The 71827-nt window shown below is 44.6% G+C and overlaps 2 protein-coding genes across 2 annotated transcripts; one reads left to right on the top strand and one right to left on the bottom strand.

Annotated features, from left to right (window-relative positions):
• The first annotated feature begins 16549 nt into the window (after positions 1 to 16549).
• Positions 16550 to 26276, top strand: MTIF3 (mitochondrial translational initiation factor 3). Its single transcript, XM_048846325.2, has 4 exons — positions 16550 to 16866; positions 22185 to 22669; positions 24240 to 24394; positions 25964 to 26276. The coding sequence occupies exons 2-4, from the start codon at positions 22186 to 22188 to the stop codon at positions 26174 to 26176; spliced, it is 852 nt and encodes a 283-aa protein (XP_048702282.1). The 5' UTR covers positions 16550 to 16866; position 22185; the 3' UTR covers positions 26177 to 26276.
• On the bottom strand, positions 22948 to 35771 carry GTF3A (general transcription factor IIIA). The gene is made up of 9 exons (XM_075127566.1): positions 35415 to 35771; positions 33254 to 33354; positions 31266 to 31362; positions 30976 to 31064; positions 29812 to 29885; positions 27310 to 27393; positions 26869 to 27098; positions 26731 to 26790; positions 22948 to 26460 (listed from the first exon to the last, which is right to left on the bottom strand). The coding sequence occupies exons 1-9, from the start codon at positions 35616 to 35618 to the stop codon at positions 26299 to 26301; spliced, it is 1101 nt and encodes a 366-aa protein (XP_074983667.1). The 5' UTR covers positions 35619 to 35771; the 3' UTR covers positions 22948 to 26298.
• Positions 35772 to 71827: the final 36056 nt, after the last annotated feature.

Below are 71827 nucleotides of genomic sequence, written 5' to 3'. Positions count from 1 at the left end.
CCAGCAAAAGGAAACCAAAATGGTTCAGCTTTGACAAAACAGCACATTTTGCTGAAATTTCATTTTGGCAAAAATATTCCAACCAGCTCTATTAATGCTTTTAAAAAAGGTAGAATTTGGTGACAATCTACATGTATTTAGCAGATATTTATTACAAAGACGGTACATAACTATCTTTCCCTTGTTCAAGAACCTTTTCTGTCCTCATCAGACGCAAATCTATATAACCTTAAGAGTGGCAATTAATTATACCACAAGGTAATGGATACAAGATGTTGTGCATTAGCACAATATGCAAGTGTCTAAACAAAAGCAAATGTACAGTGATAACATGTCACTGACCCAGGGCCCTCAAATTCCACAGACGTAGTTGGGTTTAATAGTTAGAATGTGGTACTAGGAGTCAATTGTCCTGGTTTCTAGTCCTAGCTCTGCTTTTTCCTTGCTCAGTGGTTTTAGACAAGACATTGCACCTCTCCATGTCTCATTTTACACATCCATAAAATAGCTATAATGTATATCATCGTTTTCAGTGGCAGAGTGAGGCTAAACTGGGGTGCAGCTTGGTCTGGAGGAATGACTTATGGGTTTGAAAGTTAAAAAGTCCTGATTTCTAATCCCAGCTCTGGCGTTTTCTTCATGTATGGCCCTGGGCAAAGCACTTCACCTCAGTTTCCCCAAATGGAAAACAAGGATAATACTTATTTACCTTACAGAGGTTTGTTGAGGATTATTCAGATAAGTCTGTATGGTCCTTTGACTAGCTAAAAGTGCTATAATGAGTGCTAATTATATTAACGTTTGTAAAGTACTTTGAGCTACTCCTATGATCAGTATTACTGTATATAAGTACTAATAGTACTTAATGAGCACATTTTACAGAAAGGCTCCGTTCTCTTGTGATTCTTCAAACCTTAATAAAATTAATATAGTAATTTCTATGGTATGACTAGATCCTGCTAAATCTTATTTGCCCCATCTATAGTTGTGATGTATTGGATAAGTTGATGCCAGCTGAAAACGTGAGTTAATTTCTGAGTGCAATTCAAGGGGTTGGTGTTGATCTGGTTTCTGAATCCCTGGTAACTAAGAGGCTACTCCCCTCTATGCTTTACATCAAAACATGAGATCTAACACATTGCTTGTGGTTCCATTACCCAGGTTTACATGGAAGGGGGCTGGTGGCAGGGTATTGACGGTAAGAGATCCTCAACTCTGTCATTTTAATGTTATTGATAAATATGCCTAGATATTGTGCTATGGTTGGTGCTACATAAATCCAAGTAAATAAATAAGATAATACTTAGAATTTAAAGAGCGTTATATACTTTTAAAGGGCTTTACAATCATGAACTAATTAACCCTTGAACTTCCTGCTCAGACACAATGCAGAGGAACTGCCCCATTATAGTTCAGATTGGATGATCACAGTATGCCAACATTTTTATGGCTGATTTAGAACAACGCTTCCTCAGCTCTCGTCCCCTAAAGCCCCTACTCTACTTGCGCTATATTGATGACATCTTCATCATCTGGACCCATGGAAAAGAAGCCCTTGAGGAATTCCACCATGATTTCAACAATTTCCATCCCACCACCAACCTCAGCCTGGTCCAGTCCACACAAGAGATCCACTTCCTGGACACTACAGTGCTAATAAACAATGGTCACATAAACACCACCCTATACCGGAAACCTACTGACCGCTATTCCTACCTGCATGCCTCCAGCTTTCACCCTGACCACACCACACGATCCATCGTCTACAGCCAAGCTCTGCGATACAACCGCATTTGCTCCAACCCCTCAGACAGAGACAAACACCTACAAGATCTCTGTCAAGCTTTCTTACAACTACAATACCCACCTGCAGAAGTAAAGAAAAAGATTGATAGAGCCAGAAGAGTTCCCAGAAGTTACCTACTACAGGACAGGCCTAACAAAGAAAATAACAGAACGCCACTAGCGGTCACCTTCAGCCCCCAACTAAAACCCCTCCAACGCATTATTAAGGATCTACAACCTATCCTAAAGGATGACCCAACACTCTCACAAGTCTTGGGAGACAGGCCAGTCCTTGCCTACAGACAGCCCCACAACCTGAAGCAAATACTCACCAACAACCACATACCACACAACAGAACCACTAACCCAGGAACCTATCCTTGCAACAAAGCCCGTTGCCAATTGTGCCCACATATCTATTCAGGGGACACCATCACAGGGCCTAATAACATCAGCCACACTATCAGAGGCTCGTTCACCTGCACATCCACCAATGTGATATATGCCATCATGTGCCAGCAATGCCCCTCTGCCATGTACATTGGTCAAACTGGACAGTCTCTACGTAAAAGAATAAATGGACACAAATCAGATGTCAAGAATTATCACATTCATAAACCAGTCGGAGAACACTTCAATCTCTCTGGTCACGCAATCACAGACATGAAGGTCGCTATCTTAAAACAAAAAAACTTCAAATCCAGACTCCAGCGAGAAACTGCTGAATTGGAATTCATTTGCAAATTGGATACTATTAATTTAGGCTTAAATAGAGACTGGGAGTGGCTAAGTCATTATGCAAGGTAGCCTGTTTCCTCTTGTTTTTTCCTACCCCCCCCCCCAGATGTTCTGGTTTAACTTGGATTTAAACTTGGAGAGTGGTCAGTTTGGATGAGCTATTACCAGCAGGAGAGTGAGTTTGTGTGTGTATGGGGGTGGGGGGGATGTGAGAAAACCTGGATTTGTGCAGGAAATAGCCCGACTTGATTATGTAAAGAGTTGTCACTTTGGATGGGCTAGCACCAGCAGGAGAGTGAATTTGTGTGGGGGGGTGGAGGGTGAGAAAACCTGGATTTGTGCTGGAAATGGCCCACCTGATGATCACTTTATATAAGCTATTACCAGCAGGACAGTGGGGTGGGAGGAGGTATTGTTTCATATTCTCTGTGTATATATAAAGTCTGCTGTAGTTTCCACGGTATGCATCCGATGAAGTGAGCTGTAGCTCACGAAAGCTCATGCTCAAATAAATTGGTTAGTCTCTAAGGTGCCACAAGTACTCCTTTTCTTTTCATGTATGTACTAGCTTTTGAGATGCCTGACATAAGTAATAGTTAATAACAGCTGCAAGAAAAAAGCAATTTAGTAAGGGATAACCAACAGTGAATGCACTAGTGGAAGGCGCTCAGATACTAGGGTGATGAGCACAATACAGAAACCTGTAGAGTAGAACAGAATAATGTTACTTTTGGTTGTCCGTCTAACTCAGGGGTGGGCAAACCTTTTGGCCCAAGGGCCACTTCTGGGTATGGAAATTGTATGGCAGGCCATGAATGCTCATGAAATTGGGGTTGGGGTGTAGGAGGGGATGAGAGCTCTGCTGGGGGGTGTGGGCTCCAGGGTGGGGCCAGAAATGAGGAATTCAGGGTGTGGGAGGGGACTCTGGACTGGGGCTGGGGGCTGGGGTGCGGGGGGGGTGAGGGCTCCGACTGGTGGTGTAGGCTCTGGGGTGGGGCTGGGGATGAGGTATTTGGGGTGTAGGAGGGTGCTCCAGGCTGGGACCGAGGGGTTCGGAGGGCGGGATGGTGATCAGGACTGGGGGCTGGGGCACGGGGGGGGGCAGGGGTGAGGACTCCAGCTGGGAGTGCAGGCTCTGGGGTGGATCTGGGGATGAGGGTTTTGGGGTTCAGGAGAGTGTTCTGGGCTGGGATCGAGGGGTTTGGAGGGTGGAAGGGGAATCAGGGTTAGGGCTGTGGGTTGTGGCACAGGAGGGGCTCAGGAGTGCAGGCTCCAGGTAGCACTTACCTCAAGCAGTTCCTGGAAGCAGTGGCATGTCCAGTCCCTCCCCCCACCCCTTTCCCGGCTCCTACGCAGAAGCTCAGCGGAGCTGCAGTGTGCGTGGAGTGGCCCCCGATCCTGCTCCCCGGCTGGAGTGCAGGAGCAGAGCAAGCCCCAGACCACTCTCCCTAGTGGGAGCTCAAGGGCTGGAATCAGCTGGCAGGCCAGATGTGGCCCGCAGGCCATAGTTTGCCCACCCCTGGTCTAACCCATCTGAAAATGGAAGCAAGTTACACAGTGGGCTGGCTTTTGCCACTAGGCTCTTCTGAGGAGCTCTCCTTTTAAGACCCTCATCCTGCAACAAGATCTACAAGGACAGAACCTTAGGATCACGTGGAGTCCAGCTGATTTTGGTGGGAGCCCCTGGATGCATAAGGATCCTGTTACAGAGCTGAGACCATAGTCCCTAACTCTGGGCATGTTATAAGCCAATGGACTCTGGCAGTCTGTCCTTCCTTCAGGGGATGAAAAGTTTGTTAGGAGGGAAAAGTCAGGGTTATGGGATCTCCTGTGGAGCAGTGAAGATATGCCACCCAGTGACCCTGCAGCAGAGACAGTGGGTGGGGTGGGGATTTAATAGTGGAGCTAAGCAGGGCAAAGGTGGAAGCAAGCTGCTGCTGTGGGAAGCCATATATGAGCAAAATCTTGATGAGAGAGAACTTAAGTGGGGTTCTGGAAGTTGGCCCAGCTGCAGACAGGTTGCCTTCGGGGCTCTCTGAGAGCAAGCCTGGTGTAAAGAGAGAACTCTCTGGAAGCAAAGAGCTGTAGGAATTGACCATGACTGAGGTCTGAAATCTGAATGAAAGCAGACAAAATTCTCCATAGGTACAATTTTGACATACTGGAAGCACTCTGTTTTCATTGTGGATGGAAACACTGGAGCCACAAACAAGAGCAATCGATTGGCATGAACACTTTTGTTCTCAAAACAGATGGTGTTTGAGTGTATAATCATTAATTTTTATTAGTGTAAATATTAGATCTAGTGGAAAGAACATCCCCATAGAAGGGAGATCTTAGAGGAGAATCAAAGTGATAAAATTCTGCCAAGATCATAACTCTCTTGCATGTAATATTAACAGTGGGCCAAATCCTCAACTGGTAGAGGTCAGCATAGCTTTCCATGGAGGTATGGTGATTTACTGCAGCTCAGGATCTGACCAGTATCCCAGTGCACTTGAACTCCATCTGCCATCTGGAGACAGACAGAGGCAGACACACAAAACAATTTTAGGTTTATGACAAATGAAGTTCACAAAAAAATGTAAGCCAATAAAGTTCTGAAGATCCCTACTGAGATTTTGAATAAAACTCCATTAGCATTATTTGAAGTATTTACAGCATTATAAATTGTTTTCTAACTACACAGATATCCTAATTAACACTTACCTAACGCTGTTCCTATTCAAAGGGCTATACAAACATTAACTAATTAATCAGCAGCCAGGAATCCTCAGTCTTCTGAAGGACTTTTATTTTGTTAAGGCTGTCAGTGCAGCTCTCAGCTCAGTGGGGAATCCTGATTGGCTGTTCAGATTTCCTCATAGAGGAACATTCCATTATTATTTATTTAAATAATACTCATGCTAAAAGGCCCCAACTGAGATTCCACTGTGCTAGGCACTGTACAAACACATAGCCAGAGCCCTCAAAGAGCTTACAGTCGAAATAGACAAGACAGACAAAGGATGGGAGAGGAAACAGAAAGGTGAAGTGTCGAGGTCACACAGCAGGGCAGCAGCAGAGCTGGAAACAGAACCCAGTGTCCTGACCCCCAGCGCAAGGCCCAACCAACTAGAGCATTAGACTACTCTAAAATTAAAACCATAAACGAAACAGCACTAGTGCCACCATTAAAAATAGATCAATGATCTGGAATAAACAAACACCCTCAACACAGCGTGTTAACAGTAGTATTGCCGTTAGCTTTGCTTTGCAATTCTCCTACCCAAGCATCCACTTTGCGTGGGCTGGCTGATGCCTGCTGTCTGCGTGAAGCCTTTGAAATGAACGGACTAAGGCTGCTCAGAAGAAAAATGGGAGCATTAAATATTTTAAAAGACGTTTCTATTCCCCTCACAGCTCAGTTTTGACTAAACTTTGTGAACAGAATAATAAGGGGAGTTTTTTGTGGTTGTTTTTTAAATAGCGTTTTGTCTCTTATGTTCCTTGTTTGTCACAAGGAGATTAGATGTGGGGTGTGTCCACCTGCACAGTGCACTGGCTGCCCTGTCGATGTGCGGCCCACGGTGGGGAGATACAGTGTCCTGAGAACTTGGGCCAGCTTGTGCCCCTTTCCCTTAGGTCTATTCACAGAGAAGGCCCTACATGGTTACTACCACTACATCCTCCCATCGTCAGTCTCAGTGCTGCCTTCACATACACACATCCATCTGGTGGCACAATTCACCCAAACCGGAAATAAAAGAACTGCCTTAAGTGTCTCTCTGGCATTGATTCCTTGGAAACTCCCAGATGTCCCTTATGTGTGGGCAGAATTTGGCCTTGTAAAATCACAAAAAATAATGGGCATTACCCAACTTTAGGGCCAAATTCTGCTTTCAGTCATGCCAGTACAAATATAAGTAACTCCAGTGATTTTAAATGGAGTTATTCCAGATTTGAGCTAGTGTGACTAAGAGAAGAATTTGGCTCTTAGTGGCCAGAAAATATACACTAACCTATTTCACAGAGAAAAGCTTATCTCAGTGAACAGCACTGTCAAATTGTTATCATACACCACAAAAGCTATAATCTAGCTATATAGGGGCAAAAGTTCTCAATTTAAAGTTCACACCAATGAATTTAATGATGTTCACACCAATAAACAACACAAAGTTTGGGCCTATGTGTTTCTAATGCACAGATCACAGTGGCATGCATCATAATATCCAAATAAATCTTTTTTTTTTAAGATAAAGGCTAATAAAACATATATGTTTATACTAAAGATTAATTCTCAGCAGATTTAATTAAATAACATTTTAGGATTTCAAGTTCAGGGATTCAGAGCAACAATTAAGTGACTTATCCAGCACAATACAAACAGTTCTTATTTTGCACTAGAATATATAATATAAAGAAGAGATTGATTGGCACAAGCCTTATAATTCCAGTATGTACACAGTAATATAAAAGGTCCACCTGAATGTTTGTTATGCATTTTACTTGTATCCTCTGGAAAAAAGAGTTTAGAGAGCATTTTTAACCTTTGCATTTTAATAAGCTGAATGAGAACTAGTGACGTGAATATTCATGTAGACCATTCTGTAGTACATAGTCTGTCAGTCAAACACATTTCTTTCTTTACTGAAGGGGGGGGGCAGGGGGAAACAAGCTTCATACGTTATAAACCAGTAAATATTAAGGAAAGATGAATCAGGAATTTTGTGAAGAGGATTTCGCTCTGATCATGTTTAGTAGTAGATAGAAAAAACCCCACTAGATTATCTTGGAATAAAACACACACAAATGCTATTCAGTTATAATATTGCTGATAAAACACTCTGCCACTGGCAACTTGCGTGCAAAAAGCTCCTCCATTCCTAATGTGGTTGGTTTTTTTTCAACATCTACACATTATTTTTGACTTAGCCAAGCAGGGAGCCTACTTTCAACCCTCAATTGGAAAATCATGGAAGCTTTATCAAGTCTTCCACCTGCATCTCTTTTTAGCATCACAGTTCTTTATTCTCTAAAGGATGAAAAACCCTGGCATATAAAAACTTTGTTAAGCTGTCACTGTCAATAGAGTTAAAAAAAATAATGGTTGACAAAGAAGAAACAAATTGCATCTTCAAATAAGTTTCCTTCAAGCTATTGTTAAAAGCTATAACCTCTGATGTTAACTAAATTTAACCCATACTGACCCACATTATGGCCCTTAACCTCTTCTTTATTCTGCTTCCTGTGGCTGCTGAAGAAAACTGGCCCAGTCATTGGAAAAGAGTTCTCTGTTGCACACAAAGGCTCAGCCTAGTTGCTAGTCTGTCAGGAGGCACAGAATAGACTGAGAGGTCAGCACCTGTGCTGAGAAGCAGGTGACAGTGAACTGCCTGGATCATTCTAGGGCAAGTTGTAATAGTTTCTACCCTTCAAATATCACACTGTAGTTTAGGGTATTCAAGGCAGTGAAGTTCACGTTTTCTTTGTGAATGCAGACTTTAAACAAATTAATCCATTGCTGTTCAACTGACTGTAAAATTAGTAGATTTACTGTTGCAAAAAAAAAAAGAAAAAAAAAGAGCTTTCACTTCTCCTTTAATAAGGTCACGGATGTGTCCTAGGCTGCCAACAAAGCAGCTTTTAAAATCTTTGCAGCTGAATCCAGCAACTTGCAACCCAGCAACTTGCAGCTGCAGAACAATGTCTTAGATGTACAGTGGAAAGTCCTCTCCATACAGTCAAGATGTAAAACTAGACATTTTAAAAAACCTGCTACACTGGGAAGTTTTAACTTTAATTGTATTTCACCCTGGGGACTCACAGGCTTGTTTTATGGTTAACATTCTAATATATTCAGTCAGCTTTGCTTTTCACTGAGTATAAGCAGTCCTTTGCTGGGATTCAGTAAATCAGTAGAAGCGATGTAATAGCAAGGCATGCATCTTCAAAAGATTTTTTTTTTTCTTCATAGAAAAGACAGATTTTCCAAAACAAAACTTTAGCCTGCTTCAACTGGATTCTTGCATTATGTGCGAGGGCTCAGTTAGTAGTTATTGTTTATCACTTGCTAGTTTTTAAAAATGTAACTGCCTTTTCTTGTTAGAAAAAAGAAATGGAAATGTGTGTACGAAGTACCTTTCAAAGCCTAGGGATCGAAAGTTAATGAATTGTAGTCTCTAGGAATCAGTAAATGTATGCACTGAGAATTTTTGCATCATTTGGATGTCTGTGTGTACTAAAACTGTGTGTTCTAAAAGATATGTAAAGTTCTATTCTTTTCTATCCCTTTGGTGCAAGGGAGTTTTTCAAATGAGTTGTATGACAGAGCCATATACAAACACTGAGATGAATGTTGTAAGAGTACTTTATCATTTATTCATAGCTCTCAACAAAGAAGTATAGCATCTTTATCCCCATTCTGCAAATGGGAAGCCTGAGGCACAGAGAGCTATTGGGAACTGCAGGTGCTCAGCTCTTCTGAAAATGAGGACACCTCTATTTAGGTAACTAAATATGGATTTAGGAGCATAACGGTAGACACTCAGATGTGAAAATTTTGCCTTATCATTCTTAGAGAACATTGTTTGGAAAACAGAAAAAGTTGCATACACAGATATTTCCAGTACAGTATGGGTTTGAGTTCTACCTATCTCTTGTCCAATTCCAGGTTTAACGGTTGCTTGGAAAACTTCGGTTATTCCTTAACTAGGTGTTCAAGGTATTACTCCTAGGGGAATTCTGCACCACTGTGTTATGCAGAATTTTGCAGAAATTAATGTTGTGCGTGCAGAATTTCCCTTTTCCCCCCACAGAAATGGGCTGCAGAGATGATGGCCGCCACTAGAGGCTGCTGGACCTGGCAGAGCCCAGCTCGCAAATAGAAGACAAGGCCCCGAGGTGAGGGAGGGAACTGGAGGGTTCCCAGCAGCTGCAGTTCCCAGCATGCCCTGAAGAAAGGAGGCGGCAGCGCACAGGATACTCCATACAAGCCTGGGACTAAGCATCAGGCTGTTTCTCCCTCTGGATCCCTGGGCTCTGAGGGGTAGAGGGTGTGAATGTCTGAGCCAGGGTAGGTTCCGCAGCTGGCCTCTCGGGGGGCAGAGGATGTGAGCGTCTGGACTCGGGGGCCAGGGGGGTGGAGGTGGGGCTGCAGCTGGACTCTGTGGGGGAGGGGGTTTGAGTGTCTGGCCCCCGGCTGGGCTCTGGGAAGGAAGGGGCAGAGAAACAGGAACTGGGTTGTTGTAGGGGTTTCTTTAACTCTACTCCAGTGCATTTCCTATTGTGCTCAACCAGCTGTTTCCTCCCAGCTTTGTTTACTTTATTTGTAAATATACTTTCACTGTCTATGGCTTACAAAGCTTGACCCAGACAGGTAAATCCACATTCCTTTGTCTAAGGCAGGCTTGCCTCAAAAACATATTTTAAGATCATATTTCCTGCCCGCATACATAACTCTTTATACACAACCAGTACATATATCATGCAAAAATATTCATGACCAGCATGTCATCAGTTTTTATATGATACCTTACAATACACTGTTTGGCTAAATAGTCTGACAACAATGTGTTGAGTGTGCCCTTTGCTAGTTGACATAAAGGGGCTTAGGTTCACAAATACACTATCATCATGACTATTTCATCAAGTGCTAGCAGCATGCATGCTGCTTTGCAACCAAGGAGATGGACAAAATAGGAAAGACACATCTGACCTGAACTCTGACCTGGGGGAAAAGTCCTCCCATGCCTCACATATGGTAACCAGTTAGACCTTCAGCATGTGACCAAGAACCAGCCAGTCAAGCACCTTAGAGAGAGACTGTTCGCTGCCACAATAAAAACAAACAAACAGAATACAACTCTTCCTCATCCTGTAGGTGGTCGGCCGAAACCCTGAAGCATGAACGTTTAGGCATATAAGACGTAAACTGGAAGTGAGCCCCTGGGCTGCTGAGCCCTGCTCTCTGCCATCACAAGAAACCCTGTCATACAACTGCACTTATCAATTTGTCCAGCTTTCTTTTAAAACTCACTAAGTTGTTTGCCCCTACAACTCCTATTGGCAGGCTGTCCCAGACCCTCAGCCCTCTGAGGGTTAGAAACCTTCTTCTAATTTCCAGTCTGAATTTCTTCCTGGTTTACCTCCATTTGTTCCTGTGCCAGCATTGTGCTCTAGCTTCACTCTCCTTGCTATTTAACCCTTTCCCACCCCCTCCAGCCCCCCCCCCGTGACTTTATAGAGAACAATCTTATCACCTCTCAGCGTTCTTTTTGTTCGACTACACAAACCATGCTCTTCCAGCCCCCGCTCATAAGGCAGGCAGGGTCAGAGCTGTGCATAGTTTGAGATATGGAACAAATATGGCAGGTACTGTCCCAAGACCAATCTACAGCGCACAGAAGTTCAGGGAAAACCAGTTGCCTGCATTAAGTCACAAGTAGAACTAACCATGAAAAAGCTGCAGAGGCACAGTTTCTTCGGGGTCATCTATTGTCAAATGGACACGCTGGGCTTCTGTTGAGTAACGTGTAAGAATGATTATCACTTATTTTACTTATCAGTATTTAATAGTGAGCTAAGCAACTACTACTACAGATAAGAGCCACAGGTGCGCACCTTTCAAAGCACTTGGCTGCTTTGTACCACTTCAGCAGTGTAAAGTAGCCCTAAGGTCAGCAGGCCCAGCCACTTAAGGATCCCTTTAGTCTAGTGATTCTCAAACTTTTGTACTAGTGACCCCTTTCGCATAGCAAGCCTCAGAGTGCAACCCTCCCCCCTCCTTATAAATTAAAAACACTTTTTAATATATTTAACACCATTATAAATGCTGGAGGCACAGCGGGGCTTGGGGTGGAGGCTGACAGCTCACGACCCCCCCATGTAATAAACTCCCGACCCCCTGAGGGGTCCCGAACCCCAGTTTGAGAACGCCTGCTTCAGTCTAAGGACTCCTCAGGTGGCATACAGTCACCACCACAGCTCCTACCACACACTCCTCGCAGTCACGCAGGGGGCAGGGATGGGGCACCCCAGCATCAGAGTGAGCCTCAGCAGCCAGGGGGCTCCAACCTGCTCCAACTTTCACTGGGGTATGTGCTAGAACCAGAGGCCTCGAGATCGGGGGAAAATAAAGGTGGCTAAAAGGCACCTTTGTGTCTGCTCCTGGACCTGCCCCAAAAGCTCCTTACCAAGTCTGGCAAACCTGCCCCATGATTAAGGTTAAGATTTAGTCACGGGTATTTTTAGTAAAAGTCATGGACAGGTCACAGGCAGTGAACAAAAATTCACAACCACTGACCTATCCATGACTTCTACTATAAATACCCCTGACTTAATCTTAGGTGCTCTGGGGGGTTCTGGGGGTACCACTGCTGCTCTGGAGGGGGCGAGGCTCCAGGTCACTGCTGGTGCTTGGGGAGGAGGACGGACTGGGCACCTTTATTGTAGCCTGGGGGGGGGGGGGGGAGGCACCGCTACTGCAGCTTGCGGGAGAGAGGCAGCCTGGGACCACCACTACTGCAGCTGTGGGGGGGAGGAGCAGCACTGGGTGCCCCAGCAGCAGCAGCCAGTGCGTAGGGTTGCCAGGTGTCCGGTTTTTGACCAGAATGCTTGGTTGAAAAGGGACTCTGGCGGCTCCAGTCAGCACCTCTATCCGGGCCGTTAAAAGGGGCAATGGGGATAAGGCAGGCTAGTCCCTACCTGTCCTGGCACCGCGCTGTACCCCAGAAGCGTCCAGCAGGTCTGGCTCCTTGGTGGTGGGGGGGGGCACGGGGCTCTATACTCCCATTGGCTGGGAACCATGACAAATGGGAGCTAGGGGGTGGTGCCTATAGGCGAGAGCAACGTGTGGAGCTAGGAGCCCCCTAGGAGCCGGACCTGTGTGGAGCTAGGCCCCCGCCTAGGAGCCGGACCTGCTGCTGGCCACTTCCAGGGTGCAGTGCGGAGCCAGAACAGGCAGGGAACCTCCCTTAGCCCCGCTGCACCACTGACAGGGAGCCACCTGAGATAAGCCCGAGCCCCTGCCTCAGTCCTGAGCCCCCTCCTCCACCCCAAACCTCTCATCCCCAGCCCCACCCCAGAGCCTGCACCTCAGCTGGAGCCCTCCCCACTTCCCCTCGCCTCAACCTGCAGCCCTCTCCCACACTCCGAATCCATTGACCCCACCCCCATCCTGGAGCCCCCTCTTGCACCCCAAACTGTTCATCCCTGACTCCACCCCAGAGCTGGTACCTCCTCCTAAACCCCAACCCCGTCTCAACCTGCAGCCCCCTCCCGCGCTCTGAGTCCTTCGCTCCCAACCCCCAGCCTGGAGCCCCCGTCCTGCACTGCAACCCCCCTGCCCCAGCCCAGTGAAAGAAAGTGAGGGTGGGGGAATGTAGTGGGTGGGGGCAGGGCCACAGGGAAGGGGCGGGGCTAAGGTGTTTGGTTTTGTGCGATTAGCAAGTTGGCAACCCTACTGATGCGGCTGGCCCCAAGGCCACCCGACCTCCTTGGGCAGCTCTGGGGTCAGCCATACCCACTAGCTGCATAAGTCACAGAGGTCACAGAAAGTCACGGAATCCGAGACTTCCATGACAGACTCACAGCCTTACCCACAATCCCGGCCCCGAGGATAGAAACCTGTCTGAAATTAGACATGATGTGGGGAGTAACAAAACTATACAGAGGGAATGAGGCAGGAAAGCTGGGCCAATAACAATAAGGTAATGTGGTTACTCAGTAACATAATATTTTCAGTAAAATTAATAAAATAAATAAGTGATGAACTAGTCAACTTGTTTCTTGAAGGTGTAGCAGGAGTTTTAAAGCAGTATTAGAAGTTCCCATTTCTCCTTGTGGCTGGGGGAGAGGTGAGGCTGCATGAGCTGGGGAAGAAAGACCCTCCTGGGAGGAGCCAGCCAGAAATACAAGGTGGCAGGAGCAGACAAGCAGTTGTAGCAGGGACCTTCAAATACTGATTACATCATGGGAGCTTCACTGTCCTCCTGCCATCCCCCCCACCCCTTCCCATGTCCCCTCTCCCTTCTTTCAGGTCTCTTTTTAGTTCCCCCCAACAAAAGCCCACCCGTATTTTTTTCTGAAAAAAGAAACAATAAAATCACGGACCTAACATGACATTTGCAGACCATCATACTGTTAACGCTGCCTGTGGGCTACACCCCCAATCCTCGCCCTTTGTCCATCTTGTCTGCTTAGATTGTAAGCTCTTCCGGGCAGGGACTATCATTCTGTTTGTACAGTGCCTAGGACAATGGGGCCCTGACCTCTGCTGGGGCATCTAGGCACTACTGTGATACAGATACATTATAACCTTAGAATGAAGTGAGGATAGCGACCTTGTCTACCAGTTTCAGAAGGGAGATCCATGCTAGGGGGGCCACATGGAAAAACGTGGAGACCGTTGTTGGAAGAAGTGGACAAATAGGCTATTGAAGCTGATGTCATTGGTGGACTGGACAGAGAATGATGTGATAAAAGACTGGGAGGGTGGGGCAGTGTTATCATTAATCATGTTATTTACAGTAGTGCCTAGGGACCACCTAAAATCAGGGCCCCATTGTCTTAGGCTCTATACAAAACATAGACAATCCCTGCCCTGACAAGCTTACTATCTAAATAGATAACACAGACACTGTGGGGGAGGAATATAACACACAAGCAGAGAGATCAATGTGATGGCTGAAAATGTCATGTTAGTTTCATGATTTTGTTTATTTGGTGGAGGGACAGTTTAACTGGAAGTTGAAAAATGATGGAATATAACTTCTTGCACATTGAAATGTCTTGCTTTCAAGCATAAAGGTCTGGTCCCAGCTCAGTGAGCTGAGCATTAACTTTATCGCAGAGACAACCTGTAACTGTTGACAGTGTGAGGGGCATAATTTAAAGGTTCTGAAGGGGCATGTGACTGCTCCATGCCTCGCCTCTCCTACCAGCTGCAGTAGATGCCATGCACAGCAAGGTGATCATTAGGGAAATAATGAACAATGTATGTTTGACTCACAAAAAAGCAGCAATCTTCTTCTTGACTCCTATAGTTTCTAAGCAAAGAGGCACTGCCCAGGAGGAGCCAAGCCCTACATGTGCCAAGCCACCTGGAGCCTCATGCAGCACTGGCATGGGGAAGCCTCTCTGCCCCTCAGATAAGTGCTAAAGCGGGGGGAAGCAATTTCCAGCCTGTTCCTGCCCTGAACTCCCAGTCATTGCAGCAGCCCCCCGGACAGGGGCTTAGTGCCCTCTTAGCATGCCGCTGCCCCACTTGGCCCAGGCCCCAGGGAACACAGGGCTGCTCTGTCCCCTAGGCTTTGTGCCCAAAGCAGCAGCCACGTGCGGCACCATTCCTCCTGCAGAGGGTACCTTCCCCTGCTGAGCCACCTCTGGACGGGCTCCATGGCAGCTGAAGTTGCTGCGGAGCCCAGCACCCACGGCTGGTTCAGGGAAGGTGGGGATGGATATGCTGGTTCCCTCCCAGCCCAGCTCCCTGCTGCCAGGCACCAGCAACAGCCCTGCCCTGCCTGCTCCAACTGCCCTGCCTACCCCCAGTGTGCTGCCCAGCTCCATGGAGAGCCCCAACACTCAGCTGCTCATGCTGAGCCCCCTGGATTACAATGGCTCCACCCTGCAAGCCCCCCAGTGCTGGTAGATGCCTAGTTGGTTCCTCTTTGCTTTGCCCTCATCATACCGATGGGGCTAGTGCCAGATTAACAGAGGTTTTAATGCCAGAGGGGCATGCCTCACAGTTTGAAAATCTCTGATCTAGAAACTGTTGTAAATGCAAGTTAGAAATCTCTGGGGGCACATGACCCTGTATGTCCTCCCCCCTTGCGTTGCCTCTGCTTTATAGCTCATACTAACATTAAAATTGTACAGGTAGAAGAAGATTTTCAAAGGCACTGTCATTTGGGCCTTTGAAAATCTCCCCCTATTTAACATTGCATAGTCCAAGGTTCAAAAATAAAGTTGTACTTCAATCCTTTTTGCTTCAGCCAAAATTATCCTCCGTAGCTGCTGGCACTTTCGAATTCCACACCTCTGTAGGTTAATCTGAATTCCAAGGGGAAAATATTTTGTCTTCTGCAAATGAAAAAAACCAGTATCAATCACATTCTGTCACTCCTTTCCCTAGGGCAGAGTCTTTTCCTCTCTCAAGGATGCAATTGGGGTCTTGAAAAGGATTATTATTAATAATTTATATTGCAATAGCTTCATACTGAGGGCCCACTGGACTAAGCACTGTCCAAAGATATAGTAAATGAGAATTCCTTCCCTGAAGATCTTACAAGCTAAACGACAGGTAGATGAAACAGAAAAGCAGGCAGTGATGGAGACTGGGACGCAAGGTAACAAAAACAATAGGTTGTTTTATCATAGAATAGATGGATGTATGATTTTTAGCTGTAGCAGTTAACACAACTTGCCACCTACCTTGCCATTATCATGAGTGGCAGTTTTCTGTATTCATTACCATACAGATGAGTTTTAAAAAGGAATCTAAGGTAGTGGCTTTAGAGATGCTCATAGACACCCCAAACATTTGAACATGGGGTTCAGATTTGAAATTGATTTAGAAAAGATTTTTCCTCTTCTACAGAGCTGCACACACTGTATTTTCTCTGAAGAATCACAGACACACAAAAATTACACTGACAAATTTTGCAAAAGCTCCATAAAATGACTTCGAAATTTCCTCAACCCACTGCAAGAACTGAGGCAATGACTGCAAACTTTCCACTATAGATAGAAAAGGAAAACTGTCCCCCAGTCCCATTTCCTTTATCAGTTAAAATCAAAAGGTTGCAATTTTCTGTCAGGGAGGGGTGAAGGCCAGGATCCCCTTCTCTTCCTTTTTTATGTATTTATTTAGTAAAACAGTTGGTCATTTCTAAACACTAAGGCCTGATCTACAGGACCCAGCCAGGTTGCTGTCAGTCGCCTTGCAACAGCCTGCGTCGTGCGTGCGTCTGCCCCAACACGTGCATGCTTCCCGCCCAGTGCAGTCCCTCTCAGCGCCAGCAGGGGCGCACACACAGCGGCACAAAGCTACAGCGCAGCGGCGGCCGGAGAGAGGTTCCCAAGATGCATCACACGCGCGCGAACCCCGTAACCTCCGCGTCACACACGGGACCCCCAGACTAAGTAACACGCTGCAGCGCCCAGTGTCCCCGCAGCAAAGGCCGTTGCCCCCCCCGCCCCGCCCCGCCCCCGTTCTCAGCAGACACCCCGGCTCTTCGCACAACCCCGCCGCGCGCCCCCCGCGCGGGCACAGGCCGCCCTCGGCCTCCCGAGCTCGCTCAGCTCCGCCCCGCCTGGCGCCGCCCGCCCCGCGTCAGCCGCTGCCGGATCCCCCGGCCCCAGCAGGTAAGCGCCGCCGCAGCGCGCCTCTCGGCCCGGCCGCCTGCCCAGCCGCGGGGCCTCGGAGCCCGGCCGGGCGGGGGTGGCGGGGCCGCGGTGTGGGAGGGGCCGAAGGGAGGCGCTGAGGTGCTGGCACCGCGTCCCGGGCCTGCCCCCGCCGCCCTGCCAGGGGGAGAGGGAGCCCCGGAGAGCGACACTGCCCGCCACCCCGGGAGTGCCCCCCCCGGACACTCACCCGGTACCCCTCCCAGTATACGTACCCCCCTCCAGTACCCCCCAATGCCCCTCCCAGTACACCCACTCCTCCAGCCCCCCCCCCGGTACTCCCTCCCAGTACACTCACCCGGTTCCTTTCCCAGTACATGTACACCCCCAAATGCCCCTCCGAGTACACAGTCCTCCAGCACCCCTCAGGTACCCTCTCCCAGTACCCCCCAGACACTCCTCCAAGTACACACGCTTCTCCAGCACCTCCTGGTACCCCCTCCTGCACCCCCCAAATACTCCCTCTAGAAAACACACACTCCTCCAGCACCTCCAAATATATCCTCCCAGTATACATCCCCAGCACCTCCCGAAAATACCCGCTCCCAGCACACACACCCATCCCAACACCCCCAATACCTCTTCCCAGGACACACATCCCTCCCAGCACCCAAGATCCCTCCATGCCCTATACCCCCAAGATACTCCTTTAAAGTACACACACTCTTCACAGCACCCTTCCTAAATACCCCCTCCCAGCACATGCCCCCAAAATACCCTCTCTTGGGTAGATAAAAATGAATTAAAAACATCAGATTTTTTTATTTAAATTGGATTTATTTTGTTGTTTAAATTATAAGATTTTCTTTAAAAAATGAAACTTAAAAATATCTGAATTTAATACAAATTATGGTAAAGCCTAAACTTATTATAATCTCTTAAAACGTTTAAAGAAAAAATAAATATGCTGAACCTATGAGCGTCTATCAAAACTTGGAGTTAAAGTCTGCTTTTCTTGATAAAGAAAGAATTGGGGAAAACCTCTAACTTTTGAGATCAAGCTTTATAAATATGGCAAAATAGTTCAAGTACTATATTAACGGCTTGTTTTGTTTAATAAAAATACATTTTGTGTGCTATTTCCTCTGTTTAATTAAATTTGTTACCATCCTAATGCAGCTTGACAAGTCATGAGCAAAAAGTTAATTATCTAGTAAATAAGCAATATATTATTCACTATTCTCTAACATACTAAAACTGTACAATCAATAAGAATCTGAAAACATTAAATGAAATAATTGCTTAAGTACATGTATATATAGTGTACTCTACTAGATAACAAAAAAAGTACCAAATCTAATATAAAGGCTCTAATTAGTTGTAAATCAGTATATTTTTTATGATTATATCAACCAATGAGACTGTACTTTTCTTTAGAAAAGAACTGAAGTATAAATGGAAAAGTTGATTAAAATCAATAATTTAAATCAGTGCACCCTGACTCCCTCTCCCACCACCGGCCTGCAGGTACATCCCAGATACTCCCTCCCACACCATCTCTAAAATATTCCTTCCCAGCACACACACATGCACCCAAAATACCTCTTCCCAGTGCACTTGTGCACAGAAAAAAAAAATCTCCCTGCTCATGTGCATGCACACTCCCACACAGCAAAGTACCTCATCCCAGCACTCAGCATGTACTTGTATCCCATCAACATACACACACAGCAACATACCCTCCCCAGACACTGTAAAACTCATAATAAAATACCTTCTCCCTGCTGTGCATGGTCCTTCCCAGAGATTGTAACACACACACACAGCAAAATATGCAACCACACCAGAAACATAAGCAGCAAAATCCATTGATGTAAAAGATACTTTTCTCTCCCCCAGCAAATGGGGGCTGTGGGAGGGTTGGGGGCAGATATGGCATTTAAAAAGTTTGAAATGATATGTATGTTTGGGGTAGCAGGAGTTTCATTTTTCTGATCAGTAATTAACAGTGAAGTAATACAAGGTTCTTTGGGATGGAGGATACATTTTGGTTTTGAGCATGTGACATTCTTTATAATCAGGTACACTAGATGAAAGGCAATGTGGTGCAGTGGGTAGGGGATAGGACTGAGGACTCAGGTTCTAATCCTGGTTCTGCCACTGACTTGCTGTGTGACCTTGGGCAAGTCAGTGAATCTCTGTTTCCCGTTTGACCCTTCTCTGTTGTCTATTCAGAGTGAAAGCTCTTGAGCATAGGGACTGCCTCTTACTAAGTGCTTAATCAGCTAACACAATAGGCTCCCCATCATAGTAAGAGACACAGTCATCTCAAAACTTGTACCAACCATAGGCCCTGATTCGGCACACACCATTGGTATGTCTACACTGTAGTGTAAGCCCAGGGTTTAAACTCAGGCTCAAACCTAACCCCCTTCCATCTACACACTGTCACAGGGGCTGCCATCTCCGGCTGGCAGGGCTTGGGCTGTTGCATTGCTGTGTAGACTTATTTCTAGGCCCACCTTCCAGCCCAAACCTGGAAGTCTGTTCTGCAGTGAAACAGCCCTGCAGCCTGAGTCAGCTGGCATAAGCCAGCTGTAGGTTTTTCTTTACTGTATAGACCTACCCTGAGCCTGAGTCAAGCCAGGACCCAGGGTTCAACTCTATTGCTTTAGTGCAGTGGTTCCCAAACTTGTTCTGCCACTTGTGCAGGGAAAGCCCCTGGTGGGCTGGGCCGGTTTGTTTACCTGCCGCGACCACAGGTTCGGCCAATTGAGGCTCCCAGTAGCTGTGGTTCATTGCTCCAGGCCAATGGGAGCTGCTGGAAGCAGCGCGGGCCAAGGGACGTACTGGCCGCCGCTTTCAGCAGCTCGCATTGGCCTGGAGCAGTGAGCCGCGGCCACTGGGAGCCACGATCAGCTGAACCTATGGATGCGGCAGGTAAACACACCAGCCTGGCCCATCAGGGGTTTTCTCTGCACAAGTGGCGGAACTAGTTTGGGAACCACTGCTTTACTGTGTAGATGTAGCCCCACAGGACTCATGCTCTGCCAGTCCACCAAATGTATCCCATAAGCTGGTTTTTCTTGTTCTCTGTACAGTCAAGTTTTCCCTCACTGGGCTAGAGGGGCTACTTTTTGGGAGGGTGCTATAGGATATGGGTGGTTGCACTCAGGCCCACATGGTGCACTTTAGATGCTGGAGCCCAGATTTGGACCCAAGCTACAACGCCTAACCTGGGGCTACACATGCGTAGGCTCCCTATACAATACATGTGGAGAGAAAGGGACCTGAGAGTGGGATCCACAAAAGCCAGTATGCTAGGCAGGGAGCAGCCTAAACCAGGCAATAGGAGACATCAAGGACAAGAGTGTGTTGTAAGCCCTGCCCTCTTGCAGACTTAAGCACCTATCTCTGCTTGCTATCCACAGCCTGGAACCTCTGTCATGGAGTAATGTGGTTTAGGATATGTTTACACTACAATGTAAGTACAGGATTAGCAGACCTTGAGTTTGTTAACCTAGGGCTTGAGCCTCTACATTCATTTGTCACCTCAGGTTAGGAATTGTTGAACCTTAGGTTCCAACCTGGGGTTTCTGGCATCTACACTACATTATGTGGGCCTAACTCCAACCAACCATATCTCAGACTTCCTAGCGCCCTCCCAAAATGTGGCCGCTCTAGCCCTTTGTTCATGGTGCGGTGTGGGAAAACTTGACTGTCCACCAAACTTGACTGTTCAGAGGACAAAGAAAGTTGGCCCATAGGATACTTTTGGCAGACTTCCAGAGCATGCATCTACTAGGACTGTGTCTATACTGCAAAGCAAAAGGGTTTGAATCCAGAGTCCCAGCTTGACTCAGGCTCAGACCCTTCACCCTGGTGGGGTCCTGGGAGCCTGGGTCTGAGCCCTCTGTTAGTGCAATTTGTGTAGACAGAAGGGGGGTTAGGCTTGAGCCTGGGCTAACACTGCAGCGTAGACATACTCTATGAAATGCTGCTCCATTCCATATGTCTGTAGCAAACTCTTACCTTACCTTCCTCTCCCCAGTCTGCCTGCTTCACAAACATCACCTTGGACAGAAAAAAGCTTTTAACCAGCTATGGTTGGATAGCCATTGTAAAATGCACTCTCCCCACACCCCTTGGTTTCTTGGCTGAGTGCATTCTCTATGTAAGCTCTTTAAATGCCTTTGGAGGAGTAGGGAGAAACATCAAGATATTGTCCTAACTCACTACTCTGAAACCAGTAAAGACTGTGGACACTTTTAAACACTATCAATAGCAAATCTTTATTTTCAACTTCTGTCAAAATAATATAGCCTGACAAGTTAAACCACTAATATAGATGCAGCTGTGCTCTAATATTACTGCATATTTGTCTGAACTTAGATGATAGAGCTTTCTAGTTTAGTTACTGAAATGACAATAGGACTTAGCCCCTATCACAGCAAAACTGCCAAGTATTCTCCTTTGATTACTTATATGGGATTAAGTTGGGGTAGCTCATATTTTGAGGAAAATAAACTATTATTATTTTGAGTCAGTGATGTAAGAAATAGGTTGTATTTAGGACAGTTATATATAATATAACTATATTTTATAAAGGACAGTTTCAACCCTGGGATAAATGTGTGCTCCTCTCTATGGGCTGACTACAGGTATGGTAAAGGTCAGGTTTTAACTGCATCTTCAAAGATTCTGCATGGAAGTCTCATTCTTTTAAGTTCCAAGCCTCCTATAAGCCTCAGAGACATGAACTTCTAAGGACTTTGCAGAGATATGATGCATAAACCTCAGCTTCTCTTGGGTGTCTTGGTGGACCTGAGTCAGTGTAGTATAAGTGAAAGAAAATATTCTAATCAGGCAGGGTGCCAGCAGCACCAGGAGGGAGGTACTGTCTGATTTTCCATCCAACTTTCTTCATTTGTGCATGTAACTTCAAATGCTGAGACTTGTATTTAAAAAACAAACCTCTGGCCTATGGCAAACTATCTGGTCTTACAATGGTAAATCAGCTAGCTCACAGAACTCTTTGGGATTCTTTAAAGTAAGTTTAGACCCTACATTTTAAAATATTGGAAAAAACCTCCATTTAATATGACCCTTCAGAAGCTTGAAATGGTTTCCCTGCCAAACCTTCTCTCTCTATTGCATGAACACTTTTACTGTAGGGTCGCTGATGACTGTGCACCTTGCGTCTTACTAAATCAAAAAATACATGACTTTGCAAACAAATTAAAGGATAGTTTAAAGAATTAGGGCTGCCAACCTTGACTTAGGTCTTTCTAACTAATGACTAGAAGTTTGTTTTTTTTCTTTTTTCCCCACTTTCTCAGAATGGCTTCCCTTTGTCTAAGGAAATTAATACATCAAGCCACAAGGAATGAAACTATTTGCATAAATAAATACTTTGACATTCCTTTGATGCAAACTATGCAAAAGACGACATTCTCTCAAGCATTGATGGTGATGGCTGGTGCTAAAAGGAGACTTATGTTTGTACCTACAAAATCATTTTGTACAACTGGAGAAGCTGAAAAGAAATCAGAAGGAAAGAAAAAAAACCCAAATGCCCAAAAAACATTTGGAAGCATTGGGAGGAAAATTCCTCAGCGGATCCTTCATGTAATTAGCGAAAATGGGGACAGCTTAGGAAATATGCACAGAGGAGATGTGATTCGACTCATGAATGATCGTGATCTGAAGCTTGTTCCACTGCGTGAAAATGAAGAGCCTCCAGTGTACAGACTAATGACTGGGAAGCAGATTCATGAAGAGCAGCTCAAACGTAGAGAGAAGCAAAAAGCAAGTTCAAAAGCTGGTAGGTGTCTTGTTAATATTAAACACTTTGAAAACTGCTGTATCAGAAGGAGTGACAGTAGATCAAATCCTGTTTGTTACATCAATGTAAATCAAGAGTACTGTCATCATGGTCAGTGTTATTTTGGATTTGCATGCTGAAAAAGCAAAAATTGGTTTTGTCTTGTTAATGCAGAAAACCATTCTATTATGCTCTCATAATTTATATTTTGGCTTCTGGTATTAAGTACTTATATAAATGAATGACCTAGATTCTGGTACCATGGCATTCATAGTGAATTTTTGTTCTTAAATGATAATTTTTATTAATGCAAACTTCATAAATGACATACGGCTTTTGCAACTGAATATGCCATATCTATAAGAAGCATACTTTTGCCACTGACCGTCACAAAACATTGCTCAACATAAAGGAGAGAAAATCTGGAAGCCTTGGCAACAATGTATTTACAGTGTTCCAAATGGACCTTTCCACTTTTTTATATATAAAATAACCAAAATTATTCAATTTCTCCTCATAAATCATTCTGTACCTGTAATTTAAATTATTGGGTTAATAGCTTGGCAAGATGGAGCACTTAGAGCAGGTGTTTGTATATAGTGATGTCTGACTGTCTTACGTTATCCTCATGCAAACAAAGAAACTGTTCATACTTCTTGAAGTTTTCTGCTAGTTATTACTGATTTGAGGCAAGTGAGCTACAGCAGTAGCCCCACTGTAAGAGTTTTGGTTAGCTCTTGTTAAAACACCTACAAAAAAGAAGTTTGTAACAATGGATATTTAAGAGCATGCGCAGAGGGTGGGAGGAGAATGAGTTGTGTTTATGCTATTACAAGGACTTCTTATCTGTAACAGAATTCAAGGCTGTGTGATCTTTTGAAACAGAACCGGAGATGGAGTGGAGGGGGATGACTTAATTTTTAAAAGTTTTCCCGCTTAACTATACAATGGGAAAACACTTTGCTTTTTTAAATATAAAAAGGTTAATTAGGAATTCATACATTTCATGGCAGGTACATCTTGGAACAGCCTTATTTAAGTACTTGAGTTGTACTCAGCCTTATCTGAGACAGACCTTGACCAAACCTGGTTAGTCTGAAAAACAGGGACTAAGTGACTAGAAATGGTAACTTTAAGATTGTAATCCTTTCCCCCAAAACCCTCTAATTTAATATTGGTTAATGGTTATGAGCCTTATGGAAAAGAGCTCTTTAAGAGGGATGTTGAAGGACGAAAGACCTGCCATAATGGTAGAGGGAAGATGTTCCAAGCACAAGGAGCAGCATAGGAGGAGACAGCCTGGTAATGAGCAAGATAGGAGGACATAAGGTATTGTGGAGTGGTGCAAAAAGAATGATAAACTGGTAAGACAGGGAACCCTTAATGAAGTAGGCAAGATGGGTTCTTTAGAATGAAGACACTTGTCTGACATCTGATCTGTACTTTTCTCCCCTCTGCCCCTACCCCCACCTCCAAAAAACAAAACAATAAAACTCCCAGTAGCCTCAGTACATTAGAACACTACAAAAATTAATTTGAAGCCTATATATTATTGGTTATATTTTAACAGGGCCTGTTCAGCTGAAGGAGTTAACTTTTTCTGCAGCTATTGCAAAACATGACTTAGAGACCAAAATTAGACAGATTCAGCAGTGGATTGATAAGAAGCATCATGTCAGAATTTCTGTACAGCAACGAAATGTTGCAGATGGACCAGAAAAGATGGTAAGGTTTTTTTAAAATGTCTGATCAGCCAAGTGTATTAAATAAGGTGACCAGTGCTAAGTATTTCCAGGAATAATACTGCTTTCTTCCTTTGATAGTATACCTCTTATCAGTAAAAAAGTAATGGTTGTGACATTAGTACAGAGGGTAAAACCTGCTTCCTTTTAAGTGAAGCTATTTCCATTTATCAGACACCACTCTTCAAGACTAATGGTCTCTTCACAGAGATAGTTTGAACAATGCATTTACACAAGTAAATCTCACACTGTTGTCTAGAAATGTTAACGCTGCATTATTCTATTGCATAGTTGGTGTAGAGTAAGACAATCTGGAAGTTGAAGCTAAAGAAATTCAGAGTGTAAATTAAGTTTAGCTGTTTAAGAATGAGCGTAGTTAACTGTTGGAACAATTTAGCAAGGATTATGGTGGATTCTTCCTCACTGGCAATTTGTTAAAGGAAGAGTGGATTTTTTTAAAGAGATGGTATAGTTCAAAAGGAATTACTATGGGGAAGTTTTATGTCCTTTGTTCTACAGAAGGTTAGGCTAGATGATCAAAATAATCCCTTCTGGCCTTGGAATCTGACTCCCTTCCACAAATATGCATGAAAGCTAGCTTATTGTACTTGACCACCTTGCTGACAAATGCAAAGCATCCAGCTTCTGCCTCCTCACTCCTAGTGGAGTACCTTCTTTATCAATGCCGTTTACCGGAGAGTCAATGGGTGGCTTCTAGGGTATGCTTTTTTTTCAGTACACTTTATTTTGCAGTGACTTACCTCTGATCATAGTGGATCTATTTGCTAATTTAGGAGAACAGTCCTTAATGGTTCCCTGGGATGCAATTCTTGTGTGTAAATATTAATGATTTATTTTAAAAGGGGAACAAAATTTTATTGATACAGATTTAATAAAGGGCTTTTTGCATGTAAGAGTGAGAAGAATAGGGCTCCCCCTACTCATGCAGGTACAAAACAGTATCTTGCATGACAATTCAGTCATTACGAATTAGTTTAAGACTGACTTTCAGACTAAAGAAAATCACTGTCCCTACCCCTGACAGGTTCTCTACTACTGACATTTTATAACTTATTTTATAAATGTTTCCTTCACTCAGTCACTAGTTGAGTCTACGGCTGCAACTGTATGGCTAACCTTTTCTATTAAAGGAGTTCATGGTCACAGTATGCTTATAATTTCACTTAAGAATCAAGTGGAAAGATAATATGGCTATAAAGGAGAAGGTGCTTACTGGAACTTTACCACTGAAAACAGACAGCTTTCTAAAATGGAGAGATTGGGTAGTGGCTCCAGCACTTTAAAAGCCTCACGTTCTGTGGTAATGAGTAGAGTAAAAGAGAACTAGGACAAGACATAAGTGATTAGCTCTGCTTTGGACCATGAGTGCAGCACAGAGATAATGGGGTATCAGCTTAACTGTAAGAAACTGCCACAGAGGTAGAGCAGACTTAACATTTTAATCTCTTCACTTACTCTGAAGAATTACTAGGAGCTGCCTGCTTAAGTCCAATTGTTAATATAATCAAATTTTTATTTTCCTTGTTTTCAGCTGGCTCTCTTTGATCAGATTGTTGCGACTATGCCTGAGAAAGCTACTTACCTATCCCAGCCAAGAGTAGTTAAAGAAGGAAAGAGTACATGTGTCTTGAGACACATGTCAGACAAAGAAGCTAGTGAGTACAGGAAAATGGAAAAAGAAAAACAGACAGACATTCTGAAGGAGGAGCATGGAAATGAAACTGAGTCAAGTGAACTGCAGTGATTTTAACCACCTGGATTGACTACAAAACAAAATATTCAGTTTTCTACATAAGACATTATGAACTGACCCATGTGATAATAAAGCAAATTGTCAATTCTCACTGAAGTTGTCCCCAGAAGTCTCTAGTGCAGTGTCAGTGTTTCAACAGTTAGTAACTCATTTTCTGCAGGTTTATTCAGAGCCTTATTTTCTGTTGCCGCTTTAACCTTTCGTCGCTGTGCTTCAGGAGGAATATATCCACTCAAACGAGAGGCCAGACTTCGTTTAGGACGAGTTTGTTTTGCCTTATAAGAGATTCACAGTACAGAATTAGCAGCCTTCCTACTTTAGATTAAAAAATCCTGATAATTGGAACACTCAAAATTAATCTTTGCCCTCCTTTACAGTATTTAAATTCAGAAGTCTTCAGAGTGCCTACATAAAATATAGTAGCTAGACTAGATTCCAATTTTAAAGACATTTTACGTAATTGTATGTGTTTAAATTAATTTACATTTTGCTCCTTGAAGTGAAAGGAAATGGCTCAGAGGTGTTTCCAGAAGTACTTGACTTACTTTTAAGTTCAGCTTTCCCTTGTCAGGATCATGTACAACAACATGCCTTGCAAGACTTTGCTGCAATTGAGAAGAAAGTTATATTGACATGACCCAAGAGAGGATACTCTGGATTTTAAGGCAATCTACAATACCTACTTTCATTGCAAACACTTTTCCACAGCCAGCATAATCACAAAAAAATGGTTTTTTCTCCTCATGAAATGAAAGAATATGGCTCTGAAGATTAAACACAGTTGTGTAAGTTCTCCCACAACCTTCTCTTGGGCATAGACATACTTCTCTTTCTTCAGCATGTGTTTTCTGATGTTGTCTGAGGTAATCTTTGCGTTTGAATGTTTTAGAACATAAACCACAGATTACTGGCTCTAGGTGAAAAACAAGAACAGGGCAATTTACTCAAAAAAATCCAAATGAAGGTTCTGACTTAAATAACTCAAATCCGTCCTTAGAATGAGTCTGCAATTCATATTCACTAACGGAAGGATTAAGTTAGTATTTGGGTTTTTATGCAATACCCTAGAGCACTGAACTTAAGTCACTGTAAAGAACTGTAAAAGCAAGTTTTACTGAGCTTACCTGCATGACTGTCCTTCAGATGTTTTAGATGTTCTGTCCATGTTTTCCCAACAAATGAACAGTTGTCTTTTTTGCATGCATATCCTATTAAACACATGGCTTAGGTTTAGAAAATACACTAAAAAGTGTTAATTTGCTAGAGAACAGTCAACTAAATGTTAGATACACATATATACCTGCTCAATACAGGTCCAAGATAAGTGAAACAACGTCATTCTTAACTTCCAATGCTTGAACGGTTAAGGAAATGCGTCATCTGAGTGTGAGAGGTTTTTGAGCACTCCCCCCATCTTCTTCCAGACCTCCTCTTACATGTCTCTCCCACAAAAAGAAAAGTTTCCACTTAACTGACTTTTTCAAAAAGGAAGAATTTTGAACAATTGGATAGAGTGACACTTTTCAATCTTAAAACTTTAAGTGGATGAATGATTTTTAACTAAGGCTAATGAATCCCTTTCCCACTTGGACATCACTGTAGACTCACACAGCCTAACAGGCAAAGGCAGCTGCTGAGATAGTGTACCAGGAGATTAACATCTCCCCTCCCCCCCCCCCCCCCCCGTCAAAAAAAAAGCGCTTTCATCACTGTCAGAGCAGGAAGAGAGCTGGACACAATGCAAGTCTCATGATTTTGGAGATTTTCCCTAACTTACTAAAGTCTGCAACTTCTTTCATTTAGAAAAATGAAATTTGCTACCATGATACAGTTAACAGAAAGAGTCTGAAGTTGCCCCTCCTTTACTCAATTCAGTTTTCAAGGCAGGAAAATGGAATGCAACACAGGAGTTGTACACTTACCAGAAGATGTACAATTTAAGTTTCGATAACCATGCTAATGTAGCCACACTGTTTTCATGCTAAGTGCATAAGCTATATAGAGAGATCTGTTTTGTTAACGTATACCTAAAATCCACAGCATGTGCAACATGGCTCAGTGTGTAAGGCTGCTAGAGTATGTTCGTGTTAACCCTTGCAGCCCTCAAATTAAGAGAATTAGCTAGGATACACAGATACAGCATCAATTACCTATATAGCATACTTCCAAGTTCATAGCAGCCAAGAGCCACTGGCTATTTGTCCTATGTGAAATGAGTAGTTCAGTCCAATTCTGAATTAAGATACCTCATTATGAAGTGGTATTGCAATTAGCTCCTTTGTTGGCAGTCAGCAGAGAGTGCAAGACCCAGACTATCCTCAGTTCTTAGATGGCTTCTCACTAAGAACTGAGATGGGGCAGAACAGCACATTTAGGCACTCACACTGTAAATCTGACTGGAACCAAATATTGGGCCTACAATACTTAAGCTATTGGAATTGTACCTAGATTTTGGGATTGTCATCCTCTTTCATTCTAGCAGTGTCAGCCACATACCAACCTTTGATTTGCCAAGACACGAGTTTGCATTAGGCATGATTAAATGAGGTTTAAGTCATTTGACTGAGGAGTTAAAACTGAGCACAACTGTATCTTAAATTAGGTACTTATATGGCCCCCATCACTGTATTATCTGAGTGCCTCAGGAGCTAATATATTCATTCTCAGCCTCCCTGTGAGGTAGGCAGGTACTATTATCACGATTTTACAGATGAGGAATGGAGTCACAGGCTAGGGCCCAGATTTTAAAAGATATTTAGGCACTTCTCTACTCAGCATTGCAAGGCACAAATGCCAGCCAATTAAGTCTCATTTTCAAAAGAGACAAGGCATATCTGCACTGCCCTGCAATTTGGGCTAAGGTGGTGTGAATAGCTATGTGCACCAAAGCGCTGTAACTCCCCTGTATGGATGATGTGGGCATGAACTTAAAGTTCCTAAATTTGCATATGAGATTAAGTCTTGCTCTGAGTTCCATTAACTTTCAGCATGTACCTAAATCACTTTTGAAAATGAGGCAAACTGTTGTGTCATTTATACCTTGCAATGCTGAGCAGAGCAGAATCTTAGAGGTATGCAGGTGCCTAGTACAATTTTCAGAAGTTGTGAGTTAGGCACATGGGCACTTTTCAAAAATCCCACATCTGCATTTTTAGGCCCCTTAATAACTGTAAGAATTGAGTCCTATGTGACTTGCCCAGGGTTACACAGGAAGCATGTGGCAGAACAGAGAACAGTATCCAGGTCTCCCAAGTCCTAAAATAGTGCCTTAACCACCAGACCATCACATCAAAATAATCTCAGAGGGAAGGAAAGCGTGCTCTGGGAAGGACCCACCTGAGCAGTATGACTAAAAACACTTGGAGCTATTCTGCCAAGCCTGTGAATGTTCTCACTTACATTAAAGGTGAAGTTACACACAGAATCCTGCAACACCCTATAATTACACCTCAGCCAGCTATCCAATTAGTCTGTGCTGTTTTGTGTCAATTTAGGCTATTTGGTTCATGAAGTGAGGGCCATGTCTAGATCTGGTTGTAGATCTCCAAGGCCCCAGGCTACACTGAAAAACAAGCTATTTTTGTGGTACTTCAGTGTGACTGAAGCAAGAGGGAGAACTAGATTACCTTCATGTATCTTCTCATGCCGTTTTAGTCTACTTGGAGTAGGAAAATGTTTTCCACATCCTTCATGACTACATCTAGGTGTTAAACACATTAAAAACAATCAAACAAGGCAAAACAAAGACACTAATGAGCCAAAAGCAATTAGAAGGGTGCAATCAAATGTATTTTTTCAAAAAAAGATTCTCTATATTTTTATAATAAAATAGAACACTACACAGTGCAGCTCTGATAAGCCTGATCCACTCAACAGCTGCAGCTTTATGTCTTAATTATGAAATATTTTCTACGTATATACAAGTTTCATCCCAGACTTTAAAAGCTTAGTTAAACCTCATGTCATCCCTGTGAGGTAGTTTCTCCTTCTGTAAAATGGAGATAGGTTAAATGATACATCCAAGGCAATGCAACAAGTCAATACCAGAGCTGGGGGTAGAGTGGGGAAAAACCAACAGGAATCTGTCTCCTATTCTTATAATCTAGCCAGTGGACTATGCTGCCTCCTTCAGTTATGCTACATATAGTTAGAAGTAACAATGGAACTCATAAGGAAATTCCACCTATAAGAAATAGACCTAATTTTGCTTCCATCAATTAATACGGGTTTTGCTTTGCTAATGGAGACGTACAACTCCACAAAGGTAGTGCTTTTCAGTCGAACCAATTGTGTCCTTACACCTAACTCACTTTTGCTCACCACTCACCTGTGTTAATTAAGCAGCTACTCCCTGCTGGGGAAGCAGGCAGGGGAGCCAACGTGGTAAAGGAAAGTGCTATTCTACCTATGGATTACACTTTATATGTAAAATTTAAACTATACAATTGGATGATGCTGTAACAAATCCAAAGCATTAAATGTGCAAAATATTTCCAGTTACAGAGCACAGGACTGTTGCTCAGAATAGCCTGACAAAGTGAAGGGATAGTTCAACACATGCGTGTGTATGTATGTCTGTAGAGCAGAAAGAAGTAAGCTGTTAAACCTGAAGTTAACCTAACAGCATCCCTTAAAAATAAAAAGGAAAGCATGTTTACATATAAAAAGTCCATAATCAATGCAGATTATTTGTATCCTGTATCATCCACCTACATTGAAGATCTCTTATCTTATTTCATTTAAATATTGTACATGGGAATATCTACAGTTTATTAAAATTATTCACCTACTTGAAAAAAGGTTCACTGGAATGTTGACAATGATGAACTTTTAGCTGTTGATGTTTTCTAAAAGACTTGCTACAACCTTCAAAGTCACACTGTTTGGAAAATTAAGTTGGTTATGATTAGAGAGAGGTCAATATGATCCACAGGTTTTTGCCAATATTACAAATTCAGTACCAAATATGCAACTGTTTTATAACAACACTTGAACATGCACTCAGGATTGGAAATATTTGGTTAACTATGTTAAGTGGAGGCTGTTTAATGCTAAGCATATATTAGCAAGAGTTACTTACTACATACTGCTTTTGCTGATTTTCGTGCTTGCGTTCAACATGCTTCTTCAAGTTTGATTTTGTTGTAAATTTTTGATTACAACCATCAGCTGTGCACCTGCAAATAAATTATATTTTCTTAATACTGTATTCAGATAATCAGGAGAGTGAAGGGAAAGAACTAGAGCAACAAGTTTAATTCTTTATATACACGGAGTATTATCCTGCCATTTTATCTTTAAAATATAGATAAGTGACTCATTTAAGGCTACAGTGGAAATCCCAGTCAGAGCACAGAAATTAAAATTTAGCGGCTCCTGGCTCCCAGACCATCACATACCCACACCAATTCTTGGCAGTTTGTACTTAGCGCTAGAAAAGTTGGAGTGTTTAATAGTATTATGGTATTAAAAATTCCTGAAATCTTTTAATAAACGAACAGTCTTATCACTGTACAGTTTCTTTCATCCTGAAAGCTCCAAGAGAGTTCAAACCATATAGAAGTCACTTCACACACTGAAATGGAGCAACATGTGGTAGTTTAAACAGCCAACAGTAACACTACAAATTTACACAAGCAACAGTGTTCTCTGTTTTATGTCTCATTTGAAAGAGGGGCCTTTCAGCAGCAGTGCTCCCTAGCTATGTTGGGACATTGGCTCACTTCTTAATTGACAGACAAAATACTAGCGGCTGAATCACCAACATCCTACCGAACCTGTTTCTCTTCGTATTCCAAGTTCTGTCCATGCCCAGTCCTGTTTAGCACAAAAGACCTGGCTGACCAAGTTAATATGGTTTTGCATTTTCAATTTGGTTCATTTGCAAAAAAAGGTAAAAGAATTACTTGATAAGTTTATTTACACAGTTGCTTCAGTGACCTCATTAAGAGTAAGAAATACATAGCTACATCCCCCCGTTCGCATTAGTAATAGAACTAGTTGGGAATTTTTTGACAAAATGATTTTGTTCAGAAAACGTCATTTTCGCTAAATCAAAACTTCCATGGGAATTTACCCAATTTGATTAAAAACTTTCCTTGGGAAGTGGGAGACCAAGGGTCAAGTCCCTGCTCTGAATCAGACAACAGTGTCTCATTCTGTTTTTCTGTGGTGGGGGGAGGGAACCAACTTTAAAACGTCTTTGTTTCATCTGCTTATGGAACAGGAAAGTTTATGAAATCTCAAAAATTCTCCTGGGACAGGAAAACAATTTCCCACCCAACTCTAGTTAGTCAGGCACATAAAATTTTGTACATGGCAATATGCATTTTTAATATATTACAAAACTAAAGGAGTGATTTCTGAAGATTTTAGTAGTATAGGAAAGTTTAAATGACAGTGTCATTTAAACATTGTTTCAGTTCTGGTCACATCTCATGAAAAGACTTCCACTAGAAGAGTCTGAAAAGGTTAATGCTAGTTATCTGAGAAAGGAGGCCAAAAAAAAAAAAAAAAAAAAAAGACACCCATAAGACAGTGAATGGAACATCAAAGGTAGTAAATCAGGCAGTCCTATTTACTTTCTCTCAACCTAAAAGCAAGGGGGCATCCAATGAAACAAAGAAAAATTTAAAACTGATCAAAGCAAAGAGAGGCCAAGAGCTTAGTAGGATTCCAGTAAAGGATTTGGTATTTGTCCTGAGAACATGCAAAGCTACCTTAGATTAGATAAACTAGAACCCTCAGGCATCATTGCACAAGCCAATCACTAACAACTTGGTGCTAGAAGGAAAGGGTATTCCATAAACATCTACTATGGATTCCCCCCACCCCACCATCCTCTGAAGCATCTGGTATGGGCCATTGCCAGATACAGGATACTAGGCTACATGGCCCACTAGTCTGAAGCAGCATGCCAGCTTGTGTTGGTTTCCATGACACTGAAATCATATTAGTGTTATACTTTGTTTGGCTTTCCTGAATGTAAGTTTTCTATTTAAGTTTGTTTCTATAGGACAGTAGCTAATCATCTTTTCAGTGCCTGAAGGAAATGAGTACAATACTTACTCAAATGGTTTTTCTCCACTGTGCGTAAGAAAGTGGCGGGTAAGATGGAAGTCTCTGGTGAAACCTTTACCACAACCATTATAATTGCAAACAAATGGTCTCTGACAGAAAGAAAGAGAGAGAGACACACACTGCTTAAAAATCATAAAAGTAAGTTATTTTAGGAGACTGATTTTCAGGAAAAGCTGCCCTTATATTAATGAAACCAAGTGATTTTTTTTTTTTTAATATAAACATCACCGCATTTAAGAACCATGAGGGAAAAAAATCAAAGCATACAGGGCACAGGTAGTCAGTGTTAAATCATGAACAGTTACAGAAAATGTTTTAAAAAATTCATTAATGTGCATAAATTTTTTCTTTAGAAAATTAAAGCATTTTATATCCTCAGGTTGCACACACAAACTGTTATGAGAACCCATTTAAAATATTTTCCTAGATAAAAAGAAGAGTCTCAAACTTTAATCTGGATTTTTTTTTTAATTTAAGAAAATGCCAAAAATCTGTACCCACAAGCCTTTGAGTTTATTTCTAGAGTTCAGACAAGTTTCTTATAAGATAATTAATGTTTCAAAATTAGCACAGGGTGATCTTACAATAGTCTAACTGAAAGACGGAGAAAAATACTAATGCAGTTTTTGTTTACATTGTGTATTTGACAGCATTTTGAGTATAGTCACTTTTACTAAAGTTAGTTTTCCTCTTTGTGTGTTTTTTCCCCCACACAGCCACATGGGAAAGCGCACACACTTAAAAAATAAATAAAAACAGGGAAGTTTGATGGTTAAGCCACAAAATTTGGTAGGAGGACAGACACCTGAAGGACCTGGATCTACTTTTAACTCACTAGATTTCAAATAGATAGCGTCCTTTTAAATTATTGGAGGCTATTAACATGGTACAATGCTTGCTATTTCTATAGATTCTTTCACCCAAGGAACTTGAAGAATTATCAGAGGTTTGTAAAGCGCTGTGGAAATATGTTGCCAATCCTGCAATGGACTATGCAATCCCAGGGAGCCCCAAATGATTTCACTAGGGGAAAGGACAGGGGAGGGAGTCTGTTCAAAGTCAGTTGAAGGATCAGGATCCAAGTGAAGCATACCACCACCTCACAGATGAGAAGACTAAAGCACAGAGAAGTTAAAGTGCAATGTGAGTGGGGGCTTTTTTAAAATTACAATTTTTTTAAAATCGATTTTCTGAGAGAACATCCTTTGTTATACCTGGATTTTTTAAAAATCCTTTTAGTTTAAAAGGCAATTTAGTGTTTTGTGTGTTCTTCTGTTATGTTTAGAAAGGCATCACCAAACATGCTCAGTCACCCCCCCCCCCCAATAATTCACACTCGTCTGTGACTTGGTTACTTCCAGTTTAAGTTCTGCTGCTACTATGAATGATAAACATCCTCTTGCAGAGCCTAGGGAAGGGTGTGCACCCTCAATAAAAGTGAAACCACCTTTGAGGTGTTGCCAAACCTTCAAAATAAAATGATGAGAAAAAACAAGGAATTGTTTTTATTATCTCTTTCAGTCACAGTAATCACAGCAGTTGCTTGTGACAACAGCAGACACCAGATTTTTCACGTGAAAATTGTGATTTCCAAATTGATACTGCCCAACAAAGTTATAAATGGTACCCAGGAGTCCCAGTGCCCATTTACAGAGCTGTGCTCAGTAAGTGCTGCATGCCTTGTGTATCACTTTCTCTGAGCTGTTTCCTGCTGAAATAAGTCACCGCCTTGAAGAGATGGCTCTGCTCCTGGCCCTAAAGCTTCTTGATATCCCCCAACTCTTGCCTTATGCCATTGCAAAATGCCCAGTTAGACCCTGCTGCCCCTCCCCAGGGCTATGTTAGAGTGTGAGGCCTCAGGGGCATGGCCCCAGTGGGCAGCAAACCAGGGCTGCTGGTTCATCTGGCAGGTCAGCCTGGATCCTCACCCTGCCCTGGCAGCGCAGCGGCTCCCACAGCTCTGGGATCTTGGAGTGAGAGACACTGAGTAACACAACCCCCCCACCCCCACCCCCACCAGAGCAGGGCTCCAGAGGTGGCCAGCTCGCCCCAGCCCCGCCCCCTCCCGCGCCAGCCCTGGCTCCGCCCACTTCCCCACCCCACCCCAGACGTGCCCCCCCGCCTGCCGGCCCCGCCCTCGCGCTCTCACCTCCCCCGTGTGCCGGCAGAGGTGCGCGTTCAGCCTCCAGGCCTTGCTGAACGTGGCCTCGCAGTCGGGGAAGGAGCAGATGAAGCGCTTGGCACAGTCCGCGGGGGGTCTCGCCTCCCCCACAAGGCCCCGCACAGGCAACCGCCGGCTCTGTACGCACTCGGCAGCCGCTCCCGCCGCAGCCTCCGCCTCGTCCCCGGCCATGCTGACACCACGTGATGCGCTCTTTTTCTCGGCGCCGCCCGGCGTCGTCTTCGTGTCCCCTCTCGGCGCCTGTCTTCCGGCGGGCGCCCGCTTGACCTCTGTGCGCTGCCGTCGGATTGGCCCGTGCTACGCTGTGTGGGTGCGCGTGCGTACGAGGCGTGTCGGCCCGCGGGCGTCACGTGCTCCTGGGCGAGCGTCAGGACGCAGCCAGGAGGCGGTGATCCTTGGGACAAAAGAGTGTGCGCAGGCGCTGTAGCCTGTTGTGCGTCTCATCCTTGTGAGAGAGAGAGAGTGGTCGGGGCTAAAGGAAGGAGGCGGAGACTTGCTTTAGGGGAGCGGGCTGGGACCCTGGAGCTGTGGGTTCGAGTCCAGTGTCTACCCCTGAGCTGTTGTGTGCCCACCTGTCCATAGCCATTGGAGGAGGAAGGAAGTGGCCCTGGGCAGCCTGTGTAGAGGATCAACTGTGGCTCCTTCTGCGAACACACTCTGTGCACCTGATGTATAGCTCACGAAGAGGCTGGCCTGCGTGCCATCTAATCCTCGGGCAGTGGGCACCTCTCAAACTCCCTGCCTGGGATGCAAAATACATTACCTATGGGGGAGGTGTATGTATTTGTATCAACAGCCTCAAACACCAGTTACTGCCACAAGTTAGGATAGCTGTATTGAGTAAGCAATGCCATTGGACACAAAGGTCTTTCACATAAGAAGGTTTGATGTACCATAGCTGAATGTTTAAGGTTATTTTTACACACTTTAGTGTCTCCACTATTAGCATGTACCGGACTTTAGATGCTATAAAACAGAAACAAGTGTTGCAATTAAAATGTTTTATGTTCTGGGCTGTAGTTAGCAAAAGTCCACCAGCAAAAATTTCTTTCTTGGCTGGGTGTTTGTTACGCAGCCCTAGGAGAGCTCATGCTACATTGAATAACCCTGGTTGTCACCTTAGTTTCTTACTCATGCATATAAACAAATTCTGTTTGTCTTAGAATCATAGAAGATTAGGGTTGGAAGAGACTTCAGGAGGTCATCTAGACCAACCCCCTGCTCAAAGCAGGACCAACACCAACTAAATCATCCCAGCCAGGGCTTTGTCAAGCCAGGCCTTAAAAACCTCTAAGGATGGAGATTCTGCCACCTCCCTAGGTAACCCAGTGCTTCACCACCCTCGTAGTAAAATAGTGTTTCCTAATATCCAACCTAGACCTCCCCCACTGCAACTTGAGACGATTGCTACTTGTTCTGTCATATGCCAGCACTGAGAACAGCCGAGCTCCATCCTATTTGGAACCCCCCTTCAGGTAGTTGAAGACTGCTATCAAATCCTCCCTCACTCTTCTCTTCTGCAGCGTAAACAAGCCCAGTTCCCTCTGCCTCTCCTCGTAAGTCATGTGCCCCAGCCCCCTGATCATTTTCATTGCCCTCCGCTGGACTCACTCCAATTTATCCACATCCTTTCTGTAGTGGGGGGCCCAAAACTGGACGCAGTACTCCAGATGTCACCTCACCAGTGCCGAATAGAGGAGAATAATCATTTTCCTCGATCTGCTGCAAATGAGTCTACTAATGCAGCCCAATATGCCATTAGCCTTCTTGGCAACAAGGGCACACAGCTGACTCATATCCAGCCTCTCGTCCACTGTAATCCCCACCTTCTTTACTGCAGAACTGCTGTTTAGCCAGTCAGTCCCCAGTAGCGGTTCACGGGATTCTTCTTGTCCTAAGTGCAGGACTCTGCACTTATCCTTGTTGAACCTCATCAGATTTCTTTTGGCCCAATCTTCCAAATTATTTAGGTTACTCTGGACCCTATCCCTACCCTCCAGTTCATCTACCTCTCCCCCCAGCTTAGTGTCATCTGCAAACTTGCTGAGGGTGCAATCCATCCCATCATCCAGATCATTAATAAAAACGAACAATGGGCCCCAGGACCGACCGCTGGGGCACTCTGCTTGATACCGGCTGCCAACTAGACATTGAGTTGTTGATCAGTACCCGTTGATCCCGACAATCTAGACAGCTTTGTATCCACCTTATAGTCCATTCATCCAATCCATACTTTTTTAACTTGCTGGTAAGAATACGGTGGGAGACCGTATCAAGCTTTGCTAAAGTCAAGATATATCACATCCACTGCTTTCCCCATATCCACAGAGCCAGTTATCTCATCATAGAAGGCAATCAGGTTGGTCAGGCATGACTTGCCCTTGGTGAATCAATGTTGACTGTTCGTGATCGCCTTCCTCTCCTCCAAATGCTTCAAAATGGATTCCTTGAGGACCTACTCCATGATTTTTCCAGGGACTGCTGTGAGGCTGACCAGTCTGTAGTTCCCCAGGTTCTCCTTCTTCCCTTCCTACGCCTTGCTCAGTCTGTTACTTCATGTGTTATCCATCGTGGATTCTAATCTGATTTTGCAGTTAGCATTTTTTAATCTACTGACAAAGTCATTCAGTTCATTGTCAAACTTTTAATTTTAAGACCATACTACTCATATACAGAAATGAATGTCTCTACATAGGGACTTTTAAAATCAATTAGCCTTCCAGGAATACATCATTTTGTTGGTGAATAGATAGGTTGAGTGTATAACTCATCTTCAAAAGAGGACACAGATTCTGAGTGTTTAAACTCATCCCCTTCTAGTAGCTTGGGTTTGTTGGTAACTCAAAAATAATAGTACAGCATAAACCTCAGCCTAAACTTCCTCACAGAGCTTGGCTGTTTCTCCAATGGATTTTCTCCAATATTTGCACTGTCCTAGTTTCCAGAGAGCCCTTCTCACATCCCTTATATGCAGGCCAAGCTGCACCTACCACAGTATCTCAATAGCAATCAGTCAACATATCCATGCATGGTTCTAACTTCTGCTAACAAGGTAAGGCAAAAGAAATTCCTGTTAGAGGAGGGATGATGGGAAATCATTAGTATAAATGTTCCTTGTCCTATCCCAATAATGCTGACTAGTGCAATATTTGTAAAACTGGAGGCTCACAAAGCTTTGGGGAATTACTGAGCTGGTCTCTGAGAGGCTCTTTCTATTAGCCAGTGGTCCACAGAGGGAAAACATTGGAAAAATCTGTGGAGTAATAGGTTGTTCTGATCTGAAAAATGTATCCTAAATCGAAAGATTTCCAATAAATCTGCCCCTGCCCTGTAGGGGACTAGGGTTTGGTTTCTACGCAGTCCCTCTCTCGCTGGGGTTTTGAAGCACTTAGCCCCTAAGGGAAAGGCATTCCTCTTGTCATACCACAGTGATTGCTTTAGTTGATTAGGCATCACTGTTCAGAGACTCCAAAGTGCATCCCATTCTATTGTCTCTGGACTGAAGATTTGTGGCTGCCACCCAGGGCCTCAAAGAGTGAAGGAAATGACAAAACTCAGCATTTCCTCAGGTTGGGCTAAGGGTCTTGTGTTTGCTATTTGACTGGCAGACCTGAGCTCAGTTCCTAGCTCTGCCACTGATTTCCTGCATGACTTCAGGTGAGTCATTAACTTCTCTATGCCTCAGTTCAGGGATGATTAATAATACTTCCTCCTTTTTCTCACCCATCGTCTGCCTTGTCTGTTTAAATTATAAACTCTTTGGGGCATGATTTGTCTCCTGCGTGCGTGTACAGTGACTAGCACCACGTGGGGCCACGATCTTGGTTGGGACTTCAAGTCGTACAAATAATACATTTATATTATTATTTATTATTTATTTTATTTATTATAGTTTATTATAGAAGTTCCCAGAAGATGGCAAATAAACTTACTTTTTATTCTTACTTGCCAAGAATAGTATTTGTTTAATTAAAACCGTCTTTCTGTTCAGCGCACCACCACCTTCCAGTGTATTTGAAGCAACATCTCTGTCTCGTTAACAGGAGATTTAAAGAATACTGTAGGTACTGAAACAGTAGGGTGAATATAAAATGAGAGAGAGTAATAGAGGTGGGACAGAGCTGGAGAAGGTGAGATGAGACTAACTGTATCTCTATTTGCTTTCATGAGATTAGAATATATACTGGTATTGCCCTTGATTAAGGGACAAAAGGTTTTACATTAAAAGTTTCATGCTGCCAGGTGAGTACAAGCTCTGGAGGGACCTTCCTCTATGTGAAATATTAAAAGGGGAAAATATTTTTCCGGCAGGTGACAGCAGGAGAAATTGTCCCTCTCCCAATGCCTGAGGTAATTTCAGGTTTCAGAGGAACAGCCGTGTTAGTCTGTATCCACAAAAAGAAAAGGAGTACTTGTGGCACCTTAGAGACTAACCAATTTATTTGAGCATAAGCTTTCGTGAGCTATAGCTCACTTCATCAGATGCATACCGTGGAAACTGCAGCAGACTTTATATATACACAGAGAATATGAAACAATACCTCCTCCCACCCCACTGTCCTGCTGGTAATAGCTTATCTAAAGTGATCAACAGGTGGGCCATTTCCAGCACAAATCCAGGTTTTCTCACCCTCCACCCCCCCACACAAATTCACTCTCCTGCTGGTGCTAGCCCATCCAAAGTGACAACTCTTTACATAATCAAGTCGGGCTATTTCCTGCCTAAATCCAGGTTTTCTCACATCCCCCCCACCCCCATACACACACAAACTCACTCTCCTGCTGGTAATAGCTCATCTAAACTGACCACTCTCCAAGTTTAAATCCAAGTTAAACCAGAACATCTGGGGGGGGGGGGGTAGGAAAAAACAAGAGGAAACAGGCTACCTTGCATAATGACTTAGCCACTCCCAGTCTCTATTTAAGCCTAAATTAATAGTATCCAATTTGCAAATGAATTCCAATTCAGCAGTTTCTCGCTGGAGTCTGGATTTGAAGTTTTTTTGTTTTAAGATAGCGACCTTCATGTCTGTGATTGCGTGACCAGAGAGATTGAAGTGTTCTCCGACTGGTTGATCATTTAGATAAGCTATTACCAGCAGGACAGTGGGGTGGGAGGAGGTATTGTTTCATATTCTCTGTGTATATATAAAGTCTGCTGCAGTTTCCACGGTATGCATCTGATGAAGTGAGCTGTAGCTCACGAAAGCTCATGCTCAAATAAATTGGTTAGTCTCTAAGGTGCCACAAGTACTCCTTTAAATAAATTTGTTAGTCGCTAAGGTGCCACAAGTACTCCTTTTCTTTTGAAGGTAATTTCAGTGGCATTTCAATGACTTGATCCAGCACAACTCAGCATAGGACTTTTCACTTTCTGAATGTTAAACGGGAATTGTGTTTCCCTTCAGTCTGATAAAGAAAGCTTGACAAATATTTAGGGACTGATCCCCCAACCCTTACACTGACTAGCACTTGAGGGTGCCATTGAACTCAGTGGAACCATTTGTGTGTTTAAGTATTGTGACAGACTGACAATACCCTAAAGAAACCTTATGGAATTAACATAAACTTCATTGAATTAAGCTAAACCTTACTGAATTAGGGTTAATACCTTTGGGTACATTGTATTAGAAATGCAGCTGTGTATGTGGTGTTGCAGTGTATGTACCTTCCCTAGTTGGGAGGTGATGAACTTCCTTCCTTATCAGCCTTTGAAGCATCCCCTGGGGAGATATGCATATACTAGCTCAAACTGGATTCTCCAGAGACCAAAAAAGAAAAGATTTTTGGATAAAAAGACTGGGTTTAAGATGACTCAGGGCCTTTTTCCTGATCCAGCAAACAGATGGGACCCTGGTCCACAGAAGTCCAGGCCCTAATCCTTAGGAGAGGATTGGAAGGATTGGGCCTCCTGAGGCCTCATAGGGTTGTGTGTTTATTCTCAGCTGGAGCTGTGATGAACTTTTAACTGCAAAGAAACCGATTGGATGGGATGATAATTAGTAAGCTTATTAGCAGACATGTAGGTTTTTAATGTTTTCTCTGAAATGTTTTTTACCTTAAGAATAACGTAGGCTTGTTTAGAAAGATTTGTATTGTAACATATTTCAGTTATCAGTCTCTGCAGAGAAAGCAAGCAGGTGTCCTTGGGCAATCTGTCTGGGCTGGAAAATACACAGTGAAGGCAGGGAACTCTGCAGAGATGTGGGTCTCCACCCAAAAGTGATGACAGCTGGGGACCTGGAAGCCTGAGGTTGGGTGCCCTTGCTGACCCACAAAGGGGACATACAGGTGCAGTTGCCCTAACCTGTCCAGAACTACTAAGCATCAATAAGGATTTCAGAATTGGGCCTTCAATGAATTTCCAAACAAAAACCAAGATGAGGGTTAAAAGTATATGTCAGTAACTTGCAGAATACATTATAGGAATGTTTCCAAAGCCAAGTGTTAGAAACCCAGAACTTCAGAGTTAAAGTTAAATTGAAAATAAATCAAATCATTTTGAGGTGTGGAAATGCACCATTAGGACACCCAGATAACCTTAACTTTGCTCTTTAGTGACACCATGCAATAACCATCTATTTACGATTAAGATGTTTTAGGGTTTGTGGTTCCCGATTAGATTGAGCTGCTTTGTAAAGATGCATTCATCTTCCCCCACATTGTATCGCTGTATAGCTTCCTGCTGTTAATGTGCCTTCTCTGAAACTTGCCACCACCTCATTGTTTCCAACGAACATGAAATCAGTGGCCATTTTTAAGAGCAGCCTGTGACCTGAATCCCCTTGAGAACAATGGAAGATATACACCTCTCTGTGGGTAAATTGTGACCCCAATTCATTGAGAATGATGGGTAATACCAGCCATTTTGAAAGCCAGCAATTCTACATGGTATTCTCTGTTGTAGATATATTATTCATCAGATCCTGCTGAAGGAGAAACTTTTAGTTATGAAGAATAACAAGGAAAAATTATCAATAATCCTATTAGGAAAACACAAAGCTCCCCACTCTTCAATGTAGCCTATGCACAAGATTTCACTATAGGGGAAATCTGAAGCATCTGTGGTGTTCTATTACAAAGTTCATTCAGAATTCCAGACAAAGGAACAAATGGTTTGACGTTGGGTACTAAATTCCATAATGGGCCAATTTTAAAATTAATTTTAACTAATAAACTAATTAGCAGATTTACTTGTAAATTCTCAGAAAACTCATTTGGCTCAAAGATCAAATGTTATAATTTTAGGGATGATACTCTTTAGTTTTCATACATAATAAAGTGATCAAATCCCTGCTTTCAATGCAAAACTCAACTCACCCTTAGCTATGGAACCATGAGCTTGTCAATAAAAATAATAATTAATTTTAAAGTGTCGTGAAATGAGAGCCCAAAATTTGACCCATTACTTTTTTGTAAAGACCATATAATTCTTCACATACATTTTCACCTCAAATTCTTCACCATAATTTTTTATTTTTAAATGATCGATGGCATCAGCCTGGCACTGCAGTCCTGCTCCAACAAATCACTATATTATGTGTGTGCAGTAGAAATGCTGCATTGGTGGATATCAGTATGTTAACAAATATGGTGCCAGATTCTCAGCTGGTATAGATCAGTGTAGCTTCATTGCTTTCAATGAAGATACATCAGTTTACACCTGCAGAGACATAGACCCCTCATGTTCAAGTCTTGGGGGGTTATTATAAACGTAAGTGAGGAAAAGAACACTATCTGAAAAAGCTAAGAAAAAACCCAACAGCATCCTTTTAAGAAAATACATATGGAAGAAAGAAGAAGGGGGAAGAGATGTGATTATTATTTACATTGAGAAGGATCAACTTGGCCCTCATGTGAAATGCTTCCTATATTTATTATATTGCCTTAATCCACTGCACTGTTTTCTACAGCTTAGATCTGGCTGTGAGATTGGAGAGCTCCCCCACCGCCCCACCCTGTACAGTACTATCATTTTTATCATTCCCTTCGTCAGTGCATTAAGTCTCCCTCTCTTTCTAAATTAGAATGCAGATTGTTTGCCTCACAGGTAGGTGATGGCAGATGAAATATATTTGAATTGTGTAAACTAGATACTGCTGGTAACTAGTAAGTAGGGTAATATTTCCTGGATCTCTCTTTTTACAGAATTATGGCTGGCTGGTAATGATGTCAGTATCCTTAAAAGACCTTTATAGGGATTTCTGTAAACTACAAAAACACATTAGGAAGAGGACAGAGTTAATCAGTTGGGCTTTCCTGCTGCTCTATTCAGCCAAGCAAGCTGACTTGAACAGATGTTTCTGTTTTTAGGCCACCAGAAACTTTATAGACTGCCTTTCTCCTCTGTCTGAGAAGCACATAAATGGAGTGAATGTGTACTGAAGGCACATTTTCAAAACAACATTATTCTGGCAGATAAATTTTTCTTCTGGCTCTTGCCTAGTAGGTAGGTCTATTTTAAGTATTTCTAGATATACAGCTCCCACTTACATAGAAGAAATCAAGAGTCAGAAATCAAGATACTGTGTGTTCCTGAAGATACATATTTTTCTTACTATCTTGTCCCTTTTAAGCAGATTTTCTCCTAATTTCAACCTAGTCTGTGGGTCCATAATCTCCACTGCTGCTTGCAGGGCTGATGAGAAGGGGGATAAGGGGGGCAATTATATCAGGGTCCCAAGATTGGGGGGTGGGGGCAAAATGTCTGTAACATCTGTGTAAATAAAGTGAAATAGGAGGGAGTGGGACCCCGGCGAACATGATGTACTGCAGTCCCAAATTTCTCTCGACAGGCCTGGCTGCTTTGTCTTGGGGACAACTTCGTTTGAGGAGATGAAATTGATGCTGTCTCCACTGCCCTCTCTGCAAAATGTTTTCCCACTTATATGAGAACAAGTCATGTGAACAGTAGCTTCTAGCCACTATATTCTAAAACATATAATGTATCATGCGAAGTCTTAATAAAGTACTTTAGAGGGATGTAAAAGTACCAACAATGGGGAGAATTGGGTCTGCTTTTGAGTTTGAAATCAAAATTTGAATACCACTCACATGTCTGAGGTCAGAAATATTATTTATTGTCTATATTACAATAGCATTTATTGGCTCTAACAGCGATTAGGAAACCTTTGTGCTAAACACTGTACGACCACGTACTAAGAGACCGCTCCTGCCATAGGTGCTGGAACTAGGGTGTTGGGGGTGCTGCCTCACCCCCTGGCTTGAAGTGGTTTCCATTATATACAGGGTTTACAGTTTAGTTCAATGATTCTCAGCACCTCCACTGTACAAATTGTTCCAGCACCCCAGCTCCCACCCCAGAGAGCTTATAGTCTAGACAAAACAGAGGGAAGGGGAACTGGCACAAAGAGATGAAATGTCTTGCCCAGATTCACACAGCAGACAGTGGCTGAGCTCAGAATATAGTTCAGGTCTCCCAGTCCAATGCCCCATCGACTAGATCAGGCTGCCTCCTTTGTCTGGATGTTCGAGTCTCAATGCCTGAAACCAGAGACTTGTGTTGTATCTTGAATACAAATTAATCACACTGCCCAAATGATACTACAGCTCGTCTGAAAAGAATGTATCTAGTGCACCCAGTACAGGGGTGTTAGGAGAGTCTTGTGGCCTAGAATAATGGGTACCAGACTGGGAATCAGGAACTCCTACAATTTAACCTTGGATCCTCCGCTAACAACTTCTGCGGCTTTGGGCAAGTCACTTAATTTCACTGTAAGCTTCTTGAGCTACAACAGTTTTGGGTTTTGATGCTGTGTTCCTTGCACACACTGGGCTCCTGTAGAGTTTAGTAGGACTTTTAAATGCACTCTAAATGCAGGACTGAGAGCCTCTAGTTCCAAACATGACCAAAGGGCTAAATTGGCCATGTTTTGGAAGGGCACTAGTTCAGGAAGTCTGAGATATGGATGGTTGGACTCAGCCCGCATAATATAGTGTAGATGCTGGAGCCCTGGGTTCCATAGGGAGCAACGATTCCTAACTGGGGTTACAAATGAGAGTAGATGCTCAAGCCCTAGGTTAACCAACTGGGATCTGCTAACTCAAGTTCTACTAACTGGGCTTACATTGCACTGTAGACATACCCACAGATCCCCGCCCACACCCAGATTGCCCCACACAGAACCCTCTCACCCCACACCAGGATTCCCCCCCAGATTAAGCCTCTCCAAACTTGGATCCTGCTGGGCTGAGCCTGCCTGCCCCACACCTGGATCAGGGGCCAGGGCTGGGCATATGTGTGAGCCCCTGTCCCTCTCACTCTCTATCTTGGTACAACTGGCACAGAAAAGCAGCACCTCGAGGTGTTTCTGAGGCAGGCCCAGCCCTTGCGCTGTGTCAGGGTCAGGTGCAGCTTCACTATCGAGTCCAGGGGAGGATGGTGGGGCTGCAGTGGCCTGTGCTCCCCACTACCATGCTGGAGCCTCCACATTTATTTATTGACAAATAACATTTGCAGAATTTTAAAATGTTGTGCGCAGAAATTTTATTTTTTTGGTGCAGAATTCCCTTAGGAGTAACCCTGGTGTACAGTCTGTTTATTGGGAGAAAGGGGAAACATTACAATTTCACACATCCTTTCATGGCACTACTAGCTTCCCATAATGATTATTCTATTGGACCATAGCATTATTATTATAACTGCTCATTCATCAAATGGAATTATGTCTGTCAATAATATGTTGTAGATGCAGATATCAACACTTGACTCAGATGCTTGTTAATTATCTAAATAAGCAAAGTCGCTTCCCTTTCCACCACAATTAATAGACACTTGTGTAATTCATTTAATTGAGGATATGACCCTACAGATACCTACTCCTGTAAGTAGTTGTTGTTTATGTGAGTTGTCTCACTGTAGTTAATAAGGCCTACTCATGTGAGAAAGAGGTGTGGGATTGGACCGTTGGAATCTGCTTCAAAGCCCTTTGAGATCAGTGACTCCCATTATTAATAGGCTTTGGAGCATATCCTTAACTTGCAGCCTTTTCAAGGCAGGAACCTGATGTCTTACATCTCTCTAAAGCACCATGAAGATCTATGGGCCTGTAATAGAGCCGACTCACCCGCCGGTGCCTCCTGCTGGTTGTCCCTGGGAATTAGCTCATCAGCCTCTGAAGTGCCCTCTACTGTCTGGTGATCCGCCTTACCGCCGGCCCCAGTCCCTCCCAGGACCCGGTGCCTTCTCCCACTGGGGTGCTGCCCCCTGGCAGTAAACTCCAACAATCCCTGAGGGTCTCCTCTCCCCAGGGAACCCTTACCCACTACCCCCACCTCACCTCAGTCTTGGCTACTGCCAGTCATCGCTTAGCCCTGCTCCCTGGGACAGACTGCAGTGTATCAGCCAGTCATCACAGGTGAGGGGGCTTGGACCTTCTGCCTCTGTCTACCCGTGGGCTGCCCCCTTGCAACGCCAGTACCTAATAGGCCCTAATCTAGGCCTCGCTGCCTGGGGGTTTCCAGGCTGGAGCTCCCCTGCTTCCAAGGCCTTCCCCCCTCAGCCCTGCTCCAATCTAGGTATTCCCTCGGGTCCCTGCAGCCAGGCCCTTCTCTCTCTGAACACAGAGAGAGACTTTGGCTAAGCTTCAGCCTAGCAGCCTCTTTATAGGCCCAGCTGCGGCCATTTCCCCAATCAGCCTAGCTTCTCTTGCCCTCAGCCCTGGCTCTCTCCCAGGGTTGGCTTTTAAGCCCCACAGGGTAGGAGCAGGTAACCATCCCGCTACAGGGCCATTAAAATATTCGTCCTCATGGGAAACTAATACAGCCACAAGAGTATGTGAATTTATAATGTTTCTTTTTAACGTGTAGACTTTCTCTTTGGAAAGACAGCCTTCCTTGACAGATTTGATCAGCTGTACTGTGTGAGTCATACATGCAGAAAGTTTGGAGTTACATAGATAACCTCCCCCAGTAATAAAGATTCCAAACCTAAATGGGGCTTTAATTTCAAATGTTTGTAACAATAAACAGCTAAATGACTTAAGAAAAGAACCCAGATGAAAAGATAGGAGAGGGATTTGGACAAAGAAATTGATCTGGATCAGTGGGTCTCTATATGTGAAAGGGGATATCCATCTTCAATTTGTGTAGCTCGTAAAGAAATTCTTTTATAAATTGCCACATAGGTGGCATTTGACTCCAGATAAGTTTCATCATATTTTTGCTACTAGGGAGGTGCTATGTAGGAGGGATTGCAAGAAGAGGGAAACATACTTGCCCGTGTGGTAGTTATTTCCAGGAATTAGTTTTGGGAGGAAATTATTAAAGAGATTAATGTTTTATGAGAAAGTTATAGGTTCCTAGAGATCCCCTGACCTGCTTACTTAGTGCTTTAGTAAAGGATCTACATGTTTTAAACAGAGCAACAAATTACTTTTTTTTATTTTTAACAGCAAGACTTTGACTTGTACATGACTGGAAAAATGTGACCCCTCTTCCTCCTGTGGAATAGTGATATAGTAAAATATGGACTGTCCTTGTGTACATACTTGGTGTGACATCTTTTCTATTACAAGAGAAGCTCCAGAAAGCGCAAGTGTTTAGAGGTGTTGTCACCCTTTTTACCAATTCAGAGGAAAAGGGCTCCCCAGCCAGCAAAACAGAATCTTTAGCCAGATTCTTTGAATATTAACCTGATCCTGAATAAGTAATAAGTAATGTATGATTAATATTTTATTGTAACTTTGCCTTGATAAAAAGTTTCAAGAAGATGATCTCAATATATTGTGATAGCATTAATCAACCATATATAAGAGCTGTAAGCTTCTTGAGCTACAACAGATTTTGGTTTTGATGCTGTGTTCTTTGCACACACAAGACTCCTGTAGATTTCAATAGGACTTTTAAGTACACTCTAAATGCAGGATTGAGACCCCAGTCTTTTAAAGGTGTTGCCTAAGGTTTTCGTTACGTATAGGAATTGGATTCATCTTGGACCTGGGTGCTGGAACAGTTTTTATAGTGGGGGTGCTGAGAGCCATTTAACCAAACTGTAAACTCTGTATATAATAGAAACCACTTCAAGCCAGGAGATGCAGCAGCACCCCCGGCACCGCTAGTCCCAGCACCTACGTCTTGGACCCAATCCAGCTCCCATTGAACGCAATAGTAAAACTCTATCTGGCTTCACAAGTAGGGTGGTAACGTTTGCGCCGTCCGCCGTCCTGTGCCCAAATCCTGAGTAATTAGGCTTTGTGGAGGGAGTTAAGCAGGGACGAGGAAATGGATGCAGATCATAGGACACTGACCCTCCCAGCCAAGATATTTTTCAGGTGTCTGTCACATTTGTATCGAAGTGCCAGTACCATGCAGCACCGAAACCATGGGCCAGCTGTTTAGAAGGCTGTCTCCCACGCATGAATGATAGCGGAGGGTTCCAACGATCTTGAAGAACACGGCTATTGTGGAAGGTCCTGACTGCAGCAAGAGAGGTAAAGTCTGAGGTAGCTGAGGTACAGTGTACTGAGGGTTTTGAAGGCTAGGGCCAGAACTGAAATTCAATCTGGCTTTCAATGGGGAGCCAGTGTAGTGTTTGGAGCTCTGGGGTGATGACTCTGTAGGCAAGCTGCTGCATGTAGAAGCAGCTGGAAATTTTCCAAGGCTGTCATTGTCATTCCCGGTACAGTGTTCTGTAGTTAAGCCTTGAAGGGGGGCAGGTCACAAATGAGTTGATAATTGGGCCCGGTCAGCACCTGGCAGGACGAGGCATAGCTTCCAGGCCAGTTGTAGATGGAAGAAGGCATTTCTGGCAGCTGCTGCTGTTTAGGAAGCCAGGAGCAGCAGAGTGTCCTGGAGAACCCTGAGGCTGCAAACTGTTTTGATTTGGCTGCGAATTCTAGTTTATGGGCTGGAAAAACAGCTTCTGCCCTTCTGCCTCCATGTGGCTTTCAGGCCATTGGATCTGCATAAGCCTAAATCTTGGGCCCATTCTTCTGCATGCCAGTGTATTCAAAGCTGGTGCAGAGACCCCTATGCATGGCTACCTTACCTGTTGCACCCACCTCAGCACAGCCTCTGGCTTAACTGGTGCAATGGGTATTGAACAGGATGCCTGTGCCTGCATGAATCTCACCCCTTATGAATAAACAGAATTTCTATGCACTGAAACTCAAAAGCAGTTGGTTGAACAACACATCACTTTAGCAGTGACCAAATGCCTGTGACCCAGCTACATCTAGTTTGGGCCTTAGAGGCACAGCCGTGAATAAGCAGCAGCTCAGAGCTGCTACCACCTGACGGGCAGCTCAGAGAGAGATTGTGCCTGCTGTGATGGGGGTGTGCTGTTAGAATGGTGCTGGCTGTTCCCTCTGGGCATTTGGCCCACTCTGCACCTTTGCCCAGATTTGGATGAGGTGTGCCCCTACCTGCACATGAAGGGAGAAATTCTTGTGTGGGACATGCAAGAAGGGGAAATTTCTTGGGCCACCATCCAATGCAGCTGAGCAAGGGCCTGCCACAGTTTAGCCTACTGTTTCTCAACCTATTTACTATTGTGGGCCACATATGCAGCTCTCTATCTGTTATGTGGACCACATCCACACGATATATATATTACCTATATGGCCCTGAGGATGTCACATGGGCCGCAGCTGTATGCTGATTGGGCCTCAAGTGGCCCCCAGACTGCAGGTTGAGAACCACTGAGCTCTAGCTTCAGTGAGAATTTGGCCTGAGTGAAGCTTGCAGGATTAGGCCCATAACTCTGTATTCTTGAAGGGCCAGTTTTCTACAAAGACAGAAATGTGGTGCCATCACCATGAACAACTGGAATTTATTTTTGAAATTGAAGAAAAATATCATTTATTCAGTAAAATTCAGGTAAAGGTTTCTCAGCTGTTCCTTCAACTGAAAGCAGGAATCACCTGTGTGGTTTCATTGAGGGCCCTGACCCATGGCAGGCCACTCCCATTAGAGTGAATAGCATGAGCTCCTCCTCTGTGTTTGACCCAAATCCTGCAACTGGCTGAGCACATGAGCGGCAGCATGCACAAGTGCAGCCAGCTGCTGTATTGGGGCCTTACATGTTGGCCCCAATGGGAGCAGAGTTAGGCCAATGCTGAGTTCCTTGAAAACCCTACCTTGTAATCTTAACCCTACTGTAAATCTTACTTTATTTGCAGTATGAAGGGAAAAAAACATGGTTTCTTATCGAGATCAAACAGAGGCACCTAGTGGCAAGAAAAAGAAATTCTGCTTCTAACTTGTGGTTGAGTGATTTAGTGCTCTTAATTTAACAGCAGCTGATATATAAAAAAGAAAAGCCTTTATCCTAGTTTTCCCTTTGAACTGGTTTAACCCACATGGCAAAGAAACATTTATTACTAGCTATCAAGATTTTATAGTTCTCTAACTTGATCTACCAACTCACTTACTGGAAGTAATTTACTTCTATACCTAGTTTGGTTTGGGGTTCTTTTTTAAATCGCTATTGTCTGGACGGCTAAAATTCATCTATATTGACATGGTTCCACCTTTGGTCCTAGTTTTATTCTAGCAAGACTTGGTTTTAGAAATATAGAAGCAAGACTCCAGTGACATTGCAATGTCAATCAGCTGCAATCGCTAAGCCCTGGTCTACACTAGGACTTTAGGTCGAATTTAGCCGCATTAAATCGATGTAAACCTGCACCCGTCCACACGATGAAGCCCTTTATTTCGACTTAAAGGGCTCTTAAAATCGATTTCCTTACTCCACCCCTGACAAGTGGATTAGCGCTTAAATCAGCCTTGCCGGCTCGAATTTGGGGTACTGTGGACACAATTCGACGGTATTGGCCTCCGGGAGCTATCCCAGAGTGCTCCATTGTGACCACTCTGGACAGCACTCTCAACTCAGATGCACTGGCCAGGTAGACAAGAAAAGAACCGCGAACTTTTGAATCTCATTTCCTGTTTGGCCAGTGTGGCAAGCTGCAGGTGACCATGCAGAGCTCATCAGCAGAGGTGACCATGATGGAGTCCCAGAATCGCAAAAGAGCTCCAGCATGGACTGAACGGGAGGTACGGGATCTGATCGCTGTTTGGGGAGAGGAATCCGTGCTATCAGAACTCCGTTCCAGTTTTCGAAATGCCAAAACCTTTGTCAAAATCTCCCAGGGCATGAAGGACAGGGGCCATAACAGGGACCCGAAGCAGTGCCATGTGAAACTGAAGGAGCTGAGGCAAGCCTACCAGAAAACCAGAGAGGCGAACGGCCGCTCCGGGTCAGAGCCCCAAACATGCCGCTTCTATGATGAGCTGCATGCCATTTTAGGGGGTTCAGCCACCACTACCCCAGCCGTGTTGTTTGACTCCTTCAATGGAGATGGAGGCAATACAGAAGCAGGTTTTGGGGACGAAGAAGAAGATGATGATGATGAGGTTGTAGATAGCTCACAGCAAGCAAGCGGAGAAACCAGTTTTCCCGACAGCCAGGAACTGTTTCTCACCCTGGACCTGGAGCCAGTACCCCCTGAACCCACCCAAGGCTGCCTCCTGGACCCAGCAAGCGGAGAAGGGACCTCCAGTGAGTGTACCTTTTAAAATACTATATATGGTTTAAAAGCAAGCATGTGAAAGGATTACTTTGCCCTGGCATTCGCGGCTCTCCTGGATGTACTCCTAAAGCCTTTGCAAAAGGTTTCTGGGGAGGGCAGCCTTATTGCGTCCTTCATGGTAGGACACTTTACCACTCCAGGCCAGTAACACGTACTCGGGAATCATTGTACAACAAAGCATTGCAGTGTATGTTTGCTGGCGTTCAAACAACATCCGTTCTTTTTCTCTCTGTGTTATCCTCAGGAGAGTGAGATATAATTCATGGTCACCTGGTTGAAATAGAGTGCTTTTCTTCAGGGGACACTCAGAGGAGCCCATTCCTGCTGGGCTGTTTGCCTGTGGCTAAACAGAAATGTTCCCCGCTGTTAGCCACAGGTAGGGGGGAGGGTTGAGGGGGTAGCCACGCGGTGGGGGGAGGCAAAATGCGACCTTGTAACGAAAGCACATGTGCTATGTATGTAATGTTAACAGCAAGGTTTACCCTGAAAGAGTGTAGCCACTCTTTTATAAAATGTATCTTTTTAAATACCGCTGTCCCTTTTTTTTTCTCCACCAGCTGCATGTGTTTCAATGATCACAGGATCTTCTCCTTCCCAGAGGCTAGTGAAGCTTAGAAAGAAAAAAAAACGCACTCGAGATGAAATGTTCTCCGAGCTCATGCTGTCCTCCCACACTGATGGAGCACAGACGAATGCGTGGAGGCAAATAATGTCAGAGTTCAGAAAAGCACAAAATGACCGGGAGGAGAGGTGGCGGGATGAAGAGAGTAAGTGGCGGGCTGAAGACAGGGCTGAAGCTCAAATGTGGTGGCAGCGTGATGAGAGGAGGCAGGATTCAATGCTGAGGCTGCTGGAGGACCAAACCAGTATGCTCCAGTGTATGGTTGAGCTGCAGCAAAGGCAGCTGGAGCACAGACTGCCACTACAGCCCCTGTGTAACCAACCGCCCTCCTCCCCAAGTTCCATAGCCTCCACACCCAGATGCCCAAGAACGCGGTGGGGGGGCCACCGGCCAACCAGCCACTCTGCCACAGAGGATTGCCCAAAAAAAAGAAGGCTGTCATTCAATAAATTTTAAAGTTGTAAACTTTTAAAGTGCTGTGTGGCATTTTCCTTCCCTCCTCCACCACCCCTCCTGGGCTACCTTGGTAGTCATCCCCCTATTTGTGTGATGAATGAATAAAGAATGCATGAATGTGAAGCAACAATGACTTTATTGCCTCTGCAAGAGGTGATCGAAGGGAGGAGGGGAGGGTGGTTAGCTTACAGGGAAGTAGAGTGAACCAAGGGGCGGGGGGTTTCATCAAGGAGAAACAAACAGAACTTTCACACCGTAGCCTGGCCAGTCATGAAACTGGTTTTCAAAGCTTCTCTGATGCGTACCGCGCCCTCCTGTGCTCTTCTAACCGCCCTGGTGTCTGGCTGCGCGTAACCAGCAGTGAGGCGATTTGCCTCAACCTCCCACCCCGCCATAAACATCTCCCCCTTACTCTCACAGATATTGTGGAGCACACAGCAAGCAGTAATAACAGTGGGAATATTGGTTTCGCTGAGGTCTAAGCGAGTCAGTAAACTGCGCCAGCGTGCCTTTAAACGTCCAAATGCACATTCTACCACCATTCTGCACTTGCTCAGCCTGTAGTTGAACAGCTCCTGACTACTGTCCAGGCTGCCTGTGTACGGCTTCATGAGCCATGGCATTAAGGGGTAGGCTGGGTCCCCAAGGATACATATAGGCATAACATCCCCAACAGTTATTTTCTGGTCTGGGAATAAAGTCCCTTCCTGCAGCTTTTGAAACAGACCAGAGTTCCTGAAGATGCGAGCGTCATGTACCTTTCCCGGCCATCCCACGTTGATGTTGGTGAAACGTCCCTTGTGATCCACCAGAGCTTGCAGCACTATTGAAAAGTACCCCTTGCGGTTTATGTACTTGGCGGCTTGGTGCTCCGGTGCCAAGATAGGGATATGGGTTCCCTCTATGGCTCCACCACAGTTAGGGAATCCCATTGCAGCAAAGCCATCCACTATGACCTGCACATTTCCCAGGGTCACTACCCTTGATATCAGCAGATCTTTGATTGCGTGGGCTACTTGCATCACAGCAGCCCCAACAGTAGATTTGCCCACTCCAAATTGATTCCCAACTGACCGGTAGCTGTCTGGCGTTGCAAGCTTCCACAGGGCTATCGCCACTCACTTCTCAACTGTGAGGGCTGCTCTCATCTTGGTATTCATGCGCCTCAGGGCAGGGGAAAGCAAGTCACAAAGTTCCATGAAAGTGCCCTTACGCATGCGAAAGTTTCGCAGCCACTGGGAATCGTCCCAGACCTGCAACACTATGCAGTCCCACCAGTCTATGCTTGTTTCCCGAGCCCAGAATCAGCGTTCCACAGCATGAACCTGCCCCATTAGCACCATGATGCATGCATTGGCAGGGCCCATGTTTTCAGAGAAATTCAAGTTCAATAGGACTGACTGCAAGACTAAAGAGAATGACCTGGTCAAGTCACTCCAAATTTAGTCCCTGCGCCCATGTCTGCCCAGGCGCTCCCAGCCAACGTGGCCAGGAGCACCTCGGACACGACGAGGATGGCTACCAGTCGTACTGCACCGTCTGCTGCCAGAAGGCAATGGGTTGCTGCTACTGTGTAGCAATGCTGTACCGCGTCTGCCAGCACCCAGGAGACATATGGTGACGGTTACCTGAGCGGGCTCCATGCTTGCCGTGGTATGGCGTCTGCACAGGTAACTCAGGAAAAAAGGCGCGAAATGATTGTCTGCCCTTGCTTTCACGGAGGGAGGGAGGGAAGGGGGGCCTGACGATATGTACCCAGAACCACCCACGACAATGTTTTAGCCCCATCAGGCATTGGGATCTCAACCCAGAATTCCAATGGGCAGCAGAGACTGCGGGAACTGTGGGATAGCTATCCACAGTGCAACACTCCGGAAGTCGACTCTAGCCTCGGTACTGTGGAAGCACTCCACCGAGTTAATGCACTTAATGCACTTAGAGCATCTTCTGTGGGGACGCACACACTCGAATATATAAAACCGATTTCTAAAAAACCGACTTCTATAAATTCGACCTTATTCCGTAGTGTAGACATACCCTAAGTAACTTTATGCCGTGGAGTGAATTGTGACCATCTGCACAGGTTTGGAGAGCCCAGCCTGCAGTAGAGCTGTTAGAGGCTCAGCCACTTGGGGGTGGGGCAGGACCTTGCACCATGGGTTCCCTGCACCTAGTGCACAAGGAAGGTTTGAGGGGAGGGCGGAAGCAGCCCTCTAGCAGCCAAGTGAATGGATAATTGATCTGCGACTGTCAGTAAAAATTGGTGCTTTGCCCTTATATAAGACACCTTATGTATGTGGCTCAGTGAGAGTTGGGAGCGTTCACCATCTCACAGGTAGTGCTTAGCACTTTGCTGTATCAGTCCCCTTCTGCACATAAGCATCATGTGATCCCATTCTCACCTCATTTGATTGCATGTGCTATTATCCTGGTTAAATGCATAACTGTACTTGGTTACATTCATAGCAAATTAAAGTCCAAATACTACTGTTCAGTATACTCTCTCTGTTCAGTGGATAATCACAGTACTCAAAAGAATTTGTCTTCCAGTTTGTCTTCAAACTTCTGTTAGAACAGTCAGCAAAAGATAAGGTGGGAAATGTTATAATTCATACTTATGTAACCCTTTACAGACATTAACAAATCCTCAGACACCCTTGGGAGGGAGGCAATTATTATCCCCATACTGGAGATGGGCAAACTGAGGCACAGAGGTTAGGCAATTTACCCATGGTTACTGAGGAAGTCATTGTCAGAGCCAGGATTTCCTAAGGGCTACTTCTCTTTGACTGGAATACAAAGTAACACTGAGCTATATAAAATATGATTGAGATGAAAACACTCATGGAACAGTCTTATGAAACGTAACAGAAAACTAATTTGTCTATACTATTGAACCATTGTATAGTATTTAATAGAGATTATGTCCCCTCTATATGATTGTTCAAAAACTATTGAAAGTATAGCACTGCTTTTAAAATTCTATAGGTGCTCAGAGGGATTTCTATAGAGCATTTAAATTTCTGTACACCCACTTACTTGAATCCCTGTTACATTCTATATGACTTTTTTTCCATAATGGAATATTCACTGTAATGACAAGAAGAATAGTTAGTGGAGGGAGAATGAGTGTTCCATCCTCTAAATGCACAATTTAGAGTAACAGCATGTGTGTTCAGGGAGTGTTCTCATGCCCATGCCCAGTAGCAGAAACATGCACACAAATATAATTGCTTGTTAATATGCAGCACTTCCCTTTTGTATGGAGCTCTCTAGTGGCAGGTGGAAAGGGGAAAGCTAGAAATCCTGCTGGCCAGTTGAAATTCTAATTTGAAATTGGTAGCAAACATGGGGCCATATCCTGCAGTAGTTATTGCAGTAAAACTCCGGTTCAGTTTTAGAGCAGTATTTCCTGAGTGCTTGAGTGTGTCTGATTGTGACAGCCCAGAGTAGGGGGAGGTACAAAGCCACCCGGCCCAAGGAGAATGTCTCTAGGTGTCCATCTCAGACAGGCAGTGCCAGTGTGCCCCCGACTGCATACTCAGCTTGCACCAGTGCAGTGGGAGAGGTGTGACAACGGCCCTGCCTCTTGTCCAGCCCCTTGGAAATATCATGCACCCTAAGGAAAGACAGACTGAGCATTCCCTATGCATGCTTAAGAGGGTCAGGTGCAAGCTGGCTCTGAGTAGAGACTGCAGGGTCAGGCCCATAGTGAATGAGAGGAAGCAAATGGGATAGTCATACCAAGTTGTGACCTTGTTGGGGGAGAAGGAGAATGAAAGGATTTTAACAATATTGACTTAGCAATAGAGCTGTGCAGGACCCAGAATTCTTGTTTTGAGGGAAATCCTGTGACTATGATATTTGGTTTTGTTCTGAATTAGAACAAACACAAAGAATTTCAAAACTTCCTGCAAAATGAAACGTTTGGTGAAGAAAAATCATTTCAGGTCAAAGTTTTGTTTTGATCCTGACTTTTACCAAAATTGTAAATCTTTTTTTATAAGACAAAATTGGTGGGGGGGAGGGGAGGGAGATAAACTTTCTGTTCAAAAAAATGTCAAAATGTTTGGAATCACCTTATCAAAATGCTTTTTCAATTTTTTTCTAAACAAAATTTCATCCATATTGACACATTCCTATGGGAACATTTTGATTTTAACAAAAAGGTATTTTCTGATGGAAAAATGTTTTGTCAGAAAACCGCTGACCAGCCCTACTTAACAGTTTATTAATCTATGGCTGTGTCTACAATAGCACTTTTGTCTGTCAGGGGTGTGGAAAAAAACAATAACACACCCCTGATCTACATAAGCACCAGGGTGAACGGTGCTATGTTGGCGGCCGGCAGGAGCCCTTACAGTAGGGCAGCTGCATTGGTATAGGTGTGTCACTGTAAGGTCTCTAGTGTAGACATAGCCTATATTGAAATGCAGTCAGCATACGGGCTTGACATATCCCTGCCCCAAAGTCCTTATCACCTAATTAAGACAAGATAAGGAGTGGGGGTGGAACAAGCAATCAGAAGAAAGGGTGGGTGGGGGGTGGAGAACGAATGAAATGGTAATAAAAACATGCATTTACATAGGCTAGACATCTTCAGATAACAAAGATGTACCTCTGCTATGATGTCTGCAGAACACAACCACCTGGCAATGCCTAGGCAAGTGGTGAGTTGAGACTTCTGCTGTTGCACAAACATTGCCCCTTTTATTGTTAGCTTATCCTCCCAAGTCCCCTCAATCCATTTGTCTGTTTCAGCCACCCTCTTTTGTCTGCTGCTCATCAACCTACATTCCAAGGTGTCCGAGGGCAGAGGCTGTCTTCTTTATTAGTGTTTGTACAGCACCTAGCACAACTGGGGCCCTGATCCTTCATTGGGGTTCCTAGGTTCTACATGTGGCTATAAATAAATAGTAACGGATGAGTATTTGTAATTGCAGGGCCTGAGTCTGATCTTGCTTATACAGATGTAAACCTGGAGTAACTGCACTGAAGTTAACTGCACCCAAAAACTATATCTTGTGCACGTGCTAGTTTATTTTTAGACCAAACGTTTCCGTCTCGTTTTTCATAATGTACCTTATTCCTAGAATGTGTGTGATCCAAAAAGGAAGAGGAATGCTGTTTTCTAAAGTTCCCTCTCCTGCTGTAATGGCCCTGTCTGCCAACCGACTTAGACAGAATCAAGACCCTTTTTTTTAAAAAAAGGTCCCCAAAGAGGACTCTTAATTCCCAGTGCCTCAAGTTGCTCCCCTGGAGAGCTGGTGAACTAGGCTATATGTTTTCTGCAAATAGCTTCGAACCAACAACTTTTCCCATCGCATGACGTTTTAGTTTTTAACAAAAGGGAAAAAAATCAGTTTTAACCCTTTCTTAGTTTTGCACCAAAAACCCCCAAATTGACCAAAACAGTTTTGTATTTTATTAAGTTATTTTTCGTACCAAAAAATGTCTTGTCTTGAAATAATTTCCGCCTGTTCTACTCCCCAGTTGTTACGGGGGTAATCAATTCCCTGATTTCTCAGAGAAGTCCAGCTCACACTTGGGCATTAGCTTGCTTCAGCTGTCCCTTAAAACATACAATCCATCCTCAGCAGGAGACTTCCCTCTCCGGGGTGTAATACAGCCTTTTCTGGCTAGGTACTTCAGGTTGGGCAGGACTGAGCCCTGCTGCTCAGGTGCTCAATAAAAACATCCTTTCCCTGAGCAGAACCATTTCCTTTGGAGAGTGAAGTGTTTTTATATACCTTCAGTTGTAGCTAGCTCCAGCTGGAGCATTTCCTGATTCCCTCAGGCTCTCTTAACACCTCCCCGGCCATGCCACCTGCTATGCCATTCCCTCAGACCTGTTTATCTGCTGCTTTTCCCTAAGAGATACACTCCAGCCCCAATAGCATATTCAGTCCCTGTCCTGATAATAGGAGTTACTCATCCAGTCAGGCAACGCAAACATTACTATGTGACTTGTGTATCATCATTACTAACCAATACAGTTTATATTTTGAATATAGAATATTGAATTCTTGAAGCAAACTATTTGCAATCGGGCTATAGAATAAAAAAATGAATTGAGTAACATCAAACAATGAGTTAGTGCAAGGGAATTACAATTAAATTTAGGGACAGTTTGCAAACAGAAAAAGAGGCTAAATTTGTCTAGCAAGCTTTGTACTGTGAATGACACATTCAGCTCTGTTTGTCTATGCTTAATCAACAGTACAGAGAATATTCCATAGTTCTTCATGAGCTGATGGATTACAAATGGATTGAGCCATGCACTTATGCGTATCTCTGCTATACTCAGAGCTTTCACCCTAACTCTCACACTTGTATGCAGTGATGTATTATGACTTCTTAAAACTCAATGCATAATAACTCTTCTCGTGACATGTTGTTAACTCAGTCAGCCAGTTTCCTGCCTAACCCCTCTACTGTTCTGTCCCGATTGAGGCAGTCAGGCATTAGAAGTGGCTGCCATAGAATATGTATTTGTTTTTCTCCATGACCCACAAAGTGTATTAGGAGCAGTAACTGGAGCCAACTGGAAAATAATAATTCTGTTTTGCAAAAATTTGCAAGGTTTTGAAGTTGGTTTTCATTCCTGTGCAGAAGGAAAATGAAGTATTTTGAAATCTGTTGTGAAAAAACACATGAGAGAGACAGAGACCCCAGAATAACCAGTAGCTGGGACCGTCTTCTTGGATGTGGGAGACCCCAGTTCAAGTCCCTGAACAGAATCAGCCAGCAAAGGGACTTGGTCCTCAGGCTCCTACCCATCAGGTTATAGAGTCAATCTTTGTTTCTGGCTCAATGAATATTTATACAGAGTGGAACAGCTCCAACAGGAGAGACTGGCAATGTCTGAATCCAGCATTCTAGCCTTTTCATTGGATTGTATTAAGCAAGTGGCCGGAGGTCACCTTGGAGCTCATAGTTGAGCTCACAGTTTTCACAGCAGCAGTGGGGCTAACCCTCGGATCTAAAGCAAGGTGGGAATTTCTTAATGAAAGGCTTTTTAGTTGGAAAATGCTGATTTGTTGAAACTGAAACTGTTCATTGGAAAAGAATGGTTGCGACAAATTTCCCGCTTAAACAAAAATTTGAAAAAATATGTTCAAAATTATTGAAAAACCCCCCTCCCCTACTTTCAACATTTTCTAAACAAAGAAGTTCTAATTGTTTGGAGCTGATACAACTTCATTTTGCAATTTAAGTTAATTTATAGTAAGAAAGAAAGAAATCTTTACTTCCACTTTCCTGATTTACAATGAAGCCTATCATAGCAATGTCGAAACTCCAGAATCCTTCACTTCTCTGGCTGGCCTGAAATCCATTCCAGACATAATCAAGGGATCTTCAGAAGAGTGATAAATGCCTTACCATAGGATTAGCTTTTATAGTAGGCTCTTCTTATACAAAGTAACTCTTGGAAAGGTCTGATCAGGTTATGATCTAATAAGGCTATCCTTAAACCTATAGGACCTGTGCCAATGGTCACTGGGAGTCTCTGTCAACTTCGTTGACTTCACTGGGTTTTGAATCAGATTCATGAAAGAGGAATCATTTATCTTCTTTTGAAATGCAGCTACCTTTGGGGTGGAAGGTGATAGTTGTGCAGCATTAATATGAGCTGTTGAAAAAATGTTGAGGACAGGTATTTAAGAAAGCATCCTATATTCAAAGGAGGTATGGATATGCAGATTATAGCTTCTTACATTGGCATCTGGCCAGGAGACTGGGACTAGGATTTTGAGCACCAGAGTGGTCAGTAGCATCGTTTTCCATCTCTTCCAAAAAGCTGCATGTCCAGCAGCACCCTGATTCCAAACTGACTCAAACAGAAGTGCTTCCTACTAAAACACCCACAGCACATTGTTTTCTTTAGAGGTCACTTATCCAAGCACCAACCATCCCTGACGCTGCTTATCTTGTGAAATATTATAACAACACACTATGGATGCAGACAACATGTAATTGCTTTTCCAGTGCTAAATATATGCACCCCTCCGAGGTTGTTCACTAATAAAGATAAAGAGATGACTGTGTATTTGCTGCTAACTTACCGTGTCTCTCCTGTGCTCTCTTTATATAATTCTGCCTGCTTCTACCCTGTATTACTGCAAATTGCTGGTAGTTGTTAGAAGAGAGAGTGGGGGAGGAGGCAGGAAAGGAGGCAAGATAAAGCCCGTGCTCAGAGAAAGGAGGATAATTTGGTGCTATGGATTAGGAGCCAATACTGGATCAATAAACTTCCCTGAGTAGAGTGTGCTTGTAAGTATTGCTTTATTATTCCAACTGAAAGTGAATGATAGAAAATATGACCAGAATTTTCTTACTAGCAGCAGAAAAATGTATAGATTAATAGATTTTAAGGTCAGAAAGCACCATTACGTCCATCTAATCTGACCTCTTGTCTAACACAGGCCTAAAATGTCACCAAGTGATTCCTCCATCAAACCCATAACATGTGACTGAGCCAGAGCACATATTTTGGAAAGGCATCTACATGCATTACAGCTGGATGGCTAACAGGAAATCATTTTTCCTGTAGTCATGTGGAGTTAAGGGGCACGGAGAAGAAGAAAATCTCGAGTTGGGCTGAGACTAAAGTTAGAGCAGAGAGGCCAGGATAATTAGAGCTAGGGCCCAGGACTGGCAATCAGAAGACCTGCTGTTTTCTATTCCTGGGTTTGTGACCATGAGCAAGTCTCTTCACCTCTGTGTGCTTCTGTTTCCCCAACGATAAAATAGAGATAATCAAGGTTTCATGTATTATCCCCATTTTACAGGGTGGGAGACTGAGACACAGTTGGGGGCCTATCTACCCTACAAGACTGTAGCGCAGTTGTAAGTTGCTGACCCCCACGTGTTGTTCAAAGCCTATGGATAACACAGCTCCTACGCATGTGTTTGCCCTGTGCTTAGCCCCTATGTAACACCAGGGCTGGATGGGCTTTTCCCGCTGTGCTATAGGGAGCAGGTACTTGATACTAGGGGTCTGTAGAAGCTCTCAGGAACTAATTTTTAAAATAATTATCAATGAACTGGAAGAAAATATAAAATCACTGCTAATAAAATTTGGGGGCGACAAAATACTGGCAGAGTAGTAAATAAGGACAGGGCAGTCATACAGAACAATCTGGATCACTTGGTAAGCTTCTTCTTCTTCAACGCTTAGCCAGCAGTCGGCCATAGTGATCGTTTGCCATTTGGTCCATTCCTGCGCAACCGCAAAGGCTTGACGGCCTGAGAGTCCAACATCGGAACAGACTTGATGAACCCATGTAATGGGGGGTCTGCCCCTCGGTTGTTATTCAGGATGTTACAAGCCACCCGGAGAATGGCATTCGCTGGAACGTCTTGTGGCATCCTGGCGACATGTCCGAAAAGCGTAAGTCACTGCTTGCAGACAATAGCCCCGAGCACCCGTGAACATCTGCATTACAGATGAAGTCATTCCACTTTAAGCCCAATATATGACTTGACATTTTGTGTGGAAAGCCTCCACCTTTGTCCAGTCTGAGCTACGTAGTGGTAAGCTAGACCCATTGGACTTGGTAAGCTGGACCCATTCATTTGGCTCAGTTAAAACAAATTTTAACTGAGCCAAATGCAAGGAGGTATACCTAGCAACACAGCATGCAGACCACACTTACAGAATGGGGAACTGTATCCAGGAAAGTGACTTTGGCAAGGATTTAGGGGTCATACTGGGCAGGCCGCTCAACATGAGCTCCCAGTGTGATGCTATGATGAACAGGCGAAAGCCATGGGTAGCAGGCGGAGCTCCGCTCTGGGAAGCTTAGCCCCCCCCGGCTCCGCCCCTTCTGCCCACGACCTTCCCATGGTTGGAGCCCCAAGACCTCCTGACCCCCTCTCCTCCATGGCCAGAGCCACAAGCCCCCCTGGAGAGCTCCCCCAGCCATAGGAGCCCTGGGCCGGCCAAAGCTCCAAGCCTCCCCTGCCCACCGCTCAGAGAAGCCCAGGGCTGGCCGTAGCCACGCCGTTCCTCTCCTCCCCAGACCTAACCTGCCCACTGGAAAAGCATCCGGTAGAAGATGCTTTTGATCTGCCCCATGCAGGTCCCGGGGCAGCTGAGGAGGTACATACCGCCTCCTCAGCTGCCCCAGAACCTGCTTGGGGCATAATAAAGCAAAAACTTCACTGCCAAACCCCGCAACCAGGGGTTCAGCAGCCGTGGCAGCGCTGGGGGAGGCAGAGTACCAGCCACCCATGACTAAAGCCATCATTAGACATATGAGCTGTAAATACGGTGGGGGGTTACACAACATCAGTGAGACTGAGATTGGAATACTGCAGCCAGTTTTGGGGTCCACATTTTAAAAAGATGTTGAAAAATTGGAGATGGGGAGCAAAGAGCCATAAAATGTTTTGAGGGCTGGAGAAAAATGCCCTCAACAGTGAGGATGATTCACCATTGGAACAAACTACCAAAGGAAGTGGTGGATTCTCCATCTCTTGATGTCTTCTAATGAAGACTAGATGCCTTTCATGTTTTGATCAAAACCTAGCTATTGTGGTATACAGGAGGGCTGGGATATGCAGGGGTTCAGATTAGATGCACTAACGGTCCCTTCTGGCCTTAAAGTTTACTAATTTATGAAAACCTGAGTGTGGCAAGGAGAGCAGCCTCTGATGCTTTACTGTGTAGCTGGCTTGATCCCCAGACTCAACAGTCATTGAGTGGGGTGATCCAGAGGAAGCAACTCAAACATCCAAAGAGGCTTGCCAGGGGCAGGACATCAGCCTTGCAGGTGAGTGTGGCAGTGACATAACAAAGGCCTCTTGCAGGACCTCAGCCTATTGGGCAAAGTGGTGGGAAGGTGGTGACCTCACAGAGAGACCCTGACATCAGCCAGGAAGGACAGAGCTGCAGGGCAGGGGCAATCTCAGAGACCCCCATGGCTTTGCTGCAGCCTTCTTCTCAAAGGCTCTCCTTGAGGACCAAGAGAGAATTAGGATTCATGTACTAAAGCATGAGGAGGGACCTCTTCGGAGTTTTCTCCTTTTCTACTACTCATTTTGTAGTCCCTGATGAGAAGGTAAGAGCCTCAGAGAGGTTTGGAACCTGTTCAGTCTGATCCAGCTGGTGCTGGCTGAATTCTAAGCCCAGAAAACACTAGTTTAAGGTGGCAGAATTTGATTTCCTACCTAGGACTTTGTCCCATACTTTTGTCACAGGGTACATTAGGATTTGTCCTTTTTGGTTTCCCTTTTCCTCTTTCCCTCCCTCCCTCCTCTTGCTTCTCCCCCCCTACCCTCCCCCCGCTTTTATCTGCTTCCCTCCCTCCACCAAGGAGGTGTGTGTGTGTCAGGTGGGGGGGGGGGCAGTTGCTCTTATTATGGGAGGCCCTGGGCAAAGAGGTGGAGCTGGAATAGTGCTCTGAAAGTGATCCCCTGGTGGTGACCTGGGCCATCTTTTGGGGCATGTGGTGGGACCCCCTCAGCATCCCACCTCTCAGAGTCTCAGTGCTCATTGGTTAAGCAGGGCTATTGGCAGGGAGGACTCAGGTCCTTTTGTTCTCTTTTAACACCAAGCAAATAAGTTATAACCCATCATGTCTGATCTTGCTGCTTCTCTCCAATAACTGTCTCTGAACAGTTCATGAACAGTTCTCTCATGTTCTATTTCTTCTAAAATATTTTCTGAATAATATGCACAATTGTTGGTCTATAGCTCATTTGAGAGCACTTTATTCTGATCAGTCAATGGGCCCAAAGAGAATGGCCAGGGGCAGGACATCAGCCTTGCAGGGGAGGGGTGGGTGTGGCAGTGACATCACAAAGACCTGTTGCAGGACCTCAGCCTATTGGGCAAAGGTGGTGGGGAGGCAGTGACCTCACAGAGAGATCCTGACATCAGCCAGGCAGGACAGAGGTGCAGGGCAGGGGCAACCTCAGAGACCCCCGTGGCTAAGATGCAGCAACAAGTCTCCTTCTTGAGGTCTCTCCTTGAGGACTGAGAGAGAATTAAGATTCACATGCTTGAGCATGAGGAGGAACCTCTTCGGATATTTCTCCTTTTCTACTACTCGTTTTGCTAGAAAATGAACATCTCTGTTGAGAAGGTAAGAGCCTCAGAGAGGTTTGGAACCTGTTCAGTCTGATCCAGCTGGTGCTGGCTGAATTCTAAGCATGGAATAACTAGATTAAGGTGGCAGAATTTGATTTCCTACCTAGGACTTTGTCCCATACTTTTGTCACTGAGTACTGTAAAGGTTCAGACTCACCCAGCAGCACCTCCTGCTGGTAGTCGTCGAGAATTAGCTCATCCAGCCACCAGAGCGCCCTCTGCAGGCCGGTGATCTGCCTTACTGCCAGCCCCCATGTCCCTCCCAGGACCTGGTGCCCCTTTCTCTGGGGTGCTCTGTCCACATGCCTATGCTCCAGAATCCCTTGGGGGCAGAAGGAGCTAAGGGTCTGGCTCTATCTCCTCTCCCCCAGCATCTCCTGCAGATAGAATCGGGGGAGAGAGACTCCTGGCCCCAGGGAGACTGGGAGGTGATGGTAGAATGCTGATGGAGCCCCCTCTCCTCTTCCTTCCATTAGAACTCAGCACATTTCCCCAAAATAGGGAACCTCGTGGCTCTGTACATCAGTGACTCAGTCAAGGACGTCAGTGGGCAGGCCAGGGACGGTATTTACGGCTCTACAAACTTCTGCTACACCAAAGAGGTAAGGAAACCCAGCTGGGAAATGGGACCCAATAGAGAAGTAACACTGATGGAAGCTGTGCAATGGGACCCCTGATGAAATGAGCCTTCTCTCATCTGAGACTGACCTCGATAGGTAATGGGACCCCTGCAGAAACCCACCAACTCCTCTGAGATTGACCCCAGCTGGATGATGAGTCTGCCTCTCCCCTTCTCCCCATACCCAATTTAGGATCAATCCCCCTCCCCAGGCACCCAGGATACGCCACCCACTGTAGGGAGCCCTGCTATTCTGTTGGGTCAGGGTTGCAGCGAGGGCTCCTTCCATTGTGTAGCCACCAATGGGAATGGAAGAATACAGACACTGAAACTGGAAAGAGAAATCTGAGAAAGAAAAGCTGCCAACAAACATCTGTTATAGGAAGACTGAGGGAATGGAGGTAGGAGCTCACCCTACAATGGGGTTGGGGGGTGTTTGGCACTGGCGGTCACTAGAGAGGAAGACAAGTCCATTCCAGGGTTCCGGTTGCCATTAACTGCCCCCTTATTCCTGGAAGCATCCAAATCTCTGGCGGGCTCTTGTTCTCTTGAGACACGAGGACGTCACAGCAAGGTGATGTGTCAGCCCCACACCATGTGACCCTTTCACCAGGTGCCCAAGGCTCTGCATGGGCTGCACCTTTTAGGATGCCTCTGATGGAGTGTATAACCCTACAATGGGCCAGGAGGGGTTAGAGAGAGGTCCTGAGCCACTGTGATCCTGCCCCACCGCACCCATAGAACCTGTTTAAGCTGGAGGAGGAGTTTAATAGGGAGCCTGTCATGGGCTATATGTACCCCCATGCTAGCCCAGCGACCAAAGGGTTAATACAGGCACTGCCAGCCACTGCTGATTGGCAGGCTAACAGCAGCTGGGAAGATAAAAGGGCTGGGAGCAGAAGGGTGGGGTGGAGTGAGCAGGCAGTGAGCCTAAAGAGGAGTGAGCTGGCAGGAACAAGAAACTCTGGTCAGCAGACTGCTAGAGAGGTGCCCAGGGACAACACCCCAGAAAGGGGCAAATAGGCCAACAGACTGAAGAGCCTACAGAGGCCTGAGGGAAGATAGGAAAGAGCTCAGGGCACTGGCAGAGTCAGCAAACCCTGACTCTCCTTGTCTAGCTTGAGAGACCCTGAGCTGGAACCTGGTCGAGGGGGCAGGCCTGGGTTCCCTATCAACCCCCCTGATGGACTGGAGAACAGAGAGGATGTCCAGATTACTGGACACCAGAGTGGACTGACAGCCCCACTAAGCTGAGTGAGCAGGAGCCAGACCCCTCTCCAGCCAGGGGAGGCACCTTAGCACTGATGCACCACCTCACAGAGCAGGACAGCTCAGAAGAGGGAGAGACAACAGAGAACAAGAGACTTACCTGAGGAGATCCTGAACAAGGATGCAGTAGGAGTCTGGGCTGCAGGGGAGACTCTGCTAGCAGTAGCTTCCTCGAGGCCTGAGAGGAGGGGCCTTTCCCTCAGACTACAGAACCCTTTGATCTAACTTCTGGAGGATCATGGGTGAGGCATTTGACCATATGCCTAGTGGAGAGGGAGGGCCCAGGCTCCAGTACTAGCCACCCATTTCATGGAGGGGACAAATCCCTTTTCATTCCATTGGAGAGGGTAGAGACATTATAAGCCCTGAACCAAAGGTGTGCCACTCACAGGCAACCAAAGGTGGGTTGAAGACCCTTTCTTTTGAGGGGATGTTGGACTGTATACATTTTGTTGGATTCTGTTAACCTGGAACTCAACTGGTGAACCGCCAGAGGACCAAGGCCTCAGGATCCACATCACTGAGCCTGGTTGATCCCACACCTCCTATTATCCCCAATTGAGCTACTATATGGGAGGCAGCCCCACAGGATCCTAGATCTCTTCCACAAGACATTGGAGGAGCCAGAACCAGGAACAATCAACATGGTACAATATGTGTTCTGTTTGAGAGAAAACTTGGAGACACTGTGGGCTTTCTTCTGCTGAAAACCTCAGTAGAACCAGGAATGGACCTACAATAACAGGGCCAGGATGTGAAAATTTAAGCCCTGTGTTGTTGCTGTTAACCTTGAAGTCAAAACTGCTGGACAAGTGGCAAGGATCATTCAAAGTTGTAAAAAGGGCAAGGGCAGTTGATTATGAAATCTGCCATCCAAGGAAGAGAAAAGAGACACAGAGTGTACCCCTACTGAAGGCTTGGAAGGACCAAGAGGGCCTCCTCATAATGCCTTTTCCACCAGAACCTGAGCTCAGCCCACAAGCGCCCTTAATCCACAATTCTGGCCCAAACAGAAACAACTGCTGATCGAAGACGTCCCCTTGGTGTTCTTAATATTGCCAGAGCAAACCTACCTAGCCTACTATCAGATGGATACCAACCCAGGGGAAAAGGTCCCTGAGAATCTATGAATTATTTGGCGGAACTTGTGGGAAACAGTTCACCAGAAACTATTGGCCGTGTTGGACCTCAGCATTGTTGGGAAATCCCCTAGAGCAGCCTTTCTCAAACTGGGGGTCCCAACGCAAAAGGGGGTCACAAGACTAGTGTATGGGTGGTCACGACTAGCGTCACCATACGTCCGGGTTATCCCAGACATGACCTCTTTTTTTGGTCCTCTGATGTCCCTCCAGGCAGATTTTGGAAATTTGAAAAAATGTCTGTGATTTTTTTTTTCCCTTGCCTTCAAAGCTGGGCAGCAGGAGAGTGGGAGCCACTGGTTAGCACCCAGTTCAGATGGCAACATGACCACCAGTAGCAGTGTAGAAAGAAGGGTGGCATGGTATGGTATTCCCACCCTTCCTTTTGTGCCGCTGCTGGGCAGCCAGAAAGGCAGTGTCGCCACCAGCAGCGGCACAGAATAAAGGGTGGAACGGTATGGTATTGCCACCCTGCCTTCTGCACCACTGTTGGCAGTGACACTGCCTTCCAAGAGGGGTGGCTGGGGAGCGGCAGCCACTGGTCGGCGCCCAGCTCAGATGGCAGTGCCGCCAGCAACAACAATGCAGAAGGAAGGGTGGCATGGTATGGCTGCTGCTGTCCAGCCACCCAGCTCTGAAGGCAAGGAAAAATCACGGACAATTTTTCATATTTCCAAAATCTGCCTGGAGGGAGATCAGAGGACTAAAGAAGAGGTTTTTGCCTGGAAAATCCAAATGTATGGTGACCCTACTCACAACCCTCCTACACTAGTCTTTCCCACACCCTTTTGGGTCGGGATCCCCAGTTAGAGGGTGCCAAACTCCTTGAGTTCTAATTCCTGCTCTGAAACTAACGTCTTCTTTGGCCTTTAGCAAGTTGCGGTCTCTGTTCCCTTGGTTTCCCCCAGGTGGAAAAGTGGGACAATCATGTTTCATTTCTAATAGTGTGAGGATTAATTCATTAATATCCATTAATTACTTTGAAAATTACTTTGAAAAAGCATTTGAATGGAACCAAAGATGTAACAAAGTGACTAGCCAATGTGGAATGGTTGCTGTTAGGAAAAAAATTAAAAGTACTGAAAAAAATATTTTTAAAGGAGTTGTGATGGGTTCCCCCCAGGGTGCCACCTGGAACTGGGGTACCACCGAGCCCTCTGACCCACCAGCCTGGGCTCCCTCTCACAATGTGCTGCTGTGACAAACTGTAACTCCCTCCAAACTTGCGCTTTCACCAGTATTCACACAGGTAGGGACACACTCAGCTGCAGTTATATGCAGGCTCTCTAACCACCAGCTTCACAGCCTAGGATCCCAGAGCAATACCATCTTGCACTGGTCAAATCTGGCCAGTAGATGGGTTTAATACCTCGTCCGCCTCTCTCTCTCTATGTGAAGAGGACCATGCACACTTTTAGTAACAAAGCTGAGATTTTCCCCAGACACCTTAGTCAAACGCACACTGGTTTTAATTAAAACAAATACGTTTATTAACTACAAAAGGATAGATTTTAAATTATTATAAGTGATAGCAAACAGATCAAAGCAGGTTACCTAGTAAATAAACAAAACTGCAAACTGAGCTTAACATACAGGTAGGATATGAATTAGCAAATTCTCACCCTGAGTGATAAACAGGCTGGCAGATTCTTAAGGCACAACACAAGCTGCCTTTGCTTTGCAGCTTGTGTTTCCCAGGTTTTCATATACAGGCTAGCAATTCCTTTAGTCTGGGACTATCACTTCCCCCCTGTTCAGTCTGTTCCTCAGATGTTTACAGGTGCGTTGTTGTATCTTCTTCCCACTTGCTGGAAAGTTCTTTTGCTGTGACCTGGGTCAAACAGTCCCCATTGTTTAGTGCTATCTCTGAGAGGTTTCTATTGTACACAGTTCTTGGAGTAATTAATCCTTGGGCTTGTGTGCATTTCCTCAATAAGCCATTAACATTGTTTGGCTGTTTTACTGTTGTACCTGAAAGGCTGCTTGTGGGTGTTTTCAGCCTCACAACATGTTTCAGTAACACATACATAGCCAGACTTCATAACTTCACATATGACGACAGCACATTCAATCCAACGAGATACTAATGTCTAGCAGATCACAACTTTTAGAATGATACATCACAAGGCAGACTTTGTGCAAAACATATTCTAATTACATGACAGTGGTGAATAAGGGGGTGCCAGGGTGTTATAGGAGTATAAAAAAGTTATTGTGTGACTTTTATTGCTATTGATTGGCATTTCAGTAGCAGCTATAAACATCAAGAAAGATCAAAGTCCAATTGTGCTAGGCACTGTACATACACACAGTAAAAGACATTTGCCACTCCAGGTGCTTAAACAATCTAAATAAATAGACAAAAAGTGGAAAGGTAAACAGCAGCACAGAGGGCAGTAGTGACTCACTCAAAGTCATACAGGTTTCAGAGTAACAGCCGTGTTAGTCTGTATTCGCAAAAAGAAAAGGAGTACTTGTGGCACCTTAGAGACTAACCAATTTATTTGAGCATGAGCTTTCGTGAGCTACAGCTCACTTCATCGGATGCATCCGATGTAGCTCACGAAAGCTCATGCTCAAATAAATTGGTTAGTCTCTAAGGTGCCACAAGTACTCCTTTTCTTTTTTCAAAGTCATACAGCAAGTCAGTGTCAGAGCTGGGAATATCACCCAGCTCTCCTGAATGCTTGGACATTGCTTTACCCACTAGATCCCTTTTCTAGTCCTATCTTTTTGCTTGTGATTAAATTAATCTGATTCCTTAAGTTTCACAACAATGAAAGCTAAGCTAGTCCCAGGTAGGCTCCCTTATTCATCTGTAGTACATTGTTCCTGTGTGTTTTCACTGATATTATTAGCTGCCTCCGTAATAGAATTGGCTTTCTGGAGAAGTTACTCCAGGTGCTGATAGCTTTATGATTAATTGCATTGGCAGCTAAGTCTCTGTTGTATACAGTGGCAGAGAAGAGTTGCTGTACATTTTTCCCCCTCTGCCTGACTCGTCCATTGCTTCTGTGGAAATCTGCCCATCATGTTATGCAACCAGCAAGGGAACTCTGGGTAACTGAATTCTGAACTCATCTGTGGCAAAAAATTCATCAGCACAGTCTATAATAGGCAGCAAATATCCACCAGGGCCTGCTGTGCATACTGAACCCTGAGCTATGTAAGGAAAATGCAGCTCAGATGTGAGTTGGGACAGAGTGATGCAAACCAGCCTGCTGAACATGCCTGATGGGTTATGTGATGGGACATCCGCCCCACAGTGGCAAATAAGGGGTTAAGAGGCCTAGGGAGGCTGCATGGGGAAGTGATCAATAGGAGGGGGGAGGTGAGAAGCAGCCAATCCAGGCCCAGCAGGCCCATATAAGAACAGCCACAGGGCAGAGCAGGGTCAGTGGTTGGTGGGAGGTTGAGGAGAGAAGACTGTGTCCCTAGTAGGCTGTAACCCTGTAGTACCTTGGACAGAACAGTGTAGTCAGGGACCTAGGGAGTAGAGAAGGAGTTCCAGGACTGAGTAGGGTGCTGCTGTAGCTGTGGGAAATGCAGCAGTAGTTGAGGCAAAGAAACACAGTACGTGACTGCGTGACTTGGTAGTGGCTAAAGGTGTGGAGACGCCAAG

This window comes from Caretta caretta, chromosome 1 (genome assembly GCF_965140235.1).
Source record: "Caretta caretta isolate rCarCar2 chromosome 1, rCarCar1.hap1, whole genome shotgun sequence".
Taxonomy (NCBI): domain Eukaryota; kingdom Metazoa; phylum Chordata; order Testudines; family Cheloniidae; genus Caretta; species Caretta caretta.
The sequence above is the reverse complement of the archived record's forward strand: the minus strand, read 5'-3'. Positions and strand labels throughout refer to the sequence as shown.

Excerpts from the sequence above, each read along its gene's own strand:
- GTF3A (XM_075127566.1), bottom strand. The coding sequence starts at position 35,618 with ATGGCCGGGGACGAGGCGGAGGCTGCGGCGGGAGCGGCTGCCGAGTGC. Across the intron at positions 31,065-31,265 it reads ATCAGCAAAAGCAGTATGTA|TGTGACTTTGAAGGTTGTAG; the intron begins GTAAGTAACTCT and ends TTTTCCAAACAG. Across the intron at positions 27,394-29,811 it reads GCATGAGAAGATACATGAAG|GATATGCATGCAAAAAAGAC; the intron begins GTAATCTAGTTC and ends TGTGTTTAATAG.
- MTIF3 (XM_048846325.2), top strand. The coding sequence starts at position 22,186 with ATGGCTTCCCTTTGTCTAAGGAAATTAATACATCAAGCCACAAGGAAT. Across the intron at positions 22,670-24,239 it reads AAAAGCAAGTTCAAAAGCTG|GGCCTGTTCAGCTGAAGGAG; the intron begins GTAGGTGTCTTG and ends ATATTTTAACAG. Across the intron at positions 24,395-25,963 it reads CAGATGGACCAGAAAAGATG|CTGGCTCTCTTTGATCAGAT; the intron begins GTAAGGTTTTTT and ends CCTTGTTTTCAG.